This window comes from Helianthus annuus, chromosome 11 (genome assembly GCF_002127325.2).
Source record: "Helianthus annuus cultivar XRQ/B chromosome 11, HanXRQr2.0-SUNRISE, whole genome shotgun sequence".
Classification (NCBI taxonomy): Eukaryota; Viridiplantae; Streptophyta; class Magnoliopsida; order Asterales; family Asteraceae; genus Helianthus; species Helianthus annuus.
In genome coordinates this window covers 123,714,056-123,786,144 of record NC_035443.2, presented here as the reverse complement: position 1 = coordinate 123,786,144, position 72,089 = coordinate 123,714,056, and the positions used below count along the sequence as shown (strand labels likewise).

Here is a 72,089-nt window from a genome sequence, read left to right as displayed (position 1 = left end):
AAACTTGATTCCCTTAAAAAAAAAGAAGGAACAAAAAAAAACGTCTGATTATTTCTTCTTCTTCCTTCGACGTTACTCTGCTCCCACAGAACAACAAAGAAATTTCTTTTTCCATATGAAATCCAATGAATCCCAAGCAAAATCGAAACCCTAGACCTTCGATTTTGAAACCCTAGATGCGATTTCCAGCAAGGATGGTCTCTAATTTGGAACCCTAGGCGGCAGTGGATGTGCTAGCGGCGAGAAGATGAACAGCGGCGGCGGCGGCTACTGGGTTTGTGAAACCCTAGTCGCGATTGCAGGTATCTTCCTCTTCACCTCTTTTGCTACTTGTTTGTGTGAATCAATCGAGAGCCTGAGCTCTGATACCAGCTGTTAGGGATATATCACACAATTAACAAGAACAAATATACACAAGAGCTTACTCACACACACACACACTCTAAATCACAAGAACAAGAACACAGGATTTATAGTGGTTCGATCAAGCTTGATCTACGTCCACTCTCCACAACTAGTTCTCTTCTTTATTAGGTGCTCAAAAGTTACAGTACATGAATGAGAAGTATTTATAGGGGATATAATTAGGGTTGTTGACTTTAAGCTACAGTAACAAATACACCTCACCTCTAGACAAAAACTTCACAACCCATATTAGTTGCCACAACCCAGACGAGTTATTTGGGCATCTGGGTTATCAGTTGTAGCTAAGGCATAACCCAGACGAGTTGTCTGGTCAACTGGGTTATCAGTTACTTCTGAGGCATAACTCAGACAGGTTAACTTGGTCATCTGGGTTATCACTCTAGTCAAATCCTCCACAACCCAACATTGTATCCGTCTATTTAGAGAGGTTGGTCCCTTCTTTCTAACATACAGAAAAAACACAATCGATATCAAAAACTTTTTCTTTCAATATTTCAATTGTTCACAATACGAAGCTTGGGTAAGGTCTTTTTTATGTATTTATATTGATAAGTTTTTGAATCAGAATATGCTATACGAAGCTTGGGTAAGGTTTTTTTTTGTATTTACTAGGTTGTAACCCCGTGTATTACACGGGGTTGAAAAAATAAATTTTATATACTAAATAATAAAAATAATATATCTTTAAAAATCCCATTTATTGTACGGGTTGAATAAATATAATTTTAAATATTAAATAATAAAAAGTTATATCTATAAGAACCATATTGGATGGATTGAATTAATGTAATTTTATATACCAAATAAAAAAGTTATATCTTTAAAACCTCGTGTATTTACCAAATAATAAAATAATACATCTTTAAAAAACCTCATTTATAACACGGGTTGAATAAATGTAATTTTATATACCAAATAATAAAAAATTACATCTTAAAAAACCTCATGTATTACATGGGTCGAGTAAATGTAATTTTGTATAGTGAACAAAATGTTAATATATTAATACAAAGTTTGGTTTTCGTGATAAAAATAGATTATTCTGTTGTTGCAAAATTTGTTAATGAAGTCTCAATAAATTTAACCCTTTATTTAAAAACTCCGTAAACGTATAAATGATAAATAATATTAGTTAATTTTATTTTAAGTTTCGTAAAACCTATTTGATACCAAACTAAACAAAATATGCAAATATAATTAATTCAAATAAATAATATTATAAATGAGAAGGAGATTAAACTAAATAATAAATATCCATAAGATATTAAACTAATAATATTTAGTAGGAGGATCTATAATATAAGATATTAAAATAAATAATATTTAGTAGGATGATTATTTATAATTAATTAGAAGAGATTAAACTAAAATTATAATTACCTATAACAGATTGGCTAATATGATGGCAAGTGTCCCTAAAGTTGTTTCTTTTATTATATAGTATAGATAGATATAGATATAGATATAGATTGATAAGTTTTTGAATCAGAATATGTTATACGAAGCTTGGGTAAGGTTTTTTTTTATTGTTTCCTATATCAAATATAACTGGAATGAAATATCTTGTACAAAACCATGCGACTAGATCAATCTATATAAAAAACAGTGGATAAATGTGTAAAATATTATATTACTAGATTATTAGACCCGTGTACTACACGGGTTTAAGGATATAAATTTGTAAATTTTTTAATTTCATATTCTCTTCATAAATTTACAAAAGTTAATTTTTTACCATAGATGATGTAACAATTGGTCATGTGTAAAAACCAATTCTTTTAGAAACAAACCAACTTTACATAGAAATTGTCATATACTTTTGTTTATCATCATGTCAAAACATAGGACGAGAGGAAACTGTCTCTTTTCAATATAAACGGAATCCTTCTATTTGGCGGTATTAAACGAAATCTAGGGATAAACGTTCAAGTGCTAGTATTACTTCCGAATAATATGAGTGCCACAATAACCTGATCACCCAGTAATAGGAACTGTAGTCGAGTTACATTACTTAAACCATTCTTTCAATCAATATTTTTTGATAACGTCACTAGAACACTGACCTTTTTAATTATCAATGGTTTGGCAAGCCTAAAAATATAACTCCATTTAGGACATCCAGTGAGTATAGACTTGCATCAAAATTATTATGAAGATATTATATGCTTAAACCCGTTTATCACACGGGTCTAATAAAATGAAAAGTGTTTTCAAAGCATGAAAGTAAACCGGTTTTCAAATATCAGATTAACCTACTCTTTACCTTTTTTATTATTATAATATAAAATGATAATTTATTTTATTGATTTTTAAACATATAGTAAAAAATCCTTTTAAAGAATAAGAAGGTGTTGTCACATTAACATTATTTAAAATTGTTTATTATAAGTAGAATTATTACTCATAAACTATATAGTTTATATAAGTTAAAAGTAAATAATCAATATTTAAGTAAACAATAAAATATTTATCAGTATTAAGTTGTTAAGAAATTTTTTATTTTTTTGTATTAACTAATTAATTAATTAATAATAATAGTGAATTGAAGGAGATAATGCCATATGGCATTAAGTAGGCTCTTGTTTTAGTATGAAAATGCCATGAGGCATTATGTATACCTTTTTGTTACTATTAGATAACTAAGTTGTCTTAAATGAAAATATAATAACTACATAAAATACGCTTTTTAAGATGACAATATCTTCTTTTGGTGAAATAACGAATCGATTGATATACACAAACAAAGATCCAATTGCAACTTTCCAATCCTTCAAATGCTTAAGTCTGACCCCTTTTCTAATGTTTGTCTCTACTTGTTGGATTAAAAAGAAAACAAGGGAAAGCATAAGCAGGAGCTATTCGTAGTAGCAGCATCGTGGAGATTAAAAGAAAGCATACATTTACTTATTCGAGTGAGATTGATGGAACTCTGTCCTTAATTCATATACCGCCGGTATCGTTTGTGGTCCCTGGAATACTTGGGTAGCTGTCGGAATACTAGCAAAGCTTGAGCCGCCGCCACTTGAGCCATAACCACCAATGCTACTGCTTTGCCACTCCAAACACACCAACCACCAGAGCAGTGTTGGATTAATCTTGATTGGTTATGGATTTTAATTATAGGGATTATGTTATTACTTAATTAGGTGTCATGGTATAGTTAGGATAGATTATATTACTTGGTGATCAAGTATATATAGATGATTTAGTGTCATTGTAATGTGTGGTCTTTGTTTATAATAATATAGAGTTCGTAACTAGTGATTAGTTACATAAATCTTCATGTTTGTGTTGTTTGCTCGATCTGATTGTTCCAACAATCCGAACGAGATCTAGAAAGTCTTGGACATGCACCAACACGAAAGATGTCACTGGTGGTCATGGCGAAACCCTATAAGCTTTTCATCCTCAGTTTAGCGGGTCACTACTGTGTTGTGGAGCAATAAGAAATCAATGTAAAATAAAATGTCTAAGAAAGATAAAGGTTCTAATTTCAGGTTGGTAAATCCGACACATGTGGTGTACATACTAACCTTATCCTAACCAAGTCAAATGAAAACGTGGCATAACGTGGACAAGTAGAAGATTTAAGAGAGAATAATTTGTTTCTTTCTATAGAAAGAAAAAGTTGTTGAATCTTTTAGTTGTTCAACAAAACGGATTGAATTATCAGCCAGCTAGCCTCTGCTTAAGATCTTGCAGCTCAAGTGTGGAATCGACGGATCCCTTATTATCCAAAATATCCGTTCCTCTTGGAATCACGTTTTACAGGTCGCTTTCTAAAACTCCATATATAACTCTAGAGTTTCCTAACTTTTATGCATCTGAATCTTGGTCTGAGTTTTAAAGTTTTGGTTTAATTAGTTCAAACCGCCAACAAAATCTTATTAGACTAAAACTCCATATAACTCTTTGTTACCTCTTGACCCGGGTGGTGAGTGATGAAACCCCCATCACTCGTGAAAAACTTTAGCACACCGCCGCCACCATCATTTATCACTCGTGAAACTTACCACGCGTGATATTTATCACGCGTTGAATTTCGATGTTTCAGTTGACAAGATGACCATTTGAGGGTTTTTTTTTATATAAAATCCAACCATTTTCACTAAAAAAGGTTGTGAGTGATGTAATAATGGTTGATGACATGTCGACACTTGATTGGAAGTCGTGAGTGATGAGTGAGTGATGAGTGATCACCACCCCCTCCTCCCTTATAAACCTGTGTTTATTGAATCGAATAACAAATTTTTAAATTAATCAATCGAATTTTTCGACTTTTTTTTATTTTTTTTTACTTTTTTTAAAGTAAACTTCATTAGAAAAACCAACACACAAAACGGGACGACACTGCCAAACACATCACATAATTACAAAATTACACCACTCGGTCCAAGATACGAACCTTGTTTTCAGTCTACTACTAATCCACAAGAACCCTACCGATCGTTAAAAATGTCTTCCACCCACACTTGACTATTAGAGAACTTAACTTTATGTAGGATCGTGTCGTGACCCAAACGAGTCAATCAGAAGAGCTCTTATCCGTTTCAGATGCGGAAAATAAGAAACGGACTAGAAAAACAGCTTGTTTCACTTAATCTTGCCTTGTATATTGATGAATAACGGTTTAAATTCAAACGGCACTTCGGCAGCACCTCGGTACCGGAAAACAAGATCGTTACAAATGATTACGCTCGAAAGATATATATAGGGGAAGGGGTTCCGCTTGAAAGTGTTATGAGACAATTCAAGCGGAATCACAACAATCTGATTTCGCTTGAAAGTGTCTCATGACAGTTTCAAGCGGAATCACCTCTTTGCGCGGAATCAGAACAAAAACAAACTAAAACTTCCTATTTTCTCGTACAATGCGCCCCGATCTAACAATTCTAGTACTAGACTCGATACAAGACGAAGTCGACAGACGTATGCACCAACAAACTCCCCCTCGGATGTTGACGAGTCTCAAGGTGTCGAGTCTTTGCAGCTTCGACGAGTCTCAAGGTGTCGAGTCTTTGCAGCTTCAGTCTTTATCAATCTCCGGGCTTCCATAATCTCCATCTGGCTCTTTGTTTTACTCTAACTTCTTTCTTCAGCTAATCTCCCCCTCTAATGATGCTTTATCAATCTCTCTTTCTCTAACAGACTCCCCCTCAACTTGTACTAGGATCGCAGTCTGGCTCAGATTCTGCTCACATAATCACAGATTCAGGTATCACAACCTGGCTCACTTGCATATTCTCTACCCAAAACATAAGTTTTATCAAGATAAGATATAGCAAATTTAGAAACCCTGTTAAACACTTATATACAATCTAAACAAACAAATTTATCATGAAAGTTTTCAATGATCCACTTGAATGTATAACATTTTTTACTCAAAAATCTTCAAACAAACTTTCCCAAACCTGTTCGTCATGTTTAGCACTTGGAATTTTGAAAATCAGCTTTTCAACATCAGTTGTCTAAAATCTTTTTGGATTTTTCAAAATTTATGCTAAAACACACCGAAAATCTTTTTAGATTTTGAATGAAAAGAAATGTAATGCAGAAAAGAAATATTTACAACCAATATTTTTGTGAGTTTGTGTAAGAGGATCATATCAGTTTATGAGACAAATCACCAACACCGTTAAGCTTCATTTCATTTTAAGTTCTAAACGATTCACTTAGATTGTCAGTATACTGATCCACTTAAATTTTCACACAAAGTTCAACTGTATTGAGATACGATATTAATGTCTTAAGACTTAAACTTATTTGCGTGTCCCACCTCAGAATATACTCCCGTATCCAGATCCCAATATTCAGTCTTACAGGTGAGTATACCTAGATGATATCTGTAAGGGGTGAATGCAAAGCCGTGAGAGCTCAGGTCAGAACTTCCGTTCAGCAGAGAGATGACGGTTCGACTTTTGGTGTGTCCCTTTTAGAGGATTTTTTCTTCAACAGTACATGATTAGCATTTTGCAATGATTCATCATTTTTTTGTACTGAGGGTAGGCTATATTTCAAGCAAGTGTAAAGTATTCTCCGGGGACTAGGCCTTTGCTTCCGCAAAATCAGAAGTCCCGGGATAATACCCCAGATATCACTAAGCATAAAGACCTAGTATCTCAGAAAGAGGGATCCTTCAAACAAGATTTCGGGGGTTACCCATATATCCGAGAGATGTTACCCACGAATTAAGCAAGTTTGAATTTAGGTTTATATCTCGACATAATTTATTAAATGTGCAAAAACCTACTGGCACATCATCAGTGAGACCGTTTATCACATATTTGACTTTCCAATTCTTTAGCGTGTTGTGATAGTCCATTGATGTACTATCATTTCCTCTTTTGTACGACAAAACTCATTTTGAATTTTATCATGTTTTTGTGCTTTTTCGGATTTTCTAATGTTTTTGGATTTTCTGAAAACAAACTGAGCACTTGACCCACTTTGTAGAAACAAACTTTGAAAAGCAAACTATACAAGAAAAATGACAACTAATATCGAATTGCTTCAATTTGCCATCCACTTGGCATCAACAATCAGAACTCCCCCTTTCAACAAACTATTTTCCCATTTAGATTTCAAAACACTTAAGTTTGTTTTAATCAAAATGGTTTTTTCGGAAAATTAGTTTAGTTGATTTTAACACTTGTAGGAAACGGAGATAATTTCATCACATTTTTTTCAACCACCTGTAATGGAATCATATCAAGTTCAAATTAATGACCTTGATTAATCACTTTGTCAGTACAAACCTCTGTACCACTTGTAAGATCAACACTGTACTACTTGAAAATAGACACAATTAAAATTGTGAAGAAGAATGATGCCGATTCCTGCTCCACTCTTACCAACCTGGGAGCTCCGGCAAATCAGGTATTTACTCAAACATTATGTCCACCCAAGCCTGACCAGCCTTGGGTGATTTTGGTACACATCTATCCCACCAACATTTTGATTTGTAAAATTCTTTTGCGCCCTTTACCTTCCTATCAACCATCTTACCGAAAATATGTTTGACTTTCCCGTTGAAAGCCTTCTTAACATCAAATTCTCCTTTACCAGTGAAGAATTGATTTGAGATCTCAACCTTCCCAACTTTCGACTTCAAATTTTCCTTTAACAATGGAGGAAAATTCTCATCATTCACTTCTGGAACGGAATCCACAATCTTTTTCTCAACCAAAGACTCCTCTGATTTTATGGAATCAGATTCATTGTCAGAATTACTTTCAACTTTTACAACCCACTTTTGCTTGTTCAAATCACCTCTTCTTTTGTAAAAACGTTTTGAGTTATCACTATTTTCAGAAATTGATTTTGCCATTTTAAGTTTCTCAGTTGATTGTTTCTGTTTATCAACACATTTCCTTCTTGAAACAAAGTTAGAAGAAACTCCCTGTTTTTTGTAGTTGGACTTGGGACAATTCCAAGCAATATGTCCAACTTCTTGGCATTTAAAGTAGGTTCTTCTATCAACTCTTTGAGCAAACTTTCTCACATTCTTCTTTACTTCAGCAAGAAACTCTTGATTTGACTACTTCCAAAACGGTTTCTTCTGTTCATCCTCCGAACTTTCACCTGCAACAAATTTTGTGGTTGGTTTATAAGTTTTCTGATTTTTATAATTTTCTGAAGACATGAAACCAAGACCTTTCTATTTGAGATTACCATTATGGTTTAGTTTCTTTTGAAAACCATAACCACAACCGTAACCCGTTTTCCTGTTAACTCTTTGTTGAATTCTTGAAGAAGTGTATTTGTTAGGTTTTTCAGCAAGATTTAAATCTTTTATTTCAGAAATATTAATTTCTGTCAGTTTGAAAACCTGTTTAATCATTTCAGTCTTTACACTTCTTATTGGAAATTCATTATCAGAATATAATTTGTCTGAATCATTCAACGTATATGCTACTTTGATTGATTCGTCGTTCAAATTAGATTTTGATAGTAAAAATTCCTTATTGTAAACCCTTTTAACCGGTGAACTCGGACTTTTCTCAGACGAACTCGAACAATCTGATTTAGACTCCGACTTTGACCCTTCATCCATATCCAACACCTGATCAACAACTTTCTTTACTAACTCAGACTCATGATCGGTGTCAGATGTTGTGAATGTGACATCAATATTGTCTGGTAATTCATCAATTATTTCAGACTTTAACTTGATGTTGAGAGCTCTATTAACACGTTCCTCATTTGGATTTCTGGGAGAATAACTTTCAAAGATTGGGGGCGGACATCTGTTATACTTAACACTTGGTTTCTTACCAGTATCAGTATCTTCAGTCTTTTCCTTCTTGAAAGCCTCCAGACCTGCAACAGTAGGATAAACACGATCAATCAAATAATCACAAGTAGTATAACTCAACAGTAATCGTTTAATCCTTTCACTCTCAATCTTCTCAAGTTCCAGCTCCTGCTTCAACTTAGCACAATCTTCAATATACTCATTAATGACGCTCTGCTTTGTCATTAATGTTGCAGTCATCTTTTCCATTGCTTTTTCAATTTCTGAATTCGTCTTTTTCAGACTATCAACTGTCCTGTTCAACACATCGTACGACTCCTTCACATACTTCACATCAGACAGTAAATCTTCTTTAATCTTCTCTAATCCAGCAATCTTCTTGTCTTTCTCCTCACAAATTTTACAAGATTCTGAACATTTCAAACAAGGTTTTTCAACTTCAACCACTTTTTCAACTATCTTTTCAACCTCAATAGTCTTTTCAACTTCAACCAGTTTCTCGATTTCAACAAATTTTTTTTCTATTTCGACAATCTTCTCTACTTCGACCACTTTTTCAACTTCAATTATTTTCTCTACCACTTTCTCCACTTCAACAATTTTTTCTATTGCATTCTCCGTCACTGCTTCATCTTTTGTTTCTTCAACTTTTGTCTTTGCCTTTTCATCAGCTAGTAACTTTGCTGCTTCCAGCTCTCTCTTCAATCTATCAATCTTCTTTTGATTCAGCATCTCAACTTTATATGCATAGAAAAAATTAAAACTATCAGGATCAATACTTTTTCTGCATTTGTTAAGATATTCTTCCTCATCATCAGTATCAACATCACTTCCTAGATCTGGAAAAATCGGAATTCTTTTCTGACTAGTTTCATTTTCCCGAACTCGGGCAACTAGAGCTGAACCAGGTATGTATTTGTCCCAACTAAAACCCTCTGCAACCTTTTCATCATCTTGATGAATGATTAAAGCTTTCTTCTTTCCATTGTCAGTGGCACTAGACGATGATGGTTGTTACTCAATCTGATGGAAAATCGATTTTTGATCATAATTGTTCTTTTCTTGATTCCCGGTTGCTTCTTGATTTTTGCACTCTCTTTTAAAATGACATTTTCCTTTACATCGAAAACAGGTAACTTTAGACTTGTTAAAACCCAATGCCGAATTTGCCAGATCACGAAAACCATCTCTGCCAGTGATTTGTTGAAATTTTCCGGCCCTCCTACACGCACTAGCTAAACACCACTTCACATCCATCAATTCAAGTTCCTTAGCATCAATCTGATCATAATCTTCTTTCGTAAGCATCGGATTACCAATTCTTCCTGCAACTAAACTTTCATATGACTCTAACATGGCGACAAGAGATGCCATGTGTTGCTTAGCCAATTCAGGAGACAGATTGTGACCATTCTGAATGTGCAAAGTCACATTGCATTGAAGATTTGTAGAATTCTGCTGTTGAGGACTTGATGTTGTGCTATTTGGATCAAAACTTGAAAACGATGAAGAATATCCACCACTATTAGTTGTAGTGCTACTATTTGGACTGGACGAACCATCAGCACTAAAAGCAGTACTAATCTTTGGACTCTGGCTGGAGATAGCCTCAAACTTGTTCCCTCGGTAGTACAAACTGACATCTTGTTTAGCATTTGGATTTGTCATGATAGCCGTCTTCTGAATATCCAATTCCAGCTCTTCAATTTTCTGAATGAACTGTGCCAAATTCATACTCTCGGACTTTCTCATGAGTTTCACAATCATCAAATAAGTTCCCCACTTATTCTGTGGTAAAGTCTCAGCTAGTTTATCGACCCACTCATCATCCTCTTTCTTAATGTCCAATCTACCCATTTCCAATACCAGATGACAATATCTATCAATGGTCTACTTTGTTGTTTCATGATCAAAAGCTGTAAACATATCAAACGATTTCTTCAATAATGCCTTCTTGTTTTTGATCATATCTGCACTTCCTTTGAATTTCTGAATCAATGCCTCCCAGATTGATCTAGCTGTACCATTATGTTGAAGCAAGATAAAGATATCTTCTTTTATCGCTTGCTGAAGAATACTGATCATCATTTTCTCACTTGTAAATTTTAACTTGTCACTTTCTGAATAGTCAACAATAGCTTTTTCAATCCCACGTTCATTCTTTGGTCTCTCGTACTCTTTCAACAGTGAACACCATGCATCAAATTTGTAAGCTTGCACCCAGTTCTCAAATCGATTTTTCCAAGCCTGAAAATCTTCAATATACATGAGCTTTGGCGGTTTCTGATAAGTTCCTGTCTCATTCTCATTGTACACAGTCTCAGCAGCTGTAACGGGTGCAACGGGTGTTGCGAAAGCATTGTAAAACTCTTCAGCCATGATTCGGTAACACGTTTTTCAATAACAGAAGATTTCAAGCGGAATAACGAGTTCCCTTTCAAGCGAAATAACAACTTTAAGTTTCAAGCGGAATCACGAACAACACTTTCAAGCGAAATACCCAACACTTTGAAGCGAAATAACAGGTTTCGCTTGAAACTCTTCAAGCGGAATTAGCAACTTGAAGCGGAATAAGGACAATCTCGAGCGGAATAGCCAATATACTCTTTCAAGCGAAATCACTTCGAAGTCCCATTTCTACCATTTTTAATTCGAATTTTGTTCTGGTTCTTTCAAGGCTTTGTTAAAATGTAGTTTTGCTTATGTTGTGAAAAATTCAGACCATTTTGACCGTTAAATCTTGTTCAGTTGAAGAAAGAAGGTGTAGAAGTAAGAAATATGGCTGTTTTTGGCAAGAACTCTTCTTCCTGAGCTCTGATACCACTTGTAGGATCGTGTCGTGACCCAAACGAGTCAAATCAGAAGAGCTCTTATCCGTTTCAGATGTGTAAAATAAGAAACGGACTAGAAAAACAGCTTGTTTCACTTAATCTTGCCTTATATATTGATGAATAACAGTTTACAGTTAAATGGCACTTCGGCAGCACCTCGGTACCGGAAAACAAGATCGTTACAAATGATTACGCTCGAAAGATATATATATAGGGGAAGGGGTTCCGCTTGAAAGTGTTATGAGACAGTTCAAGCGGAATCACCTCTTCGAGCGGAATCAGAACAAAAACAAACTAAAACTTCCTATTTTCTCGTACAATGCGCCCTGATCTAACAATTCTAGTACTAGACTCGATACAAGACGAAGTCGACACACGTATGCACCAACACTTTATTCCTGGCACGCCATATGCTCCAACAACTAATCATGACAATCCCATGGAAAATCTCGTTCGACAACCATATATGATCGTGAAGGTCTAAGAGATCCCTGACCAAATGAACAGAGAACGACGCAACTTTACACCATCTAGCAATTTGCGACCACACCCTACTCGCCACAATACATGAAGTAAAAAGATGGTTACTCGTTTCATCGAATGTGCCGCATAACGTACAAGACCCATCTTCAACATCAATATTCCTATCTCTAAGGGCCATACACTTAGGTAATTTTCCCATTTCAGCTCTCCAAGCATGAACTTTGGATTTTATAGGAATCCATTAACACCATTTCATCACGTAATTGCCACTATGATCCGTCCCTCTATTTAGGATTCTTCTAACATCCCCCATCGAGTACTCTTCCGTGCCGATCCATGACCATTTATCGTTTCGATCTTCAAGCCTAACCACATCTAGCTCCCTGTTGATAAAGAATGGTGTTTTAATAAAGTCTTAGTTCAATTCATGGTTTTACAACCTACATTTCTAGTAGATGTTCTTAGTATAGTTTTTTATACAAAAAAGAAGATGTTTCTTCGTATAGTGTTTTATAAATGTGTTAACACATGGGGATATAAACTTGCATTTCCAGAATATGTTTTTAGTATGGTGATTTGTTACTAAATCTATGACCTGAATCATAATACAATCTTTTCAAGATGTTAAAGCACGACTTAAATCGCAATATAGTCCTTCTAGATATTAAAAAACCATGACTTGAATCGAATCGAGTCCTTCCAGATGTAAAACACCATAACTTGAATAGTAATACAGGCATTCCAGATGTTAAAACAAAATGACTTGAATCACAATACAATGTTTGTAGATGTTTAAAAACAACGCGACTTAAAACACTTGCGTTAACACATGGTGTTTTGCACCTGCATTATCATAGTGTCAGCTCGTTGTTTTTTACCCATGATCTCCAATTATTCTTTCTTTTTTGACGTCTTCATGAAAAAAAACATCAAAACACCCAAGCACAATCAAGCAAGAAATGGTTAGGAGATGAGGAAACCGTCGAAGAAAGAAGTCCTGGATGTTGTTAGAAAAAGTTTTAGAGGTTTTTTTTGGCGATATGGCCGGAGGCGATAGTCAGCGATGGATTAGGGGTGAAGGAGGAGAGAATCCCTGACTTTGTGCGTGATGAGCGCGAGGGATAGGATGAAAGCAATAGAGTTTCTTTATTTAAGTAGATGGAAAAGACAATATTACCCCTAATTAAGTCAAATCAAACCACAAAAAATAAAACAATTTACAAATTTGCCGTAGTTGATCTCAACCATTAAAATGTGAAATGCAGTGATGATATAAAAATGCAAGGATGTGTATATGATTGGTTGAAAATGAGCACTTTCTAAGGATTCATGGAAATTCAATGTGTTGGGCTCATTTGTGGTGTTTTTAGGCTTTTGCATCGAACATGCTCTAATGGCAGGACTGAAAGAATCACAACATCTAGCACTGCCATTCAAAGAAATAGAAACGACAACCGAAAATTTCCAAACATGTATTGGAAAAGGTGGATATGGTCGTGTGTACAAAGGAGAACTTTGATAGCCGGAAAACTCACCGCGGTTGCTGTAAAAAGGTTAAATGATCGTCTCGGACAAGGTTTAAAGGAATTTTTAACAGAAATTCAGCTGCTCACTAGTCAAGAGCATCCAAACCTCGTTTCTCTTCTAGGTTATTGTGACGAGGGGGCAGAGAAAATTATTATCTATGAATATGCAGAGCGTGGAAGTTTGAATCGGTATATAAGGCCTAGTGATACCGCCTATTGTCTTACGTGGCTGGAAAGACTCAAAATATGTGTAGGGGCTGCTTGTGGATTAGATCACCTGCATAGTCACGTCGGAAAGCATCAAGCATAATCCACAGGGATATAAAAAGCGCCAATATTTTGTTGGATGACAAGTGGGTTGCAAAAATTTCCGACCTTGGATTGTCCAAGTTAAGTTTAGCGGGTTTAGATAGAAGTATAGTTATTTCTCATGCTTGTGGCACACCTGGCTACTGTGAACCAGAGTACGTTATAAGCGGTATGGTGACAAAAAAGTCAGATATCTATTCTTTCGGTATGGTACTATTTGAAGTTATTTGTGGGAGGTTATGCACCATGAAAGAGGATGATGGCTCATTTTTATCAGCCAAGTTGGTCAAAGAATACTACCACGACCTTGTTCATCCTATATTAAGAGAACAAATAAGCACATGGTCCATGTACAAATTTTTAAATATCGCATATAGATGCTTGCAAGATGATCGTGAACACCGACCTTCTATGGATGTTGTTAAGAAAGAGCTTGAAGAAATACTGAAAATCGAGGTAAGTTATATATATATATATATATATATATATATATATATATATATATATATATGGGAGAGTTTAAATGAGAACGCTAAAAATCGTGAGAACGAATGGAAAAACTACGAGAACTTTGTCAAAAACAATTCAAATTCAAAATTTCTTTTTACGCTTATCATTATTGTTTGAATACAATGTTAGAAATTAGATGTACATGTATAAATTTACGTGAATTCGTAAATAAAGAAAATTTACACTTGTGTAAGTTTTTCATTTACACATGTATAAATTTGTTATATTTACACATGTGTAAAAAATCTAGTAAGAGTGATTTTGAGAGGAGAAATGAATTAATTGATGTTGTAATTTCTTCTTTGATGTTTTATTTTAATTACAATGAGGCTTGTATTAAAAATATTCGTTTTTATTGATTTTTCATTCGTTCTCACGGTTCTCACAATATTTAGCGTTCTCAAGATAATCCTCCCCTATATATGTATATGTATATATGATTCTTTAATAAAAAAACAAATGTATAAACTGAGGATTATTGTTAAAATCTTGGATGTCTCACCTCATGTAACCTAGAAAATAAAGTCATGATATGAACAAAAACATATCGACACATGTTTACATCAATCAAAATCATAAAAATGAATATCGGTAGCGGTGCGGCTGGCGCCGACACTGGAATCTATGGATATACCGGTTCAGATTATTATTATTATTATTATTTAAAATCAAATGGGTATATATAGTGAAGATCATTTAGGTATACTTCTAAACCAATAGCGCCAATAGGCTAACTTTTAAACCATAAAAATTGTTTCGTAAATTAGTCTACTATTTGAAAAAATATTAATATATATATATATATATATATATATATATATATATATATATATATATATATATATATAGGGGAGGGATGTATAGAAAACCCACTTTAATTTAGAAAACCCGGGAAACTCAAAGCTCCCGATGTTTTTTTTTCTTGAAAAAATTTACACATGTTATATACATGTTTTTAAGGGTCTTGGGCAAAAAAAATCAAAAAAGTGCCGAGTAGATATTTAAAAAAAAAATAAACAAGTTTTGGTGTAACACATGTTACATTTATCTGACATATTTGTAACATGTGTTACACCAAAACTTGTTTATTTTTTTTTAAAAATATCTACTCGGCGCTTTTTTGAATTTTTTTTGCCCAAAACCCTTAAAAACATGTATATAACATGTGTAAATTTTTTCAAGAAAAAAAAACATCGGGAGCTTTGAGTTTCCCGGGTTTTCTAAATTAAAGTGGGTTTTCTATAGATACTTACATTATATATATATATATATATATATATATATATATATATATATATATATATATATAGTGAAGATCATTTAGATATACTATTTTAGAAAAAAGTACTAATATATATAGAGAGAGAGTGTGAAGAGCATTTAGGAGGCACCATTTATTGCAAGAACCATTGTGAACACAACTAAACTACTTAAAATTACACAAAATCTATTTTCTTTAAAATTTTCCATTAAAAATCGCAGCATTTTGATTTTAAAAAATTAATTTTTTTAATAAAAATTTGCAATTTAACAATAAAAAACTATTTTAGCACTTAGTTTTGAGGTTTAGATTTAAGGTTTAGTTTTTAGCATTTAGCTTAAGATGGGGTGTTTAGGTTTTTTTCTAAGGTTTTTGGTGGGTGGGGTCAGGTTTTTTTTTTTTTTTTTTTTTTTTTTTTTTTTTTTGGGGGGGGGGGGGGTGTTTATGTTTTGGATTGTGGTGGAGTGGAGGGTTCATTGTTTGTTTTGATTGTGTTCATATTGGTTCTCGCATAACCTCTAACACACACACACACAAACATATATATATATATATAGGGGAGAATTTAAATGAGAACGCTAAATATCGCGAGAACCGTGAGAACGAATTAAAAAACCGCAAGAACTTTGTAAAAAACAATTCAAATTAAAAATTTCTTTTTACACTTATCATTATTATTCGAATACAATGTTATAAATTTCATTTATACGTTTAAATTTACGTGAATTCGTAAATAAAGAAAATTTACACATGTGTAAGTGTGCCATTTACACATGTGTAATTGTTATATTTACACATGTGTAAAAATTCTAATAAAAGTGATTTTGAAAGGAGAAATGAATTATTTGATGTTGCAAATTCTTTTTTTTTTTTTTTGATGTTGTATTTAATTACAGTGAGGTTTGTATTAAAAAAATTGGTTTTGATTGGCTTTTTTATTCGTTCTCACAATTCTCGCAATATTTAGCGTTCTCAAAATAACCTTAACGTATATATATATATATATATACACACACACACACATATATATATATGGGTTCATTGGGGAACTGGGGAACACTCTTAAAAATTATACTTAACATGTTAAAAATTATTTTTTTCTAAATTTTTTTCGGCGCTTTTTCTTATAGATACAAGTAGAAACATTTTTAATAAAAAAATCAAAAACTAAAAATATAAAAAAATGTTTAAAAAAACAGTTATATCTTATAGAATTAACTTAACATGTTAAAAATCAATTTTTTTAAAAAAAAAATTCATCGTTTTTTTTTATAAAAGGAGGAGAAACTAGTCGAATAAAAAAAATAATTTTTCAAAAAAAATAGCCTTTTTTTAATTGTTATTTATAATATTTTTAGTTTTTGATTTTTTTTTTTATTAAAAATGCTTCTACAAGTATATATAAGGAGAAGCGCCGAAAAAGATTTTTAAAAAATTAATTTTTAACGTGTTAAGTTAAATTTTTAAGAGTGTTCTCCGGTTTTCCACTTTTTTAGTGTTCCTCAATGAACACACACACACACACACATATACATATATATATATATATATATATATATATATATATATATATATATATATATATAAATAGTGAATGGTTCAAATGAGAAAAAAAATTTTGTAAGAACAAAAAAGAACAAACTTCAACCAATAAAAATGCTTCATTTTACTTTATTTAATTTTTGTATTTAATATGAGTGTAAAGGTATATTGGTAAACTTCGATATATAATTAATTGTTAGTCTTCCTTTTTAATAGCTAACTAAATTAAATTTGTAACTTATTTTCAAAAAAAATATATATATCTTTTCAAAGAAGAAAAAAATTAATTTAAAGTGTAGGGTAAATTATGAGGTGTGCAGAATAAATTACAAGTTGTGTAGGATAAATTTCAATATGTGTAGCATAAATTTCAAAAACTTGTAGGATAAATTTTGATATGTCTAGGTAAAAATTTTAGTGTGGATGATTATAGTTTTTATGACTAATTAATTAGTCAAAGATAATAATAAATGAGATGAAAGAAAAACTATTTAATGTTTTACAATTGTACCCTTTGTTCTTTTTTCTTCTCAATTTAATTTTCTTCTGAAATGAACCTTCCCATATATATATATATATATATATATATATATATATATATATATATATAGGGGAAGGTTCAAATGTAAAACCACTAGTTATTGTGAAAACTTGAAAACTAATTAAAAAAGCCAAAAAAACATACCAAAATTTTTTTTTAAACCAGTTTTCGCCACTTTTTATATATAAATTTTTTTTTGTAGTGCACATGTCTAATACTACACTTGTGTATGTGTACTACAAATTTTTTTTTTGAAATTTTATTTTATATAAAAAACCTGCGATTTTTATAAAAAAATTGAAACAAAATTTTTTTGTGTGTGTTTTTAGGCTTTTTTCGGTTAGTTTTCGAGTTTTCACAATAAAAGTGGTTTTCATTTGAATTATCCCCTATATATATATATATGTATATGTATGTATATATATTAGATTTTTTTAAAAGAAACAAAAGCCCCTTGATGAAACAATGGTTAACCGGGCAGGGTTAACACACTGGTCTCGTCAAGAAGGGTTAATCCCTTCCTCTCGAGGATCGCTGGCTGGATCACCGGTGGTTGATCTCCTGCACAAGGAAACAAGCCGTGACTCGTAACAAGGAGGATGGGGTGGGGGGTGCTCCTTGTTACCACTCTCCGGCGTGAGAATCAGTAGTTTGCTTGGGAAGCAAAGTAAGATAGTAGTAGTAGTGAGAGAGTTGTGAAGAGATACCTCAAACCTGGTTTGGGGTTGGTATTTATAGCCGAGGAGTGAAGGAGGCTGATGATGGATGGACTGACGACGTGCTGCACCTTTGCAGGTGTGTCAGGCTTGTCGGTTATGGAGGTTACGCCACGTCAGTCCATTGCTTACGTAGCTCTGACAGGAAACTGCCATTGGTGCTACTTGCACTGTGGTGTCAGTCCCACTTGTTGAATGCATAGGATGCGGTGCAAGCCGCATCGCTACGTGCGGTAACATCTGAAGTTACCGCGTCTCCTACTTGTGATCAAGGAATACGCGAGATGCGGTGCTAGCCGCATCGTCGTCTTACCTGCATCCCTTGTCGTGACGAAAATACCCGTATGGAGCGGTGTCAACCGCACCGTTACGTTCATCTCCTTCTGTGCCTGAGGTAAGGCTTTCTTTGTATTGATAGAAGTGTTCGCTGGATGCGGTGCGAGGCCGCATCGCTGTGAACACTTCCGTTTTCATACACCAGATGTGATGCTATGTCGCATCACTCTACCGTTCTCATGTTCCATGTAAGTCCTCCTTCGTTACTAGATAGATTGGATTCAACCCTTGTGCCGACGCGTTCTCGCATGGGCACAAGTAGGTTGTTAGCTAGTGGGGGTTTTGATAAGGGTAATGGTCACTCGCGGTCGATGCTGACGCGAGATCTGGGACCATACCCTTCAAGTCCCCCAGTCTAGTGTTGCTGCCACATACAAGTTGTATGTGGGAGGAGTACTGGACTATGGTGTTTGGAAGGTAGTTTGGAGTCTGGAGAAGATCCTAGACCATGTGTGGTCTTTTCTGTATGTAAATCAAGCTGGAGGTCTGGAAGGGTCAGCTGACGCCTCTTCCGTATCGGTGAAGGAATCTTCGTCTGATGCGAGATTCTCAGCCGATTTATGTCACCAGGTGGCTTGCCACCTGTTGTTGTGCCGAAGGTCTCTTGGAGACCTTGTTAGTAATGCTGCACAAACTTCGAACCAACCTCTGAGATGGTGGTTTGAAGGTATGTGGAGGTTTCCCATCCTTTAAAGGTGGTCTTTTCTTCATACCAATTGTTGAATTGGTGCATGAAGAAGAAAAGAAACTTTTGGACCAATCTTTGAGACTGGGATCAAAAGTTGTTGATGCTTGCAAGTGCTTTGCTCAAGCTCTATGTTCAGCATCTAGTTATGAGACGACGATCCCTTTTTTGTTGGGTTTTCGTGTTTGTCGTCATAGCTCTCTAGTAACCGCACGTTCTTTGCGGTTACCTCGTTGCGTCATTGTTGGCCATGTTTGGTCGAACAATGTATATTCGTACTATGGGTAAATAAACATGGTCATAGGCAAGGGTATGCCCACCATTGTTTATTCTATGCGGCCCATAGTCGGGCAAAAAAAGTCATAAGCAGACTTGTTACCGCTGTTCGGACGCTTGTTGTTCGACGAGGGCTTGGTTAGAGCGCTTATCTGCGTTCGTTTTGGAACCACTTACCTTCCCGCTCCAATACCGAGTTTGCCTTGCAGTAGCATTGCTCGGTGATGTGGAGTGAGCTTGGCTCTTCCGTAGCAACCACTCTGCGGAAGCTATGGTTATGTCCGTAGCTCCTCGCGAGTGTCTGTGGTTTTGCATTACCACATTTGCTCGAAGCGGGTGTGGCTCGGATGTAGCTCTTGAAGGTTCAGGAGACAGGGTTGCTGATGTGCGTTCGCGTGCATTCCCTTCCTTCCTTTTGTTAAAGAAGGTGTTCATGTACCCTCTGCGGTTGTGAACCGGACAGGAGGGATTTGAAGCTTGAAGAGAATGAAGGCAATGCGGTTCCCCTGTCTCTGAGATGCGGTTCAGTCCAACGGACAACGCTGGTTCTGAGCATCTGACACACTTGAACGGGCTCGTGTGTGTCATGTCCGCATATTCCACGTGTGCTCGTGGGTAGTGCGGATAGGTATTATACCCCCTTATAGTGTAGAGATATATATTTTTACCTATTTTTAGGGGTATGTTAAAAAACGACATGCGGTATGGGTTATGGTGCGGTATACCAGAGAAACCGCATGCCGCTTATAATTGGATAATGTAGTCGCTTTTTGTTGCATACGTGGCTGATCTCACGTGTGAGTTGGTGGAAGTTGGTGAGATCTTCCTGGCATGTGCTGAAATGAAAGGACGTTTGCACTGCCCGAGGCATTAAATGCACTGTAGCGAAGAGTGTAAACGTCTCTTGTGTCAGGCGCGTGGGCGGCCACGCGCGCGTGATAACCGTCAGCGGAAACGGCGCTCGACACGTGGTGTCATACGATTCGCCCTTTTTGAACGTGATCATTTGTTTTCTCCCTCCGCATTAATTGCGATGGGTATATAAGGGGAAACCGTTCGTGGTTTCCCCTCACTTGTTTGAAATTTCAAAAATTTGCCGGTGAGAGAACTTGTTCTTTGTCTTCTCCGACGAAATTCCTTGAAGTTCCAGTGAGGGTTTTGGTTTTTCTACTCACGTTCCTTCATATCTCTGATATTTTCTGATGGCTGAACCATCAAATCCACACAATGTGGAGGGTGAAAACCCTGAACAGCCGGTAGTATCGGCTGATGAAGACGAAGATGATGACGTTGACGTTCCCGGTGGTGGGTTACCGGTGTTGAAGTGGTCAAAGGGTGGTTTTAAAACCCTGATGGCCACTGTGCAGATGGCCAAAGATTGGAATGCTACCTACCCACAAGTGGGGGATACCGGTGCCGATGCTCCGGCCGGTTATATAACCTTGTGGGCTGATTTTTTCAACGACGGCAACCTTAGGTTGCCGGTGACGGTGTTTGTTGCGGAGGTATTGGAGTATTATCATCTCCATATCTCCCAACTTAGTCCTTTCGGAATGTTCCGAATTAGGAACTTTGAATACACATTCCGTGCCCATGGCTTGCCCATTACAGTGGAAAATTTCCGGCGGTTCTACCAGTTGACGGTGAACACCGGTTTTTTCTCGTTTACTCAACGGCATGGGAGTCTGAAGTTGATGACACCCCCTAAGGGTGTGACAGGCTGGAAGAAGAGGTTCTTCTATGTGAAAGCCTATGCGGTCTATGCTACCATGTCTTTCAGGAATGTCAACGTTGGGGTTTCTGATGAAGATATTCCTGTTGCTATCGCAAAGACCGTGGACTGGTTCTCTAGGCTGCGGCCTATTGAACTCAAGAAGTTGGATAATGATCAACTGTGGATATTGCGGATGATGCTCTCGAGACCAGATAGGAAGGAAAGGCCCGTTTTGCGGGAACAGGGTGGTGGTAAGCTCTTTACACTTTGTTATTTTCCTTACTTCCTAAGCCTTTGTAGTAACCTGCATGCATGTATCAGCGGATGCGGTTGGCTTGTGGAGAATGTTTGAGCCCGATTTCAAGGGCCAGGTTGAACTGATTGCGGTTGAGCTGAAGAAAGGTTTCAACCTTGAAATTCTGAGCAACTTCCGCGTACCGTCGCGTGCGGTATTGGATGCCCCGGTGCCGGGAGACGCAAGAGGTATGTCTTACGTGGCATTAGTTTTTTCACTTTACCTTTTTGACTGGTTTTGTCGATTGATCCAGGTATCCTTGCGGATTTGGGGAAGTTTGAGAAACGCATCCCCAAAAAGACTGTGGAGAAGAAACCGGTGAAGAAGACCGTGCGGGGTCGTGGCAAGGGGAGTGCTGAAGGCTCAGTTGCCCCTTCTTCAGTTTCTGAAGCCGCAGGTACCTATCGATCTTGTTATCGCGGATATACCGATTACGTGGTAGTATCTGACACCCTTGAGGGTTTGGGTGTTATAGGTGGTGGTGCGGCTGCGGGTGGAACTGCTATGGTTCCCCCTGTTGTTGGAGAAAAAAGGGGGCCAGAGCAGAAGGCTGCTGGTGGTGGTGAACCGAAACGTCGGAGACTGCAGACCAAGAGAGTCGCTCCGGCGCAAAAGAAACCTGCAGTTGCTGCTGGTAAGTATTTCCCTTTTCCTTGTTTTGTATGTACAATAGGTGGGAATACTCATTAATGCTCTTTGTGTTGCAGAATCCCGAGATGCGGGATATTCTTTCTTTGACTTCCCTGCGTCTCCTCCGCATACCGCTGCTGCGGGTGCGGGGGTATCGAAGGAGACTGTCGTGCCCCAGGAGCCTACGGTCCCTTCGGTTGGGCCGGTTCGCGATCCCCCCTTGGAGAAGACGGTGGAAACGACTGCTGACCGGATTTTTGACACTGTGGATTCCTCGGACAATCTGATCTCTCCTAATGAGGGTGATTGATTGGACTTGAGGTTTTCAGATGCCGGTAAGCAGAAGTCTGATGCTGAGGTGCGGCAGCAGGATGCTGAGCCGCAGAAGTCTCCTGCTGGTGAAAAGGGTAGCGGCTCGTCTGCTGGTGGTGCGGGTTATGACGGGCCTCCAATTCAGCCTGGGGAGTCTGAATTGGAGTATTACTACCGCACATACTCCCAGGGTCGCAGTATGGTGTATCACCGACCCCCCTGGACTGTTATGCAGGGGGACGACATTTCTAATGACCCTGCGGCATGCAAGGAGATTCTGGGTGGTCTGGGCACCCCTTTTGAAGTCGAGCGTGCCCGTGCCGCACCCCGAGAGCTGCGTATAAACCAGCTCTCATCAATGCTGGTAGGGACTTCCATTGTGGCAAATGCCATTTTGGAAGATTATAAGGTGCTGGGCCGCCGCGAGGAAGAAGCTGCTCGCGTGCGGGCCGAGGCGGAGAAGTTGGTCGAGGCTGCTCGTGTGGGTGCGGAGCAGCTCGAGAAGGACAAGGCTGCTTTTGAGAAGCAGAAGCAGACTTTTGAATGGGCTGCCGCTGCCCAGCTGAAACAGGTGCGTACCCTTGCTAAACTTCTTGCTGATGAGCGCAAGAGTTGGAATGAAAAAATGTCCAATGAGCGCAAGAAGTGGAATGCATCGTGGGCTAAGCAGAATGACATTCTGTTTCATGCTCGGCAGGAGTTGACAAATGCCAAGGCAGCGAATGCTACCTTGAGCCAGGAGAAGGCTGCGGCTGAGGCCATTTCTGTTAAAGCGCTGCAGGCGAAGGCCGACGCCCTGAAGGCGCTTGGAGAGGCCAAAGAAGCCGGTGCTCGTACCGCGAAAGCCCTTGAGGAGGCTGAAGAGAGGGAGAGCCGTGCTTCTAAGGCTCTTGAAGAGGCGAATGCGGAGCGCATTCGTTTGGACAAAGTTGTTGCCAGCCTGCAGGTATGTTTCTTTAACTGTGTTACTTTCTTCCATGTTTCGTAAATGTTTATCGTGTAAACTGTTTACTATTTTTTGACAGGCTGAGGTTCAGGCCCGGGAGGTCGCGGTTACAGACCTTACTGCCCGCGTGTCTGTTGCGGAGAAGCGGGCTGACGCCGCTGCTGAGGCCAAGGATGCCTTGGTGTCCTCTTTTAACCAGCTAGAGGCTGACCGTGAGTGGTTGCGGACTCACGGCATCGCGCGTGTAAGTATCCGTTGCCTTTACATTTGCTTGAATTAGTATTCAAGACTTATGATCCTTTTATTGCAGATTGTTGAGGCTATCATGAATGCCCCTGAGACCGCATCTGGTTTGGACCTGGTTAAGGAACGTGCGCGTGATGCTGGCTTTAAAGCTGGTTATAACCGCTGCATTGGGCATATCAATGTATTATCCGCAGGCGGTTATACTGATAAGGGATTCGGGTTCCGTGATGTGGATACCGAAGGTCGCCTGAAAGCGGCCGTAGCCTCCTTTTATGATACGCCCCTTGCCTGTGTAGGGGAACTGGACGATTGTTTGGAGGTTGCGGACTATGTTGACCGCTTGCGGATGCTTTATCCGGATGCGGAAGAGGAAGAACCTGCTGGTGGTGCCGGAGGAGATGCGGGAACCAGCGGTACAAAATAGGGTTTAGGTTGGCTATTGTGCCTCCTTTTTGTGTTCCTCTTTGTATAGAATAGAAACTTTATGTAAATTCATTTAAGCATCATGTAGGTGCTTGAATTTTTTGAATACAAAGTTTCTTTGTTCAGTTTGTACAAGTGTTTTTAATTCTTGCATGTCTGAACGTATGTATGCGTAACTTTACCCATTTATGAACGGGGTCAAGTATACTCCATACTTTTGTTGTATGAGTACGCATCAATTCTGTTATTTACCGTGTGAGGGTTTTAGAATTGCTTAAGCTTTGTAAAAGCTTATATATCCGGAACTCTACCCATTTGTGAATGGGGTCAAGTGTACTCCATACCTTTGTCGTATGAGTCCGCGTCAATTCCATTGTTTGCCTTTTTGGGCTCAGGAATTGTGTTAAGTGTTTAACAAAAACTTGTTTATCCGGCCGGATAACATAGCAAGTCTTTTTGCCTTTTGCTGGCCTATTACAATATTTGTGTGTGGTTACCACTTTGTATGGGTATCGCGAATGAAGATTTTGCCAATCTGTTTTTGGGATACCGCAAAGTGGAACACGCATTTGTAATAGTAATAACAAACAATAATGTATAAAATTGCTTATTTATTTATTTGCAAATGGCCTGCGGCCCGATAGGTTACATAGAGAAATGTAAGAACATGGCTTACATATAACAGCGTCGAAGCTGTTGTGCATTCCATGTGCGTGCGATAGGTTCGCCTTCTAGTGTTTGCAATTTGTACGCGCCTTTCCCTAAGACCTCTTTGATGAGGTAGGGTCCTTCCCACTTGGGGGCGAGTTTGCCTGGGCGCTCGGCATTAGATGCCTCATTGTCGCGTAGGACGTAGTCTCCTGGGTTGAAAGTACAAACGCGGACGCGCGCGTTGTAGTAATTTTCAAGTTTGGATTTATATTTGGCCTCGTTGATGGCAGCGTTTTCGCGCCTTTCTTCCAAGAGGTCCAAATCGATCCTGCGTTCCATGTTGTTGTCTAGTTTTTCAATAGCCAACATTCTAGGAGAGGGGAGACCTACTTCTGCGGGGATCACCGCTTCTGAACCGTAGACTAGGCTGAAGGGTGTTTCCCCATTGCTTGTTTTTGGGCTTGTACGGTGAGCCCATAAGATACTTGGGAGTTCATCGACCCAGCCACGTCTGGCCGTTCCCAACCGTGCCTTGATCCCTTCGACTAGGCTTTTATTGATACTCTCGACTTGGCCGTTCCCTTGCGGGTGTGCGACTGATGAGAATATGTGCTCAATATGTAGTTCTTTTAGCCATTTTTGGAATTCGTCGGCAGCGAAGTTGGTGCCGTTATCGGTGACAATGCACATTGGTAAACCGAAACGGCAGATGATGTGTTCCCAAATGAACTTCCTTGTTATCATAGCAGTGGTTGAGGCGAGCGGTTTTGCTTCCACCCATTTTGTGAAGTAATCAACCGCTACTATGATAAATTTAACCGCACCTGGAGCGTCAGGGAAAGGTCCCACAACGTCAATTGCCCATTTCTGAAAGGGCCATGCGGTTGTGACGGGGACTAAGTTGTTTTTTGGCCGCAAGGTTTTTGGAGCATGACGTTGACAGTCGATGCACTTGCGCAACTCTTTGACGGCGTCCAGGTGCATGCCGGGCCAGTAATACCCGGCATTCATGATTTTGGCCACTACCATGCGTGGTCCAGCATGTATGCCACATATGCCCTCGTGTATCTCTCGAATGAGGTATGTGGCATCCTGGGGGTTGACGCATCGTAGTAGTGGCCCGAGGTATGATTTGCGGTATAAGATACCGTCTCCCATTTGATAATGGCACGCTTTGTATTGTAGTTTGCGTGCTTCTGATTTGCTTTCGGGAGTCACACCTGACTGTAGATATGCGATAATAGGTGTCATCCATGATGTTGAACCGTATTGAATGACGTTGACTTGGCGCAGGGGTACCGAAGGATTTTGCAGGATTTCGATGCGTATCTCCTTTGCCAAGTGTTGGAAGCTGGTAGATGCAAGTTTCGATAGTGCATCTGCGGACTTGTTTTCGCTTCGATTAATATGGCGAATATTGAACGAAGCGAATTTGGATTTTAGTTGCAGGACTTGTTCGAGGTAGAGGATCATGATATCCCCTTTGCGGCATAGTCGCCGCGTACTTGGCCTGCAACTAACAAAGAGTCGACGTGTGCTTCCAGATGTTGCACGCCGATTTTGACTGCTAAACGTAGCCCCGCTAACAGAGCCTCATATTCTGCCTCGTTGTTTGTGCTTTTGAATTCGAGGCGGATTGCATATGTAAGCTCTTGGCCGTCAGGGCTGACGAGTCGCAGACCTGCACCCGCACCTTCGTCGTTGGAGGCACCATCTGTGAAGAGTGCCCATGTTTCTGAGGAGGGTGGCGTTGGTGCAGGAGTTTGTGCTTCTTCGCATTCTTGGATGCGATTCACCGGTACTTCGGCGGCGAAATCAGCTAAGATCTGGCCTTTAATCGCGGGGCGCGGTTTATAGTGTATCGTGTGCGCGCCCAGCTCGATTGCCCATTTCGCTAATCTCCCAGAGATGTCGGGTTTGGATAGGATCGGGCCGATCCTGTAATTGGTTAGCACTGTGATGACGTGGTTTACGAAGTAGCGTCGCAACCGTCTTGAAGCGTGCACTAATGCTAGCACCAATTTCTCCATTATTGAGTATCTCGTCTCTGGGTCGTTGAGCATCTTGCTGATGTAATAGATGGGTGTTTGAACCCCCTTTCGCTCCACTATTAATACCGCACCCACCGCGTTATCCGCGGCGGATAGGTATAATATGAGTGGCTCATCTTTGCGTGGTGCGGTTAGAGTTGGGAGTTGTATCAAACACTCCTTCATTTCCCGGAAGGCCTGTTCCGCCTCTGCGGTCCACTGGAATTGTTCTTTCTTTGAACAGCTCCGCAGGGTCTTGATGAACGGATAAGACTTAGCTGCGTGGTTGGCTAAGAATCTGTTGAGTGCCGCTAGCCTGCCGGCTAGCCGTTGCATATCCTTCATCGATGAAGGCGATGGCATGCGCTCGATCGCCTGGACTTTCTCCGGGTTTACCTTGAATCCATCTTTAGTCACGATGAACCCAAGGAATTTGCCTTCTTCCATTCCAAACGAGCATTTCCCTGGATTGAGCTTTATGTTAACGCTGCGCAGAGTTTGGAATGTTCTTTCAATATCTGTGAGCATGGTATCCTCTTCCATGCTCATGACGACCAGGTCGTCCATGTAGATTTCGACACTTTTGCTTATTTGGCCGCGGAAAGTGTCGTTCATCAACTTTTGGTAGGTTGAGCCCGCGTTGCGCAACCCAAACGGCATTTTTGTGTAGCAGTAATTTCCGGTGGGAGTCCGGAATGCCGTTTTGTCTTCATCCTCGATTGCCATTTGTACTTGATGGTACCCTTTGTAGCAATCGAGGAAACACTTCCACCTGAATGGTGCGAGATTATCGACTTTTTCATCGATTTCTGGAAGCGCGTAACAATCCTTGGGGCAGGCTTTGTTAAGGTCTTTGTAATCGACGCACATGCGCCAGCCCCCGGACGGTTTTTCTACCATGACTGGGTTGGATAACCACGTCCGGTATTTGACTTCCCGCAGGATGCCTGCGGAGAGCAGTTCTTCGATCTGCTCTTGCATCGCCTGATTTTTAGCTGACCCAAGGTGGCGTTGGCCTTGGATCACTGGCTTAATACCTGGCAAGGTATTTAAGTGATGTTGCGCAATATCCCGTGGGACCCCGGTCATGTCTGCGGGTGTCCACGCGAAGATGTCCTGGTTACTGAAGAGAAGCTGCTTCAGTTGCGCTTTTGTGGTCAGGGATAAGGCGTGACCCAACGTGACCTTTTGTTCTGGGTATCTCGCGTTGAGAACCCACTTTTCTGGTTGGTCGTTGGGAGTGGGCCTTGCGACCTTGGTCGGACGTACTTCGTCCGACATCATGACGTCCCTGCGGGCATAGATTATCGCGACCCCCGATTCGGTTGGGAAACCAACCGCAGAGTGGGGGACGGACGTAATCATATTGAAATCTCCTTGGGATTCTCTCCCGAGGAGTACGTCATATCTGGAGGTGTGAGGTAAGACCATGAAGTTTACCTCTTCTGTCCTTGTGCGGTTTCCGCTGGAAAGACGCACAGGGAAAGTAATCTGGCCTAGGGGAAAGACAGTTTCCCCTGCGAACCCGGTTAACGGGTAATCTACTGCTTGCAACCGATCTTTGTCCTCCTGGTCGAACTGGTTGAAGCATTGTTCGTAGATTATATCAGATGTACTGCCCGGGTCGATGAATAGACGCTCGGTGCAGTAGTGTGCCAGTTGGCCTGAAATGACGACGGCGCGCCTATCGCGCGGTCCGCCTCGGACTTTTGGAAAGACGACTTGCTCGTCTTTCCAGTCACATTCCGGCCTTCTTGCCGCTTTTCGCGGCCTGCCCTTGCCTCCGTGGATCATGTGGGTGGAAGCCACGTGCATGGTTCTCTTTCCGGAGGAGGTACCTTCGCCATGAGGGGTAATGCGCTTGGTGGGTTTTTGCCCACCTGGCAAAAGATGTTGCAGTTTCCCCTCCTTTAAGGCGCGCTCAATCTCCAGTCGGAGACTGATGCAGTTGTTGGTGGTGTGGCCCGAGTCCTTGTGGTACTCACAGTAGAGTGTGAGGTCCTGATTTTTCTTGGACTTCATTGGTTGGGCCGGTCGCAAGAACTGTGGGTCCGCAAGGAGGACCTCACTTGGCGACATGGTGATCTCGGTCCAGTTGCGGTCCCGAGAATCTTTTTTTGACGCCCGACTGTCTCGGGCGGGGTTGTACTTCTTTGGGTCGAACGTGTTGGTTCGCGGGAAGTATGGTTTGGAAATATCGCGATTTCCAACGTCCCGGTTGCGTTTATTGTTACGCTTGGCCCCTTGGTGGGATGTTTCGGCTTGGGGCTTTGCCTTTGTCACATGCGGTTCAAGTGACCGCTGTGTCTGGGCGTATGTCTTGACCGCGGTCATGACATCTTCCCATTTTTTGGGCAAGCCCTCCTTGCCAGAGATGGTCATGATCATCTCTCTGTCTTTGACGGCCCGGATGAAGTGGTTTCGTGCCATCTGGTCTGCCATGTCACCTATCTCCAGGCACTCTTTATTATATCGGACGACGAATGCTTCGAGCGATTCGTCGTCCCTTCGCCAGATGTTCATGACGTCCAACGAATCTCGTTCGTGGCGTCGCTGCTGGCAAAAATGGGCGAGGAACTTGGTACGCAAGTCCTCGAATGAATCCAGTGATCCCACTGGCAAAGAATCGAACCATGCCCTGGCCAGGCCCGTAAGGGTCTGGGGGAAAAAATTACACCAAGTGGGTTCATCCCACTGGCCGTTGATGCCTGCGCCCATGAAGATGTTCATGTGGTCGTCCGGGTCGATCGAACCACTGTATTTCCCAACGTTGAATGGGAACTTTGTCGTGTTGACATGGGCGTTGGCAATCCGCGCGCCGAACTTGGAATTTTCGGCCGCTGCCTTTGGCCTGTATGGCTCGTTCGCAGGGCGCTTTGCCGCCCTAAGGTATGTGTTGCGGGGGTGACTGGGAGGAACATAGTTGCGTCCTCCTGGTCTGCTACTGGTGTCATGCGAATCACCGCCGGTAGCTATGGTCGTCAGGGTCGGTATGACCGTACCCTTCGGTGTATGGTTGTGGGCCTAATCGGCTCTGAATGCCTGGGCCGCGTCTGGAGGTTGATCGCCTCCTGTCCTCGCCATGGGGGCCAAGGCGGGTATGTACCGGTCCTCTGGTGTGGACCCGTATGAGGAATCGTCCTCGTTGAGGGTGTGGACCGAACAGTAAGACGATCCCCGTTCTTCACGTCGGCTTCTTGAAGCCGGGCGTGAATGTATCCTGCCGTCGTATTGTAAAATACGCTCAACAGGGGTGTGTGGTGCTGGGGGAAGCCCAGCTCGTATATTCGCTTCAGTACAAGCACGGTTGTATGCTGCGGTCAGCGTGGCTGACAATAATGTATAAATTGCTTATTTATTTTATTTGCAAATGGCCTGCGGGCCCGATAGGTTACATAGAGAAATGTAAGAACATGGCTTACATATAACAGCGTCGAAGCTGTTGTGCATTCCATGTGCGTGCGATAGGTTCGCCTTCTAGTGTTTGCAATTTGTACGCGCCTTTCCCTAAGACCTCTTTGATGAGGTAGGGTCCTTCCCACTTGGGGGCGAGTTTGCCTGGGCGCTCGGCATTGGATGCCTCATTGTCGCGTAGGACGTAGTCTCCTGGGTTGAAAGTACAAACGCGGACGCGCGCGTTGTAGTAATTTTCAAGTTTGGATTTATATTTGGCCTCGTTGATAGCAGCGTTTTCGCGCCTTTCTTCCAAGAGGTCCAAATCGATCATGCGTTCCATGTTGTTGTCTAGTTTTCAATAGCCAACATTCTAGGAGAGGGAGACCTACTTCTGCGGGGATCACCGCTTCTGAACCGTAGACTAGGCTGAAGGGTGTTTCCCCATTGCTTGTTTTTGGGCTTGTACGGTGAGCCCATAAGATACTTGGGAGTTCATCGACCCAGCCACGTCTGGCCGTTCCCAACCGTGCCTTGATCCCTTCGACTAGGCTTTTATTGATACTCTCGACTTGGCCGTTCCCTTGCGGGTGTGCGACTGATGAGAATATGTGCTCAATATGTAGTTCTTTTAGCCATTTTTGGAATTCGTCGGCAGCGAAGTTGGTGCCGTTATCGGTGACAATGCACATTGGTAAACCGAAACGGCAGATGATGTGTTCCCAAATGAACTTCCTTGTTATCATAGCAGTGGTTGAGGCGAGCAGTTTTGCTTCCACCCATTTTGTGAAGTAATCAACCGCTACTATGATAAATTTAACCGCACCTGGAGCGTCAGGGAAAGGTCCCACAACGTCAATTGCCCATTACTGAAAGGGCCATGCGGTTGTGACGGGGACTAAGTTGTTTTTTGGCCGCAAGGTTTTTGGAGCATGACGTTGGCAGTCAATGCACTTGCGCAACTCTTTGACGGCGTCCAGGTGCATGCCGGGCCAGTAATACCCGGCATTCATGATTTTGGCCACTACCATGCGTGGTCCAGCATGTATGCCACATATGCCCTCGTGTATCTCTCGAATGAGGTATGTGGCATCCTGGGGGTTGACGCATCGTAGTAGTGGCCCGAGGTATGATTTGCGGTACAAGATACCGTCTCCCATTTGATAATGGCACGCTTTGTGTTGGAGCTTGCGTGCCTCTGATTTGCTTTCGGGAGTCACACCAGATTGTAGATATGCGATAATAGGTGTCATCCATGATGTTGAACCGTATTGAATGACGTTGACTTGGCGCAGGGGTACCGAAGGATTTTGCAGGATTTCGATGCGTATCTCCTTTGCCAAGTGTTGGAAGCTGGTAGATGCAAGTTTCGATAGTGCATCTGCGGACTTGTTTTCGCTTCGATTAATATGGCGAATATTAAACGAAGCGAATTTGGATTTTAGTTGCAAGGCTTGTTCGAGGTAGAGGATCATGATATCCCCTTTGCGGCATAGTCGCCGCGTACTTGGCCTGCAACTAACAAAGAGTCGACGTGTGCTTCCAGATGTTGCACGCCGATTTTAACTGCTAAACGTAGCCCCTGCTAACAGGGCCTCATATTCTGCCTCGTTGTTTGTGCTTTTGAAGTCGAGGCGGATTGCATATGTAAGCTCTTGGCCGTCAGGGCTGACGAGTCGCAGACCTGCACCTGCACCTTCCTCGTTGGAGGCACCATCTGGTAAATAGCGCCCATGTTTCTGAGGAGGGTGGCGTTGGTGCAGGAGTTTGTGCTTCTTCGCATTCTTGGATGCGATTCACCGGTACTTCGGCGGCGAAATCAGCTAAGATCTGGCCTTTAATCACGGGGCGCGGTTTATAGTGTATCGTGTGCGCGCCCAGCTCGATTGCCCATTTCGCTAATCTCCCAGAGATGTCGGGTTTGGATAGGATCGGGCCGATCCTGTAATTGGTTAGCACTGTGATGACGTGGTTTACGAAGTAGCGTCGCAACCGTCTTGAAGCGTGCACTAATGCTAGTACCAATTTCTCCATTATTGAGTATCTCGTCTCTGGGTCGTTGAGCATCTTGCTGATGTAATAGATGGGTGTTTGAACCCCCTTTCGCTCCACTATTAATACCGCACCCACCGCGTTATCCGCGGCGGATAGGTATAAGATGAGTGGCTCATCCTTTGCGTGGTGCTGTTAGAGTAGGGAGTTGTATCAAACACTCCTTCATTTCCCGGAAGGCTTGTTCAGCCTCTGCGGTCCACTGGAATTGTTCTTTCTTTGAACAGCTCCGCAGGGTCTTGATGAACGGATAAGACTTAGCTGCGTGGTTGGCTAAGAATCTGTTGAGTGCCGCTAGCCTGCCGGCTAGCCGTTGCATATCCTTCATCGATGAAGGCGATGGCATGCGCTCGATCGCCTGGACTTTCTCCGGGTTTACCTTGAATCCATCTTTAGTCACGATGAACCCAAGGAATTTGCCCTCTTCCATTCCAAACGAGCATTTTCCTGGATTGAGCTTTATGTTAACGCTGCGCAGAGTTTGGAATGTTCTTTCAATATCTGTGAGCATGGTATCTTCTTCCATGCTCATGACGACCAGGTCGTCCATGTAGATTTCGACACTTTTGCTTATTTGGCCGCGGAAAGTGTCGTTCATCAACTTTTGGTAGGTTGAGCCCGCGTTGCGCAACCCAAACGGCATTTTTGTGTAGCAATAATTTCCGGTGGGAGTCCGGAATGCCGTTTTGTCTTCATCCTCGATTGCCATTTGTACTTGATGGTACCCTTTGTAGCAATCGAGGAAACACTTCCACCTGAATGGTGCGAGATTATCGACTTTTTCGTCGATTTCTGGAAGCGCGTAACAGTCCTTGGGGCAGGCTTTGTTAAGGTCTTTGTAATCGACGCACATGCGCCAGCCCCCGGACGGTTTTTCTACCATGACTGGATTGGATAACCATGTCTGGTATTTGACTTCCCGCAGGATGCCTGCGGAGAGCAGTTCTTCGATCTGCTCTTGCATCGCCTGATTTTTAGCTGACCCAAGGTGGCGTTGGCCTTGGATCACTGGCTTAATACCTGGCATGGTATTCAAGTGATGTTGCGCAATATCACGTGGGACCCCGGTCATGTCTGCGGGTGTCCACGCGAAGATGTCTTGGTTCCTGAAGAGAAGCTGCTTCAGTTGCGCTTTGGTGGTCGGGGATAAGGCGTGACCCAATGTGACCTTTTGTTCTGGGTATCTCGCGTTGAGAACCCATTTTTCTGGTTGGTCGTTGGGAGTGGGCCTCGCGACCTTGGTCGGACGTACTTCGTCCGACATCATGACGTCCCTGCGGGCATAGATTATCGCGACACCCGATTCGGTTGGGAAACCAACCGCAGAGTGGGGGACCGACGTAATCATATTGAAATCTCCTTGGGATTCTCTCACGAGGAGTACGTCATATCTGGAGGTGTGAGGTAAAACCATGAAGTTTACCTCTTCTGTCCTTGTGCGGTTTCCGCTGGAAAGACGCACAGGGAAAGTAATCTGGCCTAGGGGAAAGACAGTTTCCCCTGCGAACCCGGTTAACGGGTAATCTACTGCTTGCAACCGATCTTTGTCCTCCTGGTCGAACTGGTTGAAGCATTGTTCGTAGATTATATCAGATGTACTGCCCGGGTCGATGAACAGACGCTCGGTGCAGTAGTGTGCCAGTTGGCCTGAAATGACGACGGCGCGCCTGTCGCGCGGTCCGCCTCGGACTTTTGGAAAGACGACTTGCTCGTCTTTCCAGTCACATTCCGGCCTTCTTGCCGCTTTTCGCGGCCTGCCCTTGCCTCCGTGGATCATGTGGGTGGAAGCCACGTGCATGGTTCTCTTCCCGGAGGAGGTACCTTCGCCGTGAGGGGTAATGCGCTTGGTGGGTTTTTGCCCACCTGGCAAAAGATGTTGCAGTTTCCCCTCCTTTAAGGCGCGCTCAATCTCCAGTCGGAGACTGATGCAGTTGTTGGTGGTGTGGCCCGAGTCCTTGTGGTACTCACAGTAGAGTGTGAGGTCCTGATTTTTCTTGGACTTCATTGGTTGGGCCGGTCGCAAGAACTGTGGGTCCGCAAGGAGAACCTCACTTGGCGACATGGTGATCTCGGTCCAGTTGCGGTCCCGAGATTCTTTTTTTGACGCCCGACTGTCTCGGGCGGGGTTGTAGTTCTTTGGGTCGAACGTGTTGGTTCGCGGGAAGTATGGTTTGGAAATATCGCGATTTCCAACGTCCCGGTTGCGTTTATTGTTACGCTTGGACCCTTGGTGGGATGTTTCGGCTTGGGGCTTTGCCTTTGTCTGCGGTTCAAGTGACCGCTGTGTCTGGGCGTATGTCTTGACCGCGGTCATGACATCTTCCCATTTTTTGGGCAAGCCCTCCTTGCCAGAGATGGTCATGATCATCTCTCTGTCTTTGACGGCCCGGATGAAGTGGTTTCGTGCCATCTGGTCTGCCACGTCATCTATCTCCAGGCACTCTTTATTATATCGGACGACGAATGCTTCGAGCAATTCGTCGTCCCTTCGCCAGATGTTCATGACGTCCAACGAATCTCGTTCGTGGCGTCGCTGCTGGCAAAAATGGGCGAGGAACTTGGTACGCAAGTCCTCGAATGATTCCAGTGATCCCACTGGCAAAGAATCGAACCATGCCCTGGCCAGGCCCGTAAGGGTCTGGGGGAAAAAATTACAACAAGTGGGTTCATCCCACTGGCCGTTGATGCCCGCGCCCATGAAGATGTTCATGTGGTCGTCCGGGTCGGTCGAACCACTGTATTTCCCAACGTTGAATGGGAACTTTGTCGTGGTGACATGGGCGTTGGCAATCCGCGTGCCGAACTTGGAATTTTCGGCCGCTGCCTTTGGCCTGTATGGCTCGTTCGCAGGGCGCTTTGCCGCCCTAAGGTATGTGTTGCGAGGGTGACTGGGAGGAACATAGTTGCGTCCTCCCGGTCTGCTACTGGTGTCATGCGAATCACCGCGGTAGCTATGGTCGTCAGGGTCGGTATGACCGTACCCTTCGGTGTATGGTTGTGGGCCCAATCGGCTCTGAATGCCTGGGCCGCGTCTGGAGGTTGATCGCCTCCTGTCCTCGCCATGGGGGCCAAGGCGGGTATGTACCGGTCCTCTGGTGTGGGACCCGTATGAGGAATCGTCCTCGTTGAGGGTGTGGACCGAACAGTAAGACGATCCCCGTTCTTCACCTCGGCTTCTTGAAGCCGGGCGTGAATGTATCCTGCCGTCGTATTGTAAAATACGCTCAACAGGGGTATGCGGTGCTGGGGGAAGCCCAGCTCGTATATTCGCTTCAGTACAAGCGCGGTTGTATGCTGCGGTCAGCGTGGCTGCCTGCTGCTCGTACCAGGCATGAATGGTCATGCCTGGTGGGATCACAGATGGGAACTGTGATAAGTCATGTTCAAACATAAAGGAGGGGCTCCTTTGTGTGGACGTGCCGATGTGTCCGGGTTGGGAGGTCGAGGCATTGACCCCTACCGGGTTTGGGATTGGAGGATTTTGGTTATCCGCAGTTTTGTTTTGGTGATCAGTCATGATCGTGAGAGAGGAAAAAGGATGGTTTAGAAAATGCTAAGAGTAGCGGTGGGCGCCAATGATGAAACAATGGTTAACCGGGCAGGGTTAACACACTGGTCTCGTCAAGAAGGGTTAATCCCTTCCTCTCGAGGATCGCTGGCTGGATCACCGGTGGTTGATCTCCTGCACAAGGAAACAAGCCGTGACTCGTAACAAGGAGGATGGGGTGGGGGGTGCTCCTTGTTACCACTCTCCGGCGTGAGAATCAGTAGTTTGCTTGGGAAGCAAAGTAAGATAGTAGTAGTAGTGAGAGAGTTGTGAAGAGATACCTCAAACCTGGTTTGGGGTTGGTATTTATAGCCGAGGAGTGAAGGAGGCTGATGATGGATAGACTGACGACGTGCTGCACCTTTGCAGGTGTGTCAGGCTTGTCGGTTATGGAGGTTACGCCACGTCAGTCCATTGCTTACGTAGCTCTGACAGGAAACTGCCATTGGTGCTACTTGCACTGTGGTGTCAGTCCCACTTGTTGAATGCATAGGATGCGGTGCAAGCCGCATCGCTACGTGCGGTAACATCTGAAGTTACCGCGTCTCCTACTTGTGATCAAGGAATACGCGAGATGCGGTGCTAGCCGCATCGTCGTCTTACCTGCATCCCTTGTCGTGACGAAAATGCCCGTATGGAGCGGTGTCAACCGCACCGTTACGTTCATCTCCTTCTGTGCCTGAGGTAAGGCTTTCTTTGTATTGATAGAAGTGTTCGCTGGATGCGGTGCGAGGCCGCATCGCTGTGAACACTTTCGTTTTCATACACCAGATGTGATGCTATGTCGCATCACTCTACCGTTCTCATGTTCCATGTAAGTCCTCCTTCGTTACTAGATAGATTGGATTCAACCCTTGTGCCGACGCGTTCTCGCATGGGCACAAGTAAGTTGTTAGCTAGTGGGGGTTTTGATAAAGGTAATGGTCACTCGCGGTCGATGCTGACGCGAGATCTGGGACCATACCCCTTCACCCCTTGAAATCACAGGCACTGCCGTGGTTTCCTTACACGCCGCCACTGACATATCCATTATTTCGGAATCCATCCGCTATTTAGGGATGTAGGATGCTCTTAATATACATACTCTTAATATTTAAAAGTGGGTAAAGATACCAAAATGTATTCACATAAAATGCACATGCCGTGATTTAACATGAAAAACGAAGAGAGTTAACTCTTAAGTATGAAACCTGTTACAAAAATGAAATATAAAGGATAGTCAATATGTTTTTAAATATTAAGGCTGAAACACATAAAGCTAAAGGATGTTTTATTTATTTTGTCTATTTATTATAACTTAACCATTTTCTTTGGTTTTTAGTTGTCCGAATCTAGTTCCCTCTCCTATGGGCAGGACCAATAGACAAACAGCTTGTGGTTATCCATCCTATTGCTGCCCCTGCTCTTCAAACGGGCAACTATAAGAAAATTAACGCCATCGAGGCAGCACCAACAGACACACAACTTATTGGTGTCCCTGCTCTTCAACTGGATGAGTTGAAGGAGATTACTGACAACTTTGGTAATGAGTTTCGAATCGGGGAAGGACTTTTTGGAAGAGTTTACGTTGGTGTCTTAAGAAATGGCCAGATTTCAGCCATTAAAATGTTAAGCTCAACTGCACAACCAGAGCATGAATTTTTACCTGAGGTTTAACTTATGGTTGCTAATACAGAAAATCCCAAAATAGACATATATGTAAACGCAACTACTCCGAAACAACATTGATTTTTCCACTTCCAAAAAATAAGACATCAACGCTGAATTTTTTCTCCATCATCATTTTAGCTTATATAAGCCACGTGTCAAGTCCCATAGGTGTCCACAAGGAGGGTGGAGTATTAGGGTGTAAGGAGTAGTTAAACACTTGAGAGTGACAAACTAAAAAATCAACCAATCGGAGTGCGGCACGTCAATCAGTGTAAAATGTTTAAACTTTGTTGAAAAGTGTTGGCAATGGTTAGACACTTGGTGAAGTGATAAACCTTTTTTTAAAAAAAAAAAAAGTGTGATTGGTTGAGAGATGACATGGACCCCACCACACACACCCCTCTCTCTCTCTCTCTCCTTCCTCCCTTCACCGCAGCGGCAATCCCTCACCGAACGACAATGAAACCGCAGCGGCAAAGGGGTCGGCGGCGGTGTTGCCGCGCGGCAAAACCCTTTGCCACTCCCCTTTGCCGCACCACTCCGGACACCCCTAGGACAAACATCGCCATGTGGGTGGCATGTTTTAACTATAAGTCCCTCCGTATTGGGACGTGATGTTATGGCGATGGAGACGAGCATAGCGCCCCATAGCATCCGACAACGGCATTACAGTCGCAGCTTTGGGGTTTATATTTTGATTCTCCTTGAAAAATATCACTCCATGCCTATAAAGCCTTCTCTTGCACGTTTTCGTCACTTGTCACATAACCCTACCAAAAGGTTTTATGAGATTTTATAACTACACATGGGCTAAAGTTGAGAAGGCAATGTTTATACTGGGGTAGTGGACTATTTATATGTCTATTTTGAGGATTTTCCTTGCTAATAATATTATATGTATAAACTGATATTAATATGACATATTTGGTGAACCATTGTAGGTTTCTAGGGTATCAAGGCTTAAACATGATAATGTCGTTCAGATGCTTGGATATTGTGTAGATGATGGTATGAGATTACTTGCTTACGAGTACGCTTCGTATGGATCTCTTCGAGATATTCTTCATGGCAAGTTTTTTAGCTTATTGCTTTCTTAATGATCTTTTGGCAGTTCTTTTTAAGCCCCTTGTGACGTTAGTGCCTATAGAAGTTTGTTTAGCCACATATATATAAAAATAACACCATTATTTTAAATTTGAGACTCTGGTTAACCATAAACCCAAAGTACATTGTTCTGTAAAAGAGTAATGATTGAAGATGAAATTTCAAAATTCATTAAATTTTGTCAGCAGACAGTTGCGTCTTTTGTATGAGTCTTTTATTCTTATTTACTTTTAGTTTTTATTTAAAACACCTTTAATTTTTATTTAAAACCTCAAATCCATAGGGGGTTATTACATATTATCATTCATTATTTTTAAATATATATAAAAAAAAAACTAATCAAAATTAAAAAAAGATGTACAAATAAGAGGTAAAGGGTAAGTTGTTTGTTTTAGTTACCCATGGATCAAATCATCACAAGTGGGTAAGCAAACAATGGACCAAATAGGTAATTAACTGCTGCTCCGAGGCGAACAATCTACAATTTTGACCAAACTATATGAACCACTCTTTAACTCCATTACTTAACTGTATATAGTAACATGGTGGACGAGACTCATTTTGCATGAATGGTAGGTGTCCTAAAGTTCTCCTCAATTGACCTTGATTGTCTACTAAATTGGTGCCAAACGTTTGTGGATGTAGGGCGTAAAGGTGTGAAAGATGCATTGCCAGGTCCAGTTCTATCATGGGACGAAAGACTTAAAATTGCTACTGGCGCTGCAAGAGGGCTTCAATACTTGCATGAGACGGCACAACCTCAAATTATCCATCGTAATATCAAGTCTAGTAATATTCTGCTTTTCGACAATCATGTTGCTAAGATTGGGGATTTCGATTTATCAAACCAAACTCCAGACATGTCGGAACGTACTAACTCTACCCGTGCTTTTAACTTTGGTTCTCATGCCCCAGAGTAAGCATGCTTCACTAATTCGAAGTTGTCATATAAGGAAAATCTCCAAAACAAACATATGACTAGTCAACTCTCACAAATAACCATCGAATTTGAAAGTTATATTGGATTTGTTAGGGAAAATCTCTATAACAAACATATGACTAGTCAACTCTCACAAAATCAACATCGAATTTAATAGTCAACAAAATAAAACTTACTATTGGTGCGAAAAATATCGGCCAACGTGTACACCTTAGACTATCACCATTCGTTATTTTCTCCCAACCTAGGTTGTCCAAATAAATTAAAGAAAAAGGAAAATTATATTTTTCTCCACAACATGGTTGGCCAAGCAACCTAAGGTTGCAAGAGGTTGCACATACTCTTTTGCCACTTGTCAAAATTAGATTGGTTCTATCTTCTAATTTTCTTTTTTGTATTTTATTTTCTAACTATCAATTCCCCCAATAATTTTATTACTCAAATAATTTTTAATATTTAAACTTAATAACAAAACTAAATACACCGTATTTTCTAAAATAAATTTCTGAACATTACGATATAAATTTTATTAAAAACGGAGTTCGTTTGAAAAAATATATTTTCCAGAATATTATATATATTGATTGTTTAACTTTTTAATTTTTATATTAAAATAAGTAACTTTTATTTGTTTTTAAAAAAAATAATTGTTTCAATTATTATTGACATTTATTTAATAAAAATTTAGGTTGGGTTGAGTTGTGAATGTGTGTTAAAAAATGAGTTAAGTTGGGTTGTGTATGTCGAAGAGAGAGAAAATAGTTTTTTATTAAAGGTTGGGTTGAGTTGGGTTGTGAATGTGGATAGTTTAGTCCTCAAGGACATGACACTTTTAGATGAAATGACGGTGGGAATAATTTTTGGTTTTTTCTAAAAACCTTAAAGCTACCACCGGTAAAAGTCTAGCGGTTGTATAGATCTTCCGGCGGTCACTGGGCAGTTGGTGGTGATAACACTTCTTAATAAGAAGACCGCACCCGATCCCAACGTCTCTCTTTGGCGAGCGTTAGCAGGTAACACCCCAATTGGTGGCTCCCGTTGGTAACCCCCAGCCCACGTAACAGTGTTTCACGTCATTATTTGCTGACGTGTCAGGGGAGTAACAGTGTTCCACGTCGTTATTTCCATGTAAACTCCTTTACCCCTCATGGGTATCTAGAATGACCAAGTTAGCTTCCCAACAGCTACATGTTGCTCCCAGCCAGCCATGTTATTACAACCTGAAAAGATCTAATCAGGCACAAAGAAACTATTGTATATGAAACATTTCAATTAATGTTTGATATATGACCTTTTAAGGGGAGGAGGGGTGGTTCACTAGTGATAGATTCTATCACTCTCACTGTCCAATAAAATCATGTCATGTCATCAACCAAATTTCTATCACTAGTGATAGAAATGTAGGGGGGTGGTATCACTAGTGATGGGATTCCAATGTACAAGTATTAATGCACAATGTACAAGATACACATTCATTCACTTACATGTTCAACGCGTTATATATATAACGAGTTATACTTATCACTCGTTATATATAGGGGAGGCGGCGGTGTTCCAATGCTCATCACTCGTGATGAAACCTCCATAACGGACCACCCCATGTGGCCTAATACGCACTAAGATCTTTATTTTGTGGATTTTCAAAACCAATGTACATTTTGTGAAAGTTGACTATTCTCAAATGTGTATATTTTGATGAATTTCCATTTTGTTATTTCTTGCCATGCTTACAATGTCATTTTGACCTTCATATAGATATGCCATGACTGGAAATCTGGATTCAAAAAGTGATGTTTACAGCTTTGGAGTTGTTCTCTTGGAGCTCTTGAGTGGCCGAAAGCCTGTCGACCATACTTTGCCACCTGGTCAACAAAGTCTAGTCACTTGGGTATGTTCACGCCTTTTATAAGATATATGGTTTCTTTCTAATCTAAAAGCATGTGAATATTTAAATGATGTCAGGCTACACCAAAACTCCGTGAAGATAAGTTTCAAAGCTGTGTTGACACTAGACTGAATGGAGAATACCCTCTCAAGTCAGCTTTCAGGGTGTGTTAATTTCCATAGTTTTGTATATCAACATATATATTATATATAGTATTATAACATGGCCGTTTTTCTAGTTCTCTTCTCAAATAGCAATTGTTGGTGCATATGTAGTTTGGAAAACTAAAGTAATGCAAATGGTGTAGAAATAAAATAACTAAAGTGTAATATGGGCCTGGAATCTAGTTTTGGTTTGGTTAAATGTGTAGCTTACGTAGATGGTTGTAACGATATTAATACCTAACAATGCCACCTCGAACTCAGCCCATTTGTGCGTGGAACTCCGCACACTGTGGGGCGTGAGTAGGCTGTTTTGGGCAGAAGGGTCACATGCGGTAGGCGCATCTCTAAAACACAAACCTTGTTTATTAAAATACTTTCACAACACAGTCCTTTTCTTTTAGTTTTCTTTTCTTTTTTTTTTAAACTTATTTCATTACACACTTTAGTGAAAATAGTGAGTTAAAACAATCTTACCTACATTAGTGACGTGGCAGTGGCACCCCGGCCCTTTTACATTTCTTAGTGAGATCATTACCTACTCATGGTCTAATACCAGTATTTGTGTAATTTTGTAATGACAGGTGGCACACGTTGCGGCCCTGTGTGTGCAATATGAATCTGAGTACCGGCCGAACATGAGTATGGTGGTTAAAATACTAGAGCCGTTGTTGAAATCTTATGCTCCTCCTCCACCCCCTCCTCCTCCACTCTCTCCTCCTGCCAAAGCATCACACTTGAACTTATTTATGTGTTGTTGCAGAAGACCAACTTAGCAGTTGTATTTCTATACATGCTGTTGACTTCTAAGGTGTTCCATTTCCTTTTCCCCTCAATGCGAAGCCAAGGGAGCTTACTCAACCTGTACTCGAGCGCCTCCTCTATGCACCCTTTAAAAATATGACGAATTGGAAACAAAAGTTGCGTCAACAGATGGTGTGGGGTGGTGTTAAGTGAGTGGAGGCTGTGTAACAAGTTTCAAATTGACAGTAATTTAAGTTTGTTACATTTTCATGCAATGTGCTGAATATTATCATGCCCTCGAGAACGTATATGTATAAATCAGCAATCTTCAAACATTTTTGTTGTTGTTGTTGTTGGATGTCCATCTATTTTGTTCTTAGGTGGTTTGGTATGAGCATGCACACGGTTGTTTCCTACGTTGATATGAATGATTAAGAAATTGTAGTTGATCATAGAAATCCAAAATCGAACGTTTCTTTATATACTTTTGATTTTTTTGGACTAAACAAACTTAAATATACAAAAGAAATAAATTAAAAGTAAAAACCAACATAATAAAAGAAAGAATAGTTGACACATTATGCCTACGCTCCAAGCTACACCCCAATACCAAAACAACCAACCAGAAGTCAAGCACGGGGCTGTGCCCTACTCTAGAGTTCATGCAGAACAAGACAAACAAAGCAAACAAGAGACACGGGGCCGTAGTCAACTCCCAGATATGCAAAATTTCTCGAAGGACCCCACAGTACTGATCACGTGGTCGTGCCTTCTGACACACGGGATCGTGTGTGCATACGGACTGACATAGATCAATAAATGAAGACGGAGAAAGAAGAATACGGGGCAGTGCCCCCTGGGCACGGGGCCGTTTAAGGAGTCTGTTTCCAGCTATATATAGAGTTGCTTGGTTCAATTCCAACTCGTCCCTTGACAGCCCTCTCTCTCACTTACCACCACTTCAACACCATCATCCACCAAATTATCCACCTTTAGAGTGTGTGTAGTAGTCTCAGGATCCAAGATTGGTCGTAAGAGTTCTTGTTAAACAAAGGTCATGCTTGCCTAATCTCTTACATCACTTGGTGAAAACAAATCTTTTATGTATTACTTTTGATTTCCAAGCTTTGACTACTTTTTATTTGGGTTTGTATTAATTAATTTAAGAAATAGGTTTTTATATTGAAAGTGAACTTTACTCTATCATTTCAACATGTTTTGTTGATTCACTCATTCGTGTCTTTACGGTCTATACAAAGCGCGTTAACTGTTTGGAAGGGGTTAGAATGGTGGTTTGGGTAAAGTTCTTGTCTCGTTCAGTGTATAGATCCTGCGAGTACTTGATTCAAGCTTATTAGGACTTCTCTTAAGGCAGATAGCATCAAATCGAGGGAAGTAAGAACATCTTGAATCCCTTATAAATAAACTACTATTAAAACTTTAAACTGGCCTTCCGGGACTGTATCCCTCCTAACTCAGACCAATATGGCCGAGAGTAGTGTTGCCTCTAAAAGAGGGATATGCCACATTTTGCATTAAATACTTACTCAATTACGTTTCAATAATTCGGTCTTGCGGGACTGTATCCCTGCTTACTCAGACTAATATGGCTGAGGGTAGCGTTTCCTCCAAAAGAGGGACATGCCACAAAACTAGATAATCTCTTAAAAAACTGAAAGTGCGAAAATCTTCAAAGGGTTTGTAAAAGAGGAGTCGATTCTATCTTATTTATTGTTTTTACTAACATTTTATCTTTATTTCATTTTCCTTAAAAAAAAAACTAACTAACATCTTTTCTCAAAACTTTGGTTAGATTAGACGTTAACAATATTACGGTATTAAAAGCTCTTATTTCCTTGGACGACCTCAATATCTTACTATCACTATACTACGCCAACGATGAGTGTATTTGTCCTAACCTGTTGTAGAGAGTGACTGTATTGTATCCTGTTTTATAAATTAAAAGCTTGATAAACGAGTAAAAAGTGCTAAAATATATTAAAAATTATACCACGCTCGCACCACGTTGAGTTTTTGGCGCCGCTGTCCGGGACACAAGAATTTTAAGAAAGTTTAAACTCGACGGCCGAATCATCTTTTTCAGTTTTTCTCTCCAAACTCTTCTTCATTTTAATAAAATTTTTAGTTATAGAAGGCCACCTGTGGCCGTGTTCAAACGCCCAGTACCTGAAAGTCAAAATTTCTGAACACAGAACCTAACAAGGGGCGGTGCCTCATCTGACACGTGGTTGTGTTCACCTTCTGTTTTAAGAATAACTTTTTCCCGAGAGCCGTAATCTTCTGGGTACCATTAACCAATGGATTATTACATGGAAGATTATAACTACTACTATTACGATAATTACGAGGAAACATATTGTACCATATGCGGTGAATCTCATTCGATGCAAAATTTTTACCTCTTTCAACCATCAACCTTATACACAACATATGAGCAACCAAGGTTTGAGCTCCCAACATTGAGCTTTGATTGGGACACTCAATCATTTGAAACATACGAGACACCACCCACAATCATCCCCGAAGCCGAAAGCCTCATTCAAAGTCTCAAGAACTTAGAACTCTTAATCAAGAAATCTCGTGCAACCGAAGAGACTATTTGCACAAAAGAGGTAATCATAGAAGAGGTAAAACCTCAAGACCCGAAAAAAGAGGAACCACTCGAAGAAAACCCATTGCATGAAAATGACAAACCCGAACTAAGCCATAAGGAAGGTAATTCCACAAAGGTAAATCTCGAAGAGGAACAATAAACCCTCCAAAAATAGACATTCTACAACCTACTTTTTGAAAATCATAGTTTAGTTCCATCTCATGCTAAGTTTTTAAAAGTGTTAAACACTAATCCTTAAATCAAAGAATTAGCGAGTATTACTTTAACTAAAGATCAAACTTCACTAATACAAGATGAATAATTTGGATTAAACATAAAACCGGTACCATGTTTTGTTCAAAACATCTATACTTGTAATACTTCAATAGATAAAAATCTTTGTGTTAATATAATGCGTAGCTATATATTTGAAAGATTAGGTATTGGTGATTTCCTCCCGATCAAAATTCCTATCCTCTTGACTAATCGAAAAACTAAACATGCTACGGGAGTGGTTGCGGATGTTCTCATTCTAACACAGAAAACTGTTGCGCCAACCGACTTCATCATCTTATATGATACTCCACTCATGTTGGGACAACCATTCACAACAACCCATTAAGCTTTGCTTAAACAAAAACACCTTAATCTTCCCACTAAACTTGTAGCTGACAAACGAAACTTTGATCTCGATAAACTAATGAAATACCTAATAAGCAATGACGACCCCCTTTTTAGAAGATAAGGTAGAGCCACCCGATACGGAGGTAAACTATGACCCAATTATAACAACCCTCAAAAACACCCCTAAACACCCTAAAATACATCTCGTATATGAGAAATGAACCCGTATAACCTCAATATTATCAAAAATCGAATAAAATGAATTACATAGGTCCCTCGAGAGCCGCGATCAAGTCAGGTGGCCGGTTCGCGGGGCGTGGCTGTAACAACACGCGTTTCGAAGTCAAAATCAAAGTCAAAGTACAAGTCAAAGTACAAGTCAAAGTCAAAGTCAAGTCAAAGGAAGAAAAGATTGCTAATTGGAATCTGTCATTCCTTGATTAATCATTGATTGTACTCTCTGACTGATAATCGACACTCTAATTTAAGTTACTTTAGTTGTATTATCTGGAGTATATGCTATAAATCGCTATTTAATTGCAGTCTAATCGTTAATCGACTTATCGCTAATCGCATCGCAATCGCATTACAACTCGAATTACAGGTTATGGGTATTGTTTTACGTGTGTGTGCTATTATGTGGTACTTGTGCATGTTTATATGTTTTATGGTGTTTAATCGCAAACGTAATCGCAACTCTATCGTAATGCAATCTCAACTCAAATTCGAGATTCAAGGATTATATTTATGTTATTTAGTAGTTAGGTTATTTGTGTAATTAATGAGTAATACTATCGCATCGCTTACTCGCAACACATCGCAACGCTCAACGCACGAAACGAAACGTCGAAAATGTAGGACCGGTTTTTTACTACCGAACGATTGCGTATGACACGTGTGACGTGCGTAATCCGTACACATGCGTGGACCGAACACGAGAACCGTACTATAAACTGTGATTCGATAGACTGATACGAAAACATACAAGAAACGTGAATCACCTTTTGCCTTTCTCTCTCTACCTTCTCTCTCTAGCTCCAAGCTCCTCAAATGTAAAAAATGGCAAAAGTTGGCAAAAGTTAACCCTAAGGGTTCTATTTATAGGCCAAGGCTGTAATGAGAGTTCTCATTAATTACATAATTGCCACCTTGCCTTTTCTCTAAATATTACAATATAAGACTTGTTTTCATTCTGTTTCTGCTACAGTCTGTATTGACGGAGGCGATAGACATAAATGCACCAACAGACTCCCCCTTGGATATTGCCGCAGTCAATCTCGTAGCGTCTTGTCTTTCTCTCTCTCTGAGTCTTCTTGAAGCTTTATCATCTTCAGCATTCACAGACTCCCTCTTTCTTGAACAGAATCCCTGTGGATCTGTCTTTAGCTTCAGCTCCCCCTTTCGATAGACTCTTTCTTCAGGTTCCCCCTTTCGTCAAACTTCCATGCTTTTGGGATCGACACCTGGCTTTCCGGTTACAAGCTCCCCCTTGTAATGAGCTCGTCTTCAGACTCCCCCTTAGACTTAGCTATCGGGATCGTAATCTGGTACAATATCTGCAATTTCTCAAACATTTATAAGTAAAACCGTTTTGATCATCCAGGAATGATTACCTGGCTCTTTAAAAACTTTTTGAATCAAGAACCTGGCTGTTAGATATAATAATATGAATATATACAGGACTAACTTGATTTCACTCCCCCTATCAAAATGCTTTATAGATTTGGCAGTATTAAGAATCCAAAACTGTAACCTGACTCTTTATAACAGATTTTAACAATTTAAGCATCCAACACCTTCACGATTTATCATCCAAGTCCAAATTAATGACCTTGGAGACTTCACAAACTGTTTTGATTTTTGATTTACAAACTACAAGTTTCAAATTAATGAACTTGTTTATTTTCAGAAACACGTTCAACATACTTAGATTTTGAAACTCAGCTTTCTTACATCGGTTGTCGAAAATAAAGATGAATCAAAATCTTTTTGTATTTTTCCGAAACATAAAGCAGCAAACAAATATTTACAAACATATTTATAGACAATATTTTTGTTTGAGTTCGTGTCAGAGGATCGTATCAGTTTATGACAAATCACTAGTACCGTTGAGCTTTAAACACTTTAAGTTCTTGACGATTCACTTAGATTGTCAGTATACTGGTCCACTTAAATTTTTACACAAAGTTCAATTGATTCGAGATACGAGATTAGTGTTTTAAGGACTTAACGTATTCGCGTGTCCCACCTCAGAATATACTCCCGTATCAAAATTCCCTAGATTCAGTCTTACAGGTGAGTATACCAATTTGATATCTGTTCTCTGGGTTAGTATGAGGCCTTGAGAGATCAGGTATGAACTTCCATTCAGTCAAAGAGATGAAGGCTCGACTTTAGGTGTGTCCCCCTTGGTGATCTTCTTTACAACTGCACTTGATATATATATATCTTTCGATATATTCAATTTTTATGCAGAGGGTAAGCTTTTAAAGCGCGTAAAGTATTATACGAGGTCTAGGCCATTGCTTCCGCAATATCAGAAGACCAGGTATAATACCCCAGATATCAAACAGTATAAAAACCTAGTATCTCAGAATCTGGCAATCTCTCAAACAAGATTTCGGCGGTTACCCATATATCCGAGAGATGTTTCCCACGAGATAAGTAAGTATTTGATATTTAGGTTTATATCTCAAATACAATCTACTAAGCGTGTAAAAACCTACTGGCATCTCATCAGTGAGACCGTTTATCACATTTAACTTTCCATTTCTTTAGCGTACTGTGATTGTCCACTGATGTACTATCATTTTCTCTTTTTACACAAAACTCATTTTTCAATTTTATCATGTTTTTGGCTTTTTTAAATTTTCTAATGTTTTTGGATTTTCTAACAACTTCTTTAATCCCCCTAAAATTCAAAATATTTAAAGAAAAATTGATAACCGATGTAGATAGCTTTGTCTCACCATCCATTTTCTTTTTCACAGGCCCTGTATTGCAAAAAATATACCCCCACGATTTACAACACATTGATATTTTACAGTTTTGAAAATCGTTTTTTCAATCTTGTGAAATTAATCATGTTTGTTCAGCCATGAGAGTTTCGGCATATTCACTTAACACATTTTTGTAAATTTTTGATTTTTGACAAATTCTAAAAACAAACATATTTTTGTTTTTTTAATTTTTTCAATTTTTAGGGTTTTGAAATATGGTTTATTTATGTACAGAAATCAAACATGTGACAATTGTCAAATTTACATGTATCCGTACAATTATTAAACAATAATTAGTGCTTGATGACTGTGCTGATTTAACATTTATGACATGAATGCTTTCTGATTATTGTTATCATATATACATGTGCATCGTATATTGCAAATGTCATATCATTATAGCAGGCAACACTTTATTGATTCAAATGATGCACGAAACAAAGCTAGCACAGTTATCAGACAAATCAAAAAGATGCTGACGAAGTTCAGTACCTAGACAGACATGGTATTAAGACACAGAATGAGCCAGAAACCAAAAGTTACACTAGTATAGTGTGTAGGGGAGTGAGGATCATAAAACTGCCTTCCTAGAGATAGTTTAAGTATCGGAAAGTGCCTAAAACTCACACAAACTGCGGAATTCTGCATAATTCAGCAAAATTCAGCAATTAAACAACTTAATATTATACAGAAATATGGTTAAATGGTCCTGAATGCTTTCCTAAGTGTCGGGAATCAAAACCGTCACAAAAGGTAACATAAAGCTCACTCAACTGCATAGTTTAGCACCTTAACGAACCAGTAACCAATCGAACAACCGGACACTACCCGAAACACCAAATTGTCACTAGAAGCATTGTTTTAACATTACCAAGCTAGTTGTAGGATCGTTGTTTGACCCGAACGAGTCGTTCAGAAGAGCTTTCTATCCGATTCAAAGGCGGAATCAGTGAAACGGACTTGAAAACAGCTTGATACTCTTTAATTTGTCACTTTTATTGAATATAACACTTATTACAACCTGGACAAATTTTGGCTGCACCTCGTTACAAATTCTGGAACCGTGCCAAATGAAAACACAAGTGTCCTATATATACTAGTGGGATATCGCTTGAAATGGACCAAAGCAATTTCAAGCGGAATCAAATACTTCTGATTTCGCTTGAAATGGTCTTGGTTCATTTCAAGCGAAATCACAACCTTATCCACTAAAAACTGTTTCTCGCACCTCGGGCACTGATCATCCTATCCTATCCTATTACATGATATAAGACGAAGTCAACGGACATAGTGCACTAACAGACTCCCCCTTGGATGTTGACGAAGTCTTCAGTGTCTAGTCTTCAGCATGACTCATCTTCAGTCTTGATCATTCTGCCTTCTCATCCAAATTGTAACATTGTAAGCATCCATCAATCCTTATCTTCTTCCATCAGCTTCAGGCTCCCCCTTTCGTCAAGCTTCCGTGCTTTAGGATCGACACCTAGCTTTCCATCTACAAGCTCCCCCTTGCTTCAAGCTTGTCTTCAGACTCCCCCTTAGACTTTGCTCTCATGATCGTAGTCTGGACTCTTACCTGCAACACTCATACGTTTATGAGTAACAATATATAAAACTTCCAGAAATCGTAATCTGGTTCTTCAATCTCTTCTAAAACACTCCTCTTATCAACAATTCTTTACACATTTTTGCAGTTTCAGCAAACAGGATCGGAAACTGGCCCTATAACAATATAAGCATCCAAAATCCTCACAGTTAATCATCCAAGCCCAAACTAATGACCTTGGAGATATCACAAACTATTTTTTGATTTTTTATAAAAGATTTCAAGTTTCAAATTAATGAACTTGTTTTATTTACAGAAACACGAACAGCATACTTAGATTTTAAAACTCAGCATCTCAGACATCGGTTGTCGAAAATAAAGCAGAATCAAAAATCTTTTTGTATTTTTCTGAAAATATAAAGCAATAAAGAAATATGTACAAACATATTTACAGACAATATTTTTGTTTGAGTATGCGTCAGAGGATCATATCAGTTTTGACAAGTCACAAGTACCGTTGAGCTTAGTTACACATTAAGAATTAAACAATTCACTTAGATTGTCGATATACTGATCCACTTAAATTTTCACACAAATTTCAACTGATTCAGGATACGAATTAGGTATTTTAAGAACTTAAACTCATTCATGTGTCCCACCTCTTGAATATACTCCCGTATCCAGATCCCAATATTCAGTCTTACAGGTGAGTATACCTAGATGATATCTGTAAAGGGTTAGATGCGAAACCGTGAGAGCTCAGGTTAGAACTTCCGTTTAGCAGAGAGATGATGGTTCGACTTTAGGTGTGTCCCCTTTAGAGGATCTTTTTTACAACAGCAATGATTATTAATTTTATTGTTTCATCGATTTGCTGAGAGCGATGCTTATGTTTCAAGCAATGCAGAAAGTATTATTCGAAGACTAGGTCAGAATTTCCATACAGAAGTCCCCGAATAATACCCCAGATATCACTGAGTATAAAGACCTAGTATTTCAGAAAGAGGGACCTTTCAAACGAGATTTCAGGGGTTACCTATATATCCAAGTAGTGTTCCCCATGAAATAAGCAAGTCTGAATTTAGGTTAATATCCCGAAAAAGTTTACTAAATGTATAAAAACCTATCGACATATCATCAGTGAGACTGTTTAACGCTATTTAATCATTACATTTCTTTAGCATACTGTAACTATCTACTGATGTACTATCATTTCCTCTTTTTACACGAAACTCAATTTTCAAATTTTATCATGTTTTTGGCTTTGATTTTCTAATGTTTTTGGATTTTCTGACAATTTTCTCCCCCTAAAATGCAAAATCATTAAAAGAAAATTTGACAACACGATACTGATAGCTTTGTCTCGCCATCCATTTTCTGCTAACTATGAATCATATTGCACAAAAAGCAGTAAATACCCCCATGATTTACAACACATTGATCTTTTACAGTTTGAAAACCGTTTTTCAATCTTGTGAAAATAATCATGTTTGTTCCGCCGTGAGGGTTTCGACATATTCAATCAACACATAATTTTGAAGTCTTCTATTTTTGACAAAAATTAAAAACAAACATATTTTTGGTTTTTAATTTTTCAAATTTTTAGAGTTTTTGAAATATTGTTTATTTATATACAGAAAATGTTAAACTCCCTCTTCAACCAAACCAGGGTCCAGCAGCCTCTTCATGTGCCAGGCTGCCCCAACTTCCATTCTCACAATCTTCGGTTTTGTTGAGCACCTGCACATTCAAACTACTTCAATCACTTGAACAATTTAGCCCAGGTTTGTTAGACCTTAGGCAATTCAACACAATAATTTTCACTCAATGCTGGAAACTCTTTGTCATCATTCACAATGACTTTATCAATTTTCACTTCAACATTTTCTTCTTTTACAAAAGTCATCTGTTTCTTAACACTCCATTTCTGTCCTTTTGGAGTACCTCTTTTGTAAAAATGTGAATCTTTTTGAACACTTTGTTTTTGAACAACATCTGGTTTCCAAAACTGTTGAGGTTGTCATATCAACTGATGTTTTCCAACTTTGTGTTGTTCTGAATCTGGGTGTGTGAGAATTCCAGATCTGTCTTGAATCGAACCTATTCTGGTTTGATTTCCAATTTTGATTCGAAGCAAACTTGTTTGTGTTATGCCTCCAAGTTTGTTTTGAATCAAATCTGGTTGATCTTTGTTTCACACTCTCAGATTTTTGTTTCTCAACATTCTCAAGCCTCTTTTTGGTCTCAACATCGACACGTTTCAGATTTGGACACTTTCGTGCAAGATGTCCAATTTGATCACATTTAAAACATGTTCTCTTGGACACATCTTTGACTTGTGGTTGTTGCTTTTTCTTTTGATTTGAGAACTCGTCATTAGACTGTCGTCTAAATTTTAGTTCTTTCTCTTCTTCTGTCGTTGTTCCATGAACAAAATTCATCTTTGTTTGAGAACTTGGAACTTCATTTCTTTTCCAACTTTGTTTCTTCTTATAACCCAACCCAGCCTTCATGTTTTTCTTTTTAAAACCAGGTTTGTTATAAAAAGTTTTACGACCTCTACCAGCAAACTTTGAAATTTCAGATTTCTCGATTTCAACCATTTTGAAAACTTTATCAATCTTTTCTGAGATCACATTCTGAATTGGGAAAACAACATCTAAGAATAATTTGCCTGACCCAATCATGGTATAAACCAATCCTTTTGAATCATCATTCAAATTTTTCTCGGATTTTGTTTGTTTAAGATAACCATCATGAAAATTTCCCTCATTTTCATCATGTGATTCAGACTTACCTTTGTTTGACTCATCTTTCAAAGCGCTTTCAACAACCTTACTTACCACATCTGAATCATTAGCTTCATCAGATTTGGAGTAAGTCACATCGATACTTTTAGGTAATTGGTCAACTATGTTCAAACCCTTTGCCACCTTTTCCTCATCATAAAAAGTATAATTGTTTCTCAATGGTGGTGGAACCTGATGAAACTCTGAACCAATACCTTTACTATTCATGTTAGTATCTTTATCGTCTGGTGTGATGTTGAAAATGCGTTCGAGAATGTACGAAGAGTTATGATAACTTTGAAGTTTGGTAACAATCTTTTCTTTTTCTGCCAGAACTTGTTTGAGATTAGCAACTTCATCAACACACTTGTTTAATTCAAGTTGCTTTTCTTTAAAATTTCTCTCATACAGTTCTTTGGTTATTAAAGTTTCAGACAATCTTTGGTCAAAACATTTGATTTGGCTCTTCAAAGTATCATAAGCTTCTTGTACTCTCTGACTTGACCACTTCAAATTATCATACTCTTTTTGAAAATCTTGAAACTTATTATCTTTCTCCACACAACCAACACATTTAGCTGTACACTTTTCTTTCAAAATCTTATTTTCTTCTTTAAGATCATGACCTTTCTGTGTTAGCTTTTCAACCTTTAGTTTCAAAATTTCTTCTTTTTCAATCATTTCCTTACATTTTAGTTTGAAAACATTTTCAAGTTTGTTTGTTTCAATATCTTTTGTTTTAATTATATCATCTTTTCAGTACAAGCTTTGCATGTTTCCATGCATTTCTTGCATTGGTCAGTCGGTTTTAAGATTTCAGAATCAGAATTTACCTCAGTGATTGACACTTTGGTGTTTTCAGCTGCCTCTGTCTGCTTCAGCTCTTCCTTCTTCTCATCACCAGCACCTTCATCACTAGCAGACTTCAAATTCTCAATCTTTACCTCAGTCAAGCTTTCAGTTTTCTTTGCTTTCTCAACTTCTTCTATCTTCTCTTCTTCTTCCAACTTCTCTTCTTCTATCTCATTCTTTGCTGTAATCTTCACTTCTTCAACCAGCTTTTTCAACTCTTCTTCTTTCCTCTTCTTCATTTCTACCACCTTTGGTAGACTTGCTTCACAGATTTCTTTTATTTTGTTCAACAAATCCGGCGAATATTCTTTATCAGATAGCCTTCTTGTGTTGAAAGTAGCCTGACTTGGAAACAAATTTGTTACTGCATCAAAATCCACCTTTGATGGGTCAACAACTGGATTACCTTGTGGATCCATGTAACATTCCAATTCATCATTCCATCTTTTGGCTCTCTAGGCTTCTTTGAATGGTTCTCTAAATTTTTCAATTTCCTATCTCGCGTAATCTCTTCTCCACCATAGATCATGATCAACATTAGCTACAAATGCATATCCAACCGCATCTTCTTCAGGAAGAACTTGACTCCAGTCGTAACCTTCATCGTCGTGAATTACAACAAGAGCTCTAGATTTCTCTTTGTTATCCTCAAGCTGCTTCATTCTCGGCGGCTCTGATTTATTCTGATGATAAATCACTTTCTTGTAGTAGTCTTCTCTGAATGGGTTTTCAGACTCATCAGCATAAGCATTCCGGCATTCACGCTTAAAGTGACCTTTCTGTTTACACTTGAAGCATGTCACTTTAGACTTGTCAAAGCCCAACTTGGTAGATGGTCCACCAATTGACTTCCTTCCAGTTATCTCCATGAAACGCTGTGCTCGACGAACTGCACTGGCCATACACCACCTTATGTCGATCAATTCCATCTCCTCAGGATCTATCTGATCATAATCTTCCTTTGTCAGATTGGTGTTGCCTATCTTGCCTGCCACAAGACTCTCATACGATTCAAGCACTGATGCTAAGAATACCGTCTGTTGTTTTGCTGACTCTTAGCTGAAATTCTGACCATTCTTCAGATCCACTGCGATATTACACTGAAATAAATTCTTTGAATCAGATTGGCTTGAAATTGTTGAAGAAGATCCACTGTGAAAACGACTGTGAGAAGTTTCATGATTCACAGTATTTGAGCTCTCTGTAGAAAAAGCTGTTCTTGGTGACCCAGCCTTTGGAAGTTCTCCTCTGTAATATAGTTCCACATTCTGCTGATAGGCTGAATTGTTGATTTTTGATTTCTTGATCTCCAACTCATGGCTTTCTAGTCTTTCGATTAGCAAATCCACTGTCAACTCTTCAGGCTTGATTGTATTCTCCAACATCAAGGCAAAGTATTGCCAATCTTGCTCATTCGGCAATGAATCGAACAATTTTTCGACCAACTCCTCTTGAGTGTATGTGATTTTGTGTCTTGCTAGTTCCATCTTCAGATGCCCAAATCTCTCAATCATTTTACAAACAGATTCATTCTTCATATAGCCAAATAAATCAAACTCTTTACGTAACAATTTCTTTTTGTTTTTCACAATCTCAGAGGTACCTACACATTTTCTCTCTAAAGCTTCCCACAAACTTTTTGATGTTTTCTCTTGTTCAAGTAGCGAAATAATATCTTCTCTCACTGACTGTTTTATCAATGTAATCATTTTGTATTCAGCTACAACATTTTTACATCTATTTCTGTGAACTCTTTTTCATCTATTAACTCTCCTCCTTCTTTCACTGGTTCTGTATATCCATATTTTAGTTTTAACCAACTTTCAGGAGCAAAAGCTTTTACCCAACCCTCAAATCGATTTTTCCACCAGTTATAATCTTCATTCTTCATTAATTTCGGTGGTTTCTGTTGGCTTCCATACATATTCTCGTATTACAAATTCTCTGAAATCTCTTTCGAATATTCTCTTGTTTCAGATCTTCTTTCGGATGATTCTGACGTAAACGCGTTGTAGAATGTGTTGTAAAATTCTTCACCGCTGCTCGACATCTTCAAACAATTTCACAAGTTGTATATCTTCAGTCACCTGGACAAAAACAAACAAACACAATCAGTTTAAATAGTATCAAATATCCTGAAATAAACTGACACTCAGTTTACGTGAAATGTTCTTGACGCGAAAAAGTCCTCTTTCAAGCGGAATATGAATCTCAAGCGAAATCAAACTTTTGAAGCGAAATCTCTTGTGGCGTTCAAACGAAATCAGACTTTTTAGACAGACATCCACTTTCAAGCGAAATCAAGGATTATATTTTCAAGCGGAATACAAACTTCAAGCGGAATCTCTCAGTTCAAGCGAAATAACCAAATGCTTTCAAGCGGAATACCAACTGATCAGTTTCAAGCGGAATTGCAACTAATCAGTTTCAAGCGGAATAACACTTTTTACTGTTTGAAGCGGAATCAGTACAGTTTTGGAGCGGAATCACAGATATCGCTTGGAAATCTCAAGCGGAATAGCAAGCTGGAGCGAAATCAGAAGTTACTCGTTTAAGCGGAATCACTTCTAAGTCCATTTTTACCAATTTTTAGACCGAATTTTATCCTGAAATTCTCAAGAGTTTGTTAAAATGTAGTTTTGTACAATCTGTGAAAAACTCAGGTCATTTTGATCGTAGAAACTTGTTCAGATCGAAAAAGAAGGTGTAGAAGTCAGAAAACTTATGATATCAAGCTAAACTCTTCTTCCTGAGCTCTCATACCACTTGTAGGATCGTTGTTTGACCCGAGCGAGTCGTTCAGAAGAGCTTTCTATCCGATTCAAATGCGGAATCAGTGAAACGGACTTGGAAACATCTTGATACTCTTTAATTTGTCACTATTAATGAATATAACACTGATTACAACCTGGACAAATTTTGGCAGCACCTCGTTACAAATTCTGGAACCGTGCCAAATGAAAACACAAGTGTCCTATATATACTAGTGGGATTTCGCTTGAAATGGACCAAAGCAATTTCAAGCGGAATCAAATACTTCTGATTTCGCTTGAAATGGTCTTGGTTCATTTCAAGCGGAATCACAACCTTATCCACTAAAAACTATTTCTCGCACCTCGGGCATTGATTATCCTATCCTATCCTATTACATGATACAAGACGAAGTCAACAGACATAGTGCACTAACATTAGTTATGGTCCCCGAACATCATAACACACTATATAACATCCTAATAACTAAACACCCTAACTAAATACTTAGAATTCAACCATATGATCTAACTAAGAGTTAGGCCCTAATCTATACCCCCCCACCTATTCACGGCTAGACAAGCATGGCCCACATGTGATTTTATTTGTTTATTATATTAGATCATGTTTCTTCTTTACTAAACATATTAACCCATGGATTATAAAGAGTTGGAGTATTATAACTTAAACCATTAGAACATTCATCTTATTATTCTCATCACAACAAACCAACACAAGTCTTTTTCTTCTTCCTCTCCCAGTTACGGCTGTAACCCACACACACCACATCCACCATTTTCATTTCATCTTCATCCAATCTCTAAGCATACAAAGGTGTAAGAAGCCATACAAAGAAGCTAGGAACTCTTGGAAGTTGAAGGACCTCTCATACAAGCTTTTAACCACCTCTTCTTCATCTTGTGATCATCCCTAGCCTTGAGCTAGTAGTAAGATCATCTACACTCCATTTTACATCTTGTTTAGTTGGTTAAAGAATGATACAAGTTGATAATCTTGAAGAACACTAATGAACAAGAACATGAAACTTGAACATAAGCTTAATAATCATAAGAAATCATGTTGTCAAGTGTTATTTTGCTTCTTGATGATTGATTATTTGTGCTTATGATCTTAAACATCATACGATCTTGCTAGATGGTGATTAAAGACATAATCTAGCAAGATGAGAGGATGATTATGTTGTAGATCAAAGTAATCATCTTTATGTTAAGGCATGAACTTGAAGTATAACATGTTTTCTTGAAAAATAATAATCAAAGTGTAATGTAGATCATATAAGTGGATGATTTCAAAGAATAATTTTCAAGAAACCAAGTTAAAAATACAAGATTTATATACGCTTGGTACTTAAAGAAACTAATCACATTTTTAGTGGTTAATCAAGTATCGGATCATGTATTTAACAAGAAAAACTCAAGAAGAAATATTTTTAGAAAAATGATTTACAAATTGTGAAGATCTAAATTCTTCAATAATGATGTTTTTAAACAATTAACCACACTTTAAAGGGTAACTAAGCTTACTAAACACACTAGTAAGTTACTATAAATTTTTATAAATTTGTAGGTTCATGAAGTAATGATTAAAACTTGATTTTGGCAAATTGGTAAGTATTGGTTGATTTGTTGTTTATTCTGATGATTTATAAAAGAAAATGATATGCTTTGAAAGCATGGAAACCTCCATTTTTAAGGGGAACTATGGCAAATTTTTCCTAGAAATTTGTTAGGATCCGAGGCTGACATGATTGTGCTTGTTTGTATGAATTGAACATTTAGTGTATATGAAATAAAGTACAGTGCAGTGGAAATGAATACAAACTTTGTTAAACACAATCAAAGGAGAATAAAGTTTGATAAACATTTCCTTTTTCATAGAGTCGAAAGATTACATCAAAAGCAAAAGATTACAATGCAAGCTTACAGACTAAACTCCCCTCAGCCTGATACTTCAGAGTTGGTTGCACAAGATGAAAGGATTGAATTGGGGAGAAGAACTCACTCAAAATGAATCAAATGTAACAGTACAGAGTACTGTTATATATATAGGCAAACCAAACTACTGATGCACTTCAGCTGACGTCACCATGATAGTGACTTCTAACAGCCTAACAACCTGTAGACACTGATCTATACAAAACTACTGACGTCTAACAACTGATAGATAATACAATACAAAACAAGTCTAACACTGTTCACGTTCCACTGTTGTAGCCTAAACACTGATTACTTGACCATCAGTGCTTTCTTCAAAAGGTGATCAGTCTTTGAATGAGCAGTGCTTGGATCTTCAGCAGTATTTAAGAGACAGCAGTAGATAGAGCTCATTGTTTGTCTTCAGCAGTCTTTAAAGCATTATCAGTGTTTGGTTCACCAGTTGTTCTTCTGAGCAGTGTTTAGAGTGTATCAGCAGATAGGTAACCACTGTCAAGGGGAGAGCTTAGTGTAAACATCTGCTTATTGTGAATCCACTGTTGTGACCAGGTTTTGGCTTTACATTATCTGTTCCTCTGGTAGGGTTCAATCCCAACAATCTCCCCCTGGAACAGATAATGCCAAAACCTGTCATTATTCTGGATCTTTATTCCTCATCAAGAGTTCCTTAGCTTGTTTCTTAAATTCAGCTTCAAATTCCTTGGAACTCTGGTCATCCTCATCCCTACACAATGTAAGTTCAAGGAGATCCTGCAAATCTTCAACACCAAGGCCAAGTGCTTCTTTCCTTGATATGTACTTCATTTCGCCACTGGATCTGACCAAAGTCAATACGTGGGTCTTTTGATCAGACATCCACTTTAGTATTTTAAATCCTAGTAGGTTTCTTGGGAGAGATTTATTCTTTGATGAGTTGGGGGATGATGGCCTTGTAAACGCTTGCAAACTCTCAGACATTCTTTTGAAGGCTTCTTCAATGACTTTGTTTGCTGCAGCTATGTCTTCTGCAGTTTCTTGTTCAATAAACTCTTGCCTTTCCATTTCTGACATGTCTGTTGCAGTGTCTGGTGATGCAGGTTTGTTTAACACCTTCTCAAAAAGGTTCTGAAGCTTTGTTGAGTTATCTTCTTTCAGACCCATTTTCATGATGCCATCTTTGAAGTACTCTGCTTCTTTTTCTTTGACCTCTACCTCAGTCAGCTGTTTACCTTCTTTTTGATCTGACACAAAAGTAGGGTTGTATGCTGATTTGAACATGGTTCTGAGGTTTTCAATCTGCTGTTCAAGTTTCATCATATGTTCTTGTTTCTTTGAGGCACTTGAAGCAGTTATCTTTCTTTTCTTCAGTCTTTTATAAGCTTCATCAGTCTGCTTCCTGGACCATTTTGATATGGCTTCAGCAGTGTCTATCTTTGCATCCACCAGCTCCTTTTTCTTTCCTTTGTACTCAGCAGTGAGGTCAGCAATGAGCTTTTTGTATTTGCTCCAGTTTGGAGTATTTCTCTTCTTTGTGGAGTCATTTTTGATTCTTTCAATCCTCTCAGCTTCATGCTTTAATGCAACTAATGGCCATTCTTCAAATTGTTGTTCTTCAGCAGCATATAATTTCTCTTTCATGATGTAGGCTAGATACTGTTTCCTTAACTTTTTCTTTTGATCAGCCTTTTCTTTGATTAGCTCTTGTGCAAATTCTTCTATCTGCTTTACTTTTGTGAAGTAGAACTCCAGTCTTTTAGCAATGCCTTCATCCTTAGACCTTCATTTTCACTCTCAACCTTAGCTTTAACTTTAGCTTGCCTTGCCTTGATCTTGAGGTAATCATCCATATCCTCTGGTGGCACGTAGCCTATGAGTGAGGAGAATATTCTTTTTGAAGGATCTTCTTCTGTATAGAATTGCCTCATCTCATTTTTGAGAGCTTCAATTTCCAGTGGATACTTTGCAGCATTAGGATCATGTATTTCCTCATTGGCAGGGATTGGCTTTCTTTTTCTACTGAGAAGCTTTGGTTGTGATATAGGAAAGGTGATAGCAGTGGTGGATGATTGACTAACAGCTGCTGAAACAACTAGTGTCTCAACTGTTGTTGTCATTACAACTACTGATGTATCAGTAGATGTCTTCTGCTTTTGAGCAGGGGTTATGATGGCAGTTGTTTGAGCAGTGATCAGTGGTTGACTAACAGTAGTTGAAACAACTGGTGTTTCAACCACTGTTGCCATTACAACAGATGTTGTAACATCTGCTGTCTTCTGCTTTTTGGCAGGGGGTGAAAGTGGTTTGGTTGTTTGTGATGGTAATGGTGGTGGAACAGTGGTTGTGATGGTATGTGATGGAGTGGTGTGTGTTGGAGGTGTGTGTGTTGATGATATGGCAGCTGTTTGGCTACTGACAGCAGTTTTTGCAACTACTGATGTATCAGCTGTTTGAATTGTAGTTTTGGATTTTGTGGTTTGAGTTGCTTCTTCTGGTTCAATATACAGTCCATCTTCTATTCCTTTCTTTCCCAACTTGATTTCTCCCCCTTTTTGGCATTATCTGCAAGGGGTGTATTCATGAAGAGGATTGAGGATGGAGCTTTTCCACTCTGGGCAGTCTTTTGTATACTAGCTTTTATAGCCTTGATGTCTGCTTGAGTGTCTTTGAACCTTGATTCCACCATGTTGGTCAGCATTTGTACTTGAATAACATGCTTTTGATCAGCCATGTGTTGCTGTTTTTCAAGCATGGGTTGAAAAATATTCCAAAGCTCATTTGCAGCAAATGCATGTTGTGCAGGTGCTTGAGCAGGAACAACAGTAGCTTGTGCTTTCTGAGTTTTTAGAATCTCTTGCACCATGTCTTTAATCTCAGCAACTAAATCTTCAAGTTTTCAACTCTTTTCGTCAATTCCTGATATTTTGAATCATCACCTACATTTGTAGGATCATCTGAATCCCCACCAGTGGTGGTTGTACCAATGTGTGACTTAGGGACTGAGTCCCAAAAATCATCCATTGATGCCCCTTGTTCTTGGTACTGGGGACTTCTTTCTTCGGCGCTCGATAAACCTTTGATGGTACCGGTGGTTATAATTAACTCACTGGTGGTTACCGATGTTGCCATGGAAGAAATTGCCTTCAAGGGAGTCTTATTAATGTAACAACTGTCCAACTGAAGATCTGTTGATCCATCAGTTGTAGTTGCTGCTCCACTTGAACTACCACCGAGAGTTACTTGTAACTCAGGGGTGTAACCTCCTCAGCTGTTGCTGGGATAGCAGAGGTATAAGCATCAGACCCAGTCACTTGTGGAGGTATACTCTCAGTAATGGGTGATAGAGAGGAACTGGTTTGTGTCTGTGCAATATCAACTGCATGCAACAGGGGTATTATTGATTATGGCATTATGATTGGTGAGGGTATGGGTGTTGAAAGAGACATGTCCTTGGGATCAGGACTGTGGAAGATAGATCCGAGTGGATCCAGAGCTTCATAATTTGGTGTCCCTGTGGTTACAACCTGATCCTTTTGTGATGATGTAGGAGGAGTTTGAGGCTGTGGTTGAGATCTTTCTTCCACCTGCTGTGAGGAAGGAGCAGCAGTGGTTATTGGTGACTTTTGTGCTGTCACTGGCATTGTCTCTGGGATCTCATCTTCCAGAGATGCCTTTGTTGTGGGTTTGGTGGGTTTTCTGGATGTTTTTCTTTTTGTCTTTTTTGGTGGCAGGTGTGGGTTTCAAAGCAGTGGGTGTGCTACTTTGATCACCTGGAGCAGTGGGCTCAGCAGCAGATACCTGAGGAGCAGTTTCATCTGCTAAATTCTGCTCAGGCACCTCTGCTTTTGTTTTTATTGGTGCCAACATTCTAGAGAATGTTTCAGGTGTTAAGCAGTTTATTTTAAAAGAGGCACCTTGTTTGGGCAATTCTGCATCTTCCTTTACAAATTTTCGTTCAAAATAGTAGCTTAGAAATCATGGAAAGAGCAGAAATGCCTTAGTATCAACGTTTTTTACCAAATCATCAAAGATTTCCTGGGAGTAATTAAAGTTTTGATTGTTTAAAATTGAATACCCCAGACACTGAATTTTTGTTGGTATTTCATTAAAAGACGTTGTTTTATTAGAAACACACATTAACAATGTGTGAAATAAAAATCTGTGTGCAGAAGGAAAATAACCTTTTTGTAAGGTATCCCTTTTAGGTTGCTCTGCACAGTGTGACAACCGGTAATTTACGGCTCTTAATTACGTAATTAACAGGCGATTAATGCGATAATGAATAGTGTTTAAGACGCAGATTAACTCATTTAGGCCCTTCGAGTGCCCAGGAACGTTTATTCGTTTACACAGTGCGCGTATGATGATTCACGGGGAATCTGCTGAATATTACGCGACAACGGACTGAAACCGAACAAAATACTGACAACACCGACAAATATTAAATTTTTACGATATATTTTAGATTCGTAATTAAATTTTTATATGCGTAGTCGAAAACGAATTGAAAAATGGATTAAAACGATCAATGTAGTATTTTACGCAATTTTCTTTAAAGCGACGAACGAATGCGTGAAACGCGACAACCGACATTACTTTAAATATTTTTTAAATAAAAAAATTATGCTTTACGACGCTACAGGGAGTTCGGGTCGCGAAAGCGGGTTCGTGGGAATGACGGGCCACTCAAAACGCGGGGACTGGGCTTGTGGGCCTTGGGCCCAAGCCCAAAGCCCATTATACATGAACTGCCTATAAAAGTGGGCTACACCCACTTGACCTTTATTTTTTTCTTGTTGCAGACAATCAACAAACTCACGCACACCCACAATCGCTCCCTCTCCCTCTCCGTCGAACAACCGGCGGAGCCGGCCGGTGCGCGGCGCCGCCGCCGCCGGTGGCGGAGCTCCGGCGACGCTTAATATCTGGCCTCACACCTCCGACACCCTCTATGCTTCTTCGTTCAACACCCACACCCCTTCACTGTTCTCTCTCTCGTTAGTAGCTCCGATCGGAGCTCCGGTGAGCCACACCCACACCGGTAGACCCATTGTCACACCCCCAAATTCCACCTGCGGAGTAACATCCGCTTGAGGGCGTGACTGACCAGGATCCAACCACCAATTATACTAAGCATTGGTTAATAGTAAAATAATTGCTATCTAAAGTAGTTAGCAACATCGTAGTTTGAGTTCGATAATTAGTTTAAACAAGAACAGCGGAAGCGTAAACCAAAAAGATAGTTCAAAGTTCAAGATAATTAAAATCCAACACACGGGTTTTGACGAACACTACACATTCCCAAGCAGCAGCTCCTCAGTCACTGGTTACCTGCAAAGCATGCAGTAAGGTGTCAACAATAATGCTGAGTGAGTTCACTAGTTGTCCAGTTTTAATTTCCAAAAACTTGTTTCACCAGTTAATTTACTCGTTTATACATGCCATGGGGAGCTACCCCAAAAGTTAGCGACTAAACTGTTTTTCCAATACCGAACACTAGGTAACCGTTTGCGTTTCCGCAGGATGCCCCGATGTCAATGTTCTATCATCATTGACGGATGCCTGAGTACATTAGTTCACGACCGATCCCAAACCATGGCACGGTGTGAGGTTGGTAAAACCTAAATAGCGCTATCAACTAATAACCCGTTCGCCTGGCCCCGGCGACTAATCGGTATTATGTAGTAGGGACTTGAGTGATAGAGTTTCGTTTAGTGCCGTTAGTTGCAATCCGTATAAACAGTAATTAACTAAAGGTTCCCAATAACAAGGGAAGAAAAGTAAGTTGTATCCCTCATAGGGGATAATGTTGTTTGTAGTTCCGTTTCCCAAACCACCGGGAACGCATGCTTTAGGTTGTGAACTCACCTTGGGTTGCTCGGTAGATATTTTACTTGGTCAAACACGTTGGTCACCACGTCCTAGCATCGTTACCAAATATAGGTGAAGTTGGGGTACAAGTAATCACATATAGCAAACACGTATAGACACACTTAAAATGCACACATTCAGCAGTGGGTTATTGGGCCTGTTCTAACGTTCACAACAGTAACAGATACACAAGCAGTCCAGTCAACAGATAGTCCAACAAGCTTTTGGCCCAATAACACTTAGGCAGCCCAGTCGAGACAAGGGCGGTTTCGACTCGAGAATGCACGGTTTCGAGTCGCAACCAAGGGTTCCGACTCGCAACCTCGGTTTCGGCTCATCATGCTTTGGTCTCGAGTCGCAACCAGGGATTCCGACTCGCAACCTCGGTTTCGGTTCATCAGGTGCTGCTTGCGAGTCGCAACCGGGAGATCTCGAAGAATCACGTTTTGGTCTCGAGTCGCAACCAAGGGTTCCGACTCGCAACCACTGTTACGTGCACCTGAATCCTTCTAGAACCTGGCAAATGTACTAACCAATAGCATTTCATATTTGTGATAAAGTGTACTAACCAATAATATTGCACTAATATGTTTTATTGTCTAAATCATAACAAATTCAGATCAAAACAAGCATATTTGAATATTCATATCACCTTCAAACTTGTTCTTCATATGTTCATCACAATTATGAACTTTCAAGTCCTACATCTAGCATACACAATCCGAAACAGCATGTTTACACAAGATTATCCATCAACATTCATTTTTCAGTTATGCATATAATTCGGTTACAAAACCATCTAACCAAACATCTATCATTAGTCGGATAACATAGCTATGTAACAACTCATCTTATGCATCAAACCAGATAATACAACCATTTTTCACATTCAAGACACTCAATCAACACATAAGCATCATTTGGTAACAAGAAGCCATTTACTTTATCAAACAATCATTTTCATCATCAAATATTCTAAGCACAATGGTTCATCTTTCATTCATCATTTATCCAATCAAGCAAAACAACCATAATATACTAACCGGTTGATGTTGTGGGTGCGAAGGATCAAAGGTTCCACTTCCGAGTGATGGTTTCGAGTAGAAATCCGGGAGTCTTGATGCTACGGTTGAATCCGAGAGAGATGAGAGGGTGAGGAGGTGATCTTGGTTTGCTAGGGTTTTAGGGTTTTAGTGAGAGGTAGAGAGTGTGAGAGTTGAGAGAGTGAAATGAATGAGAGTGTAAAGGAGAGTGTGGTGAGGGTTTTGGGTTTTTATACCCGTTTCAAGGCCGGCACCTTTGGTTCCGAGTGGCATGGCCCAACCGGCCCAAATGTTCATTGTTCACTCGAGACCGGGTGGTCTCGAGTTGGGTTTCGTAGTCTCGGCCCACTACACACACGTACCTATATACATATATATATATAGTACATACACATAATACAAGGATCACATAAAACATCTAAACAATACGCAACTTTCATTTAATAAACAATATATATACACAAGGATATAGAAGATAATGCTCGGGGAAATCCCAGAGTGTCACATTATCCCCAAGTTTTAAGAACTTTCGTCCCGAAAGTTAAGGCAGTCACTGTCAAGCTAGTATAAGTGAGAATGTTTCAACGGGGTGTCACATTATCCCCCCGTTAGTTTGGAATTTCGTCCCGAAATTCGGTTGTAGCTTCAGTGCTGGGGTTTTCGTTTGGGAACAACTGGGGATACTTGTGCTTCATCTGGTCTTCCCGCTCCCAGGTAAACTCTGGGCCACGTCGTGAGTTCCAACGGACTCGTACAAGAGGTATCTGGCTAGGTTTGAGGATTTTGATCTCTCGATCCGTGATTTCAATCAGTTCCTCAGTAAAGTGTAGCTGTTCATCAATAGTTAGTTCCTTGAAAGGAATTACGAGTGTTTCATCTGATAGACACTTCTTCAGATTAGATACGTGAAATACGTTGTGTACCGCACTCAGTTCTTCAGGCAGGTTCAATCTATAAGCAACCTTACCAATTTTCTCGGTAATTTCGAATGGTCCGATATATCGCGGATTAAGCTTGCCCCGCTTACCAAAGCGAACCACACCCTTCCAGGGTGAGACTTTAAGTAGAACCCGGTCACCGACCTGGAATTCTAGTGGTTTCCTACGCTTATCAGCGTAACTCTTCTGACGGTCACGAGCTGCCGCCATGCGTTGTCTGATCTGGGCAATCTTTTCCGTTGTATCTACCACCATCTCTAGGCCCGTGATTTGACTATCACCGATTTCCGACCAGCAGAGAGGTGACCGGCATTTACGACCGTACAATGCCTCAAAAGGTGCTGCCTGAATACTAGTGTGGTAGCTGTTGTTGTAGGAGAATTCCACTAGCGGTAGATGTTTCTCCCAATTCTTGCCAAAATCGATCACACATGCTCTAAGCATGTCTTCTAGGGTTTGGATGGTGCGTTCGGACTGTCCATCCGTTTGCGGGTGATAAGCGGTGCTCATGTCCAAACGTGAGCCAAAGGATTTGTGCATAGCCTGCCACAATTCCGAAGTAAAACGAGCGTCTCGGTCGGAAATAATTGAGGTTGGCACCCCGTGCCTCGAAACTACTTCCTTTAAGTAAATCTCCGCCAAGGTAGAAAACTTGTATGTTTCCTTAATAGCCAGAAAGTGCGCGGACTTGGTCAATCGATCTACTATTACCCAAATAATGTCATTTCCGCGTTGTGACCTAGGTAGCCCTGTAACAAAATCCATGGAAATTTGCTCCCATTTCCATTTCGGGATTTCTGGTTGTTGGAGTAGGCCTGCTGGTTTCTGATACTCTATCTTGACTCTTGCGCAAGTCAAACATTTGCTGACATATGTTGCTATGTGGGCCTTCATGCCAGGCCACCAATATGTCGTCCTCAAGTCGTGGTACATCTTGTCCGAACCAGGATGTACTGAGTAACGGGACTTGTGGGCTTCGTCCATCACGAGTTCACGTATGTCTCCATAGAGTGGGACCCAAATGCGCCCTGTTACGTAGTAAGCGCCATCTTCTTTCTGTTCTAGTCGCTGTCTCGATCCTCGCAGAGACTCAGCCCTGATGTTTTCCGGTTTCAATGCTTCGACTTGAGCATTTCGGATCTGGGTAGGGAGGTTAGACTGGATGGTAAGTTGCAATGCTCGCACGTGCTTTGGTGTCGTGTCCTTTCGGCTAAGGGCGTCTGCCACGACATTGGCTTTGCCCGGGTGGTACTTGATGGCGCATTCGTAGTCATTCAAGAGTTCGACCCAGCGGCGCTGTCGCATGTTCAATTCCTTTTGCCTAAAGATATGCTCGAGACTCCTGTGATCGGTGTAAATAGTGCACTTGGTACCGTACAGGTAATGTCTCCATATCTTAAGAGCAAAGATCACTGCTCCCAGTTCCAAATCATGCGTAGTGTAGTTCCTTTCATGCGTCTTAAGTTGTCGAGAGGCGTAGGCAATAACTTTCTCGCGTTGCATTAACACGCAACCGAGCCCATGGATAGACGCATCGCAGTAAACTACAAAGTCGTCAGTGCCTTCAGGCAACGAGAGAATAGGAGCGCTACAGAGGTTATCCTTTTGGTCTTTGAAAGGCCGACTCCTGAGCTTCATTCCACTTGTAAGCAATACCTTTCTGTGTAAGAGTCGTGAGGGGTTGAGCAATCTTTGAGAATCCTTTGATGAATCTGCGGTAGTATCCTGCCAATCCCAAGAATTGGCGAACTTCGGTTAGAGTCTTGGGTGTAGGCCAATTCTTTATTGAGTCGATCTTAGCGGGGTCGACGTGAATGCCGTCCTTGTTGACCACATGCCCAAGGAAATGGACCTCTCGAAGCCAAAAGTCACACTTCGAGAATTTGGCGTACAATTGCTCATTGCGTAAGAGTTCGAGGATAATGCGTAGGTGTCGTTCATGCTCTTCTTGACTTTTCGAGTAGATCAGGATGTCGTCGATAAACACAATCACGAATTTGTCGAGGTAAGGTTTGCACACTCGGTTCATGAGATCCATGAAAACCGCAGGTGCGTTAGTCATTCCAAAAGGCATAACGAGGAACTCGTAATGACCATAACGAGTCCTGAACGCAGTCTTAGAGATGTCTTCATTACGAACTCTCAGCTGATGATAGCCTGATCGCAGGTCAATCTTAGAATAGTAGCTCGATCCTTGCAACTGATCGAATAGGTCGTCGATGCGCGGGAGAGGGTAACGATTCTTGATGGTAACCTTGTTCAGCTCACGATAGTCGATGCACATTCGGAATGTGCCATCCTTCTTCTTAACAAAGAGTACTGGCGCTCCCCAGGGTGATGAACTAGGACGGATAAATCCTTTGTCCAATAGTTCCTGTAGTTGCGTAGAGAGTTCCTTCAGTTCTGCAGGGGCTAGACGATAAGGCGCACGAGCTATGGGTGCCGCTCCGGGAGCTAGCTCGATTTGGAATTCGACCTGTCGGTGGGGAGGGAGTCCAGGTAGTTCCTCAGGAAATACCTCGGGGTAGTCACGTACTACAGGAAAATCTTCAATCCTCTTTTCCTTTTCGAGGGTGTTGGTGACCAGTGCTAGAATAGCGGTGTGCCCTTTTTGTAAGCATTTCTGGGCTTTTAAAAGCGAGATAATGCCTGTGACTTCTCCACCTTTGTTGTCTTGAACGATGAGGGGTTGGCCAGAACGACGAGGAATACGAACCGCTTTCTCTTGACAGAGGATCTCAGCGCGATGTTTGGATAACCAATCCATGCCGATGACGACGTCGAAGCTTCCAAGTTTGACAGGGAAAAGATCGATACTAAACGTTTGGCCAGACAGTTCTAGCTTGCAGCCGTGTATTACGTGAGAGGCCTCGATGTTTCTACCATTAGCTATCTCGACGATGTGCTTAGAACTTAATAATGCGGGCCGGTGCTTAAGTTTCTTACTAATACGAAGGGATACATAACTGGCATCGGCACCGGAATCAAATAACACAGAAACATAACGATCATCAAGTAGGAACTTACCCGCCACGACGTTGGGGTCGTTCCTTGCTTCTCCAGCTCCAATCACAAAAGCTCTTCCCCTTGCACCATTCCCAGCATTGTTGTTTTGCTCATTGTTCCCAGCTCCCTGATTGTTGTTGCGATTCTGATTTAGTTCAGGGCAATCCTTTCGCATGTGCCCTGTTGCCCCACATTTAAAACATCCGCGGTTGTTTCCCTGCTGCTGTTGCTGTTGGGGTTGTTGCTGATTCTGCCTTACTGCGAACTGACTTCTACAATCCTTGGCTTCATGCCCCATCTTGTTGCATCGCTGACACTGCCTTTTGTTACATGCCCCATTGTGGTGCCTGTTACACTTGTTGCACTTAGGGTAGCTTCCCCGGTAGCCACCCTGTTGCTGAGTGCCTTTGTTGTTGTCAGTTTTCCTTTGCTGAGCTGGGGCCTGAGTAGAGTTAGCATCCTTGCCCTGATTTCCATCCCACTTTCGTTTGCCATCACTAGAAGTTCCTTCCGTAGCACTGATCCTTTTGGGCAACCTGCCGTCTTCCACAGCCTGGTTGGTGAGTTTGTGGGCAAGACGAACCACAGGCTGTATGGTAGTGAGGTTGGCCGAGGTTACATGGCTCCTGATTTCTAGGACTAAGCCTTTGATGTACAATTCGATCCTTCGGTACATGGGTCGGGACATGTTTGGGCAAAGTGCAGCATAGTCGTTGGACAGCTTGGTGTAGGTCTCAATCTCTGACCCAACAATCTTGAGACCATAGTACTCGTCCTCGAGTTTGTGGATGTCATCCCTGTGACAGTACTCTTCCTTGATCATATCCTTGAAATCTTCCCATGCCGTAGCATTAGCAGTCTCCAAACCAAGCATTTGAATTTGCGCTTTCCACCACGAAAGCGCGCTTCCCTCAAGAGTACCAGTAGCAAACTTCACCCAATTAGCAGGGGGACACTCGCAGACAGCAAAGACAGCTTCGACCTTCTCGATCCAGTGTAGAAGACCTATGGCACCCTCAGTGCCATTGAATGGAAGAGGCTTGCAATCCATGAAGGTCTTGAAGGTACAAACACGTGGTTGCACAGGCGCATGCTGACCTGTTGTGAGAGTGATACGAATGGGCTTAGAGGTGAAAAGACGATGTGGCGGTAGGATCTAAACGTCCTAAAACAAGAGCTTACCTCCAGGGTGAGCTGCGAATGCTGCAGCCACCGTGTTGATCAGGTTAGTGAACTGAGCCTGAGTCATGTTGACGTTTCCTCGTCCGCGTCCACTCATTGTCTTCATAGCCAGAAAACATAGTATGAGTGTGATGTCGTAACATAGCGAGAATGAGATAGAAGAGGGGAGGCATATCTATCTAATTAGGCAAACTAGTACGTATAGTAGAGCAGAAAGCATAAGACAAACAAGCAAGTAAACATGGGTCCGAGCTATGAGGTCAAATAAGTCGAGCTTTGCACTTGGAGTGTAGTGTCGTCACGAGTCACGGGTTATAGTTTGGTTTTTCTCAAAAAGATTTCTCCCCTTTTTAAAACCAAGTTCACTATAACCAATGGCTCTGATACCAATCTGTCACACCCCCAAATTCCACCTGCGGAGTAACATCCGCTTGAGGGCGTGACTGACCAGGATCCAGCCACCAATTATACTAAGCATTGGTTAATAGTAAAATAATTGCTATCTAAAGTAGTTAGCAACATCGTAGTTTGAGTTCGATAATTAGTTTAAACAAGAACAGCGGAAGCGTAAACCAAAAAGATAGTTCAAAGTTCAAGATAATTAAAATCCAACACACGGGTTTTGACGAACACTACACATTCCCAAGCAGCAGCTCCTCAGTCACTGGTTACCTGCAAAGCATGCAGTAAGGTGTCAACAATAATGCTGAGTGAGTTCACTAGTTGTCCAGTTTTAATTTCCAAAAACTTGTTTCACCAGTTAATTTACTCGTTTATACATGCCATGGGGAGCTACCCCAAAAGTTAGCGACTAAACTGTTTTTCCAATACCGAACACTAGGTAACCGTTTGCGTTTCCGCAGGATGCCCCGATGTCAATGTTCTATCATCATTGACGGATGCCTGAGTACATTAGTTCACGACCGATCCCAAACCATGGCACGGTGTGAGGTTGGTAAAACCTAAATAGCGCTATCAACTAATAACCCGTTCGCCTGGCCCCGGCGACTAATCGGTATTATGTAGTAGGGACTTGAGTGATAGAGTTTCGTTTAGTGCCGTTAGTTGCAATCCGTATAAACAGTAATTAACTAAAGGTTCCCAATAACAAGGGAAGAAAAGTAAGTTGTATCCCTCATAGGGGATAATGTTGTTTGTAGTTCCGTTTCCCAAACCACCGGGAACGCATGCTTTAGGTTGTGAACTCACCTTGGGTTGCTCGGTAGATATTTTACTTGGTCAAACACGTTGGTCACCACGTCCTAGCATGGTTACCAAATATAGGTCAAGTTGGGGTACAAGTAATCACGTATAGCAAACACGTATAGACACACTTAAAATGCACACATTCAGCAGTGGGTTATTGGGCCTGTTCTAACGTTCACAACAGTAACAGATACACAAGCAGTCCAGTCAACAGATAGTCCAACAAGCTTTTGGCCCAATAACACTTAGGCAGCCCAGTCGAGACAAGGGCGGTTTCGACTCGAGAATGCACGGTTTCGAGTCGCAACCAAGGGTTCC

At 40.5% G+C, this 72,089-nt stretch overlaps 2 protein-coding genes across 2 annotated transcripts; both read left to right on the top strand.

The window, feature by feature from the left end:
• Positions 1-13,464: 13,464 nt before the first annotated feature.
• LOC118484065 (probable receptor-like protein kinase At5g18500) lies at positions 13,465-14,489 on the top strand. Its single transcript, XM_035979956.1, has 3 exons — positions 13,465-13,709; positions 14,207-14,285; positions 14,469-14,489. Exons 1-3 carry the CDS (start codon positions 13,465-13,467, stop codon positions 14,487-14,489), a joined length of 345 nt encoding a protein of 114 aa, XP_035835849.1.
• Positions 14,490-22,209: 7,720 nt separating this feature from the next.
• LOC110888332 (pto-interacting protein 1) lies at positions 22,210-42,828 on the top strand. The gene is made up of 8 exons (XM_035979955.1): positions 22,210-22,339; positions 22,413-22,600; positions 37,271-37,585; positions 38,527-38,653; positions 39,335-39,605; positions 41,385-41,517; positions 41,592-41,678; positions 42,260-42,828. The coding sequence occupies exons 1-8, from the start codon at positions 22,210-22,212 to the stop codon at positions 42,449-42,451; spliced, it is 1,443 nt and encodes a 480-aa protein (XP_035835848.1). The 3' UTR covers positions 42,452-42,828.
• The last annotated feature ends 29,261 nt before the right edge of the window (positions 42,829-72,089 follow it).

Bases quoted from the DNA above. Each gene is read 5' to 3' on its own strand.
- LOC110888332 (XM_035979955.1), top strand. From the start codon at position 22,210: ATGGTTCCCCCTGTTGTTGGAGAAAAAAGGGGGCCAGAGCAGAAGGCT. The intron at 38,654-39,334 runs GCAAGTTTTTTA...TTGTGGATGTAG, and splicing joins TCTTCGAGATATTCTTCATG to GGCGTAAAGGTGTGAAAGAT. The intron at 39,606-41,384 runs GTAAGCATGCTT...ACCTTCATATAG, and splicing joins TTTGGTTCTCATGCCCCAGA to ATATGCCATGACTGGAAATC.
- LOC118484065 (XM_035979956.1), top strand. From the start codon at position 13,465: ATGTATTGGAAAAGGTGGATATGGTCGTGTGTACAAAGGAGAACTTTG. The intron at 13,710-14,206 runs GTATATAAGGCC...TATCGCATATAG, and splicing joins GAGCGTGGAAGTTTGAATCG to ATGCTTGCAAGATGATCGTG. The intron at 14,286-14,468 runs GTAAGTTATATA...ATACAATGTTAG, and splicing joins AAGAAATACTGAAAATCGAG to AAATTAGATGTACATGTATA.